Here is a 66497-nt window from a genome sequence, read left to right as displayed (position 1 = left end):
AAAGCTATTACGAAAGAAAATTTTGATAGCATCCTTCTGACAGGTCGTACGATTATACCCCGAGAAAAATAATGGCTTCACCATCTTGAACGATACGTATTCGCTAGCATAGAGGCTAGAAAAAACTCCATCTCCCATTTACAAGGTTCAAGTGTATATCAAAAAAGGTATGTTGCGGCTCGTTGATGTCCCGTTCTTATATAAATCCATTGGAGTCGCGAGGAAGTACCTCATATAAAACGGCCTTAAATATCCTATTACATTTAAATGAAAGCAAATTTCACAAATCGCTCATTTTGCTGGCTGATTCCAATAATTTCATGTGCACGGATAGCTATTCCAATGGGTACGTTCGTTGGCATATCAGCGTCGACGGCATTTTACCACGTTTGCTCCTTTCGTAAAGATGGACTTTATCGTATCCTGGGCGTTGGGAAATGTCCCAGACGTATCCAAAGAACGTTTTTGTGGCGACAATATTTAAAGTGATTCTATTCACGTGTAAATGATGATTCTGCTTCTATCTTATGAAAGTGCTTTTGTATTTTAGCGTGGTGCCTTTGATTTTGTTTTGCGATATTGCCTTCATGGTTATCCATTCAGTAGGACGAGTTAAAATAATTCTTTTATATGAAAAAACAACTTTTTATTTATATTCCGCTATAGATAGAGTGAATTAACGCCTTTCATAAGCTGTATTTTACTCATTTTATTTACTTTTTACTGGCTCCAGCTGTAATTTGCTACTCCTATAGGGGTCTTGCTAGTAATTATTTAATACTTTCGACAGTATCCAGCGCTTTTTAAAATTTACTCTTTCATTACATTAAACGACTTTTTGACTTTACTACGTATATTCCTAAAAATTAATTTGCCACATGTATCGTTTTATATCAATGGTTATATCAGATATAACCATTTAAGAAGGCAGGAAGCAGACGGCCTCCTATGTAAGAAAAAAAGAAAGTAACGAAACGCCAAAAATGTTATGTTTTGTTCAGGATAAAAGGTGCTTCGGGGTAACTGGAGCATGGGTTGATTATTTGCGTAATTATGGTAATTTTAATTTTATCAGGTTGGCTCACCTACTTGTTTTTTTGATCCTTGAAAAAAATGCCTTACCTCATTTGCAGCTATTTTGTGATTATGGGCTGCTGTGGAATTTTAGTGTGGAGATTTTTCATAGCAACAGCCTGTTGTCTCTGTTAGATTCTCTGGATTTCTTTTTAATGTTGTGTGTAATTCCAAACTATTAACAACTTTAGGATAAACGTGAAGGTTGATTCTGTTCACGAATACGTTGTTCTCACCCTTATACTTTCTGTGGGTATTGTAATAGGGGTGTTCCAGTTACCTCAAAAGTTTTTAATTGCTGGAGTAACTGGTGCTTCATGGACCAAGTTACTTCAATAGTTAATATGAATGAAAATGACATGGAGATACTTATTATATAATTTAACCTCACTAATCAATAGCTTTAATATTCCTTCGACGTAATCTTTTTGCTCAACTGTAGATAATGGCGGTAAGTACAAGGAAAACTCAGGAGGGCGCTGAACTAACCTACTCGATTGAAGGTCTTGAAAATTCTTTAAACGATGTAAAATCGGGAACAAAACTACTCGTGGGCAGCCTTGTTTTACCGAATTCCTAGGAGTACTGTACAACGACATGTCTCTGGAACCCTGGGAAATGAGACATCTCAACGCCCAAGTAAGGGTGATGGGTTTTGACTTCCTATTTCTCTGCTGCTGAGGAAAAGGAATTTGTCAATGCAATAAACGTTATGGAAAAAATGGCTTTGAACGCCATTAGCAAAAATATTGAACAAATCGCGTTCACCTAATATATTGGCGAAAATCGTTGAGAAATGAGAGGGAAAAGGGGTACAGATCATCAACTGCTTGTAAGAGCATTTCTTTCGGTAAGGAAGTGGCTGAGTGATATTTTTAAAATTTGTGCAAAACAGATTATTGTGTTGCAGTGACTTTTAAACCTTACCTGCGAAGGAAACGAAAATAACCTTCATTACTCCCATGCCTCGTATAGCGCAAGGGATGCGTTCCTTGGGATCTTTGCGCTATACGAAATTACGTTATATGAGAGCGTTTTAACAATGGGAAGATAGAGATGCGTTCCTGGTGGCATAGGCGTTGGGTATTGAATTTCCTCTAAACCATATATATTCCTATTAACAGACTTAGAAAACCTTTTTCATAAAAACATTTATAATTTAAAATAGCTTTTAAGATAGTAGGCATGCATTCAAAGACTTTTGTTCGGGTAAAAAAAATCCGTACGAGCTTTAGAAATTCCCTCCTGTTGTTCGAGTGGGCTAACCTCTGCTATCTCATGGGTTCATAACACATTGCCGGCAGTTGACAAATTTTCAAACCAACCTAGAAACAATTAATGCCTCATCAAGGCCCCTTTTTCGCTCATCCAAATACCAGGCTACTGCTAAGTTGAATACCATTTCATTGCTCGCGGAGTTTGTAAATGTAAAATCAGAGCTGGCATGAATTTGAAGTCCCATTAGGCATTAGCAGCAACGTGAAATTGTCTTTAAATGCCTTGAAATCGGACCCAGTTGTCCTTCCCTGAAAATGAATGAACGAGATTGCATTTTTTTCCGAAACAATATCGTCTCGTCAGCACTAAAAACTAATTTAGGAAGAAAGAAGCCACTTTCAATCACAGCTTGGAGTTAATCAGAAAATGTTGCGGCGACTCCGCAATCAACACTCGTAGATTCACCTGATATTGCCGCACTGAAAATACCTACTTACCGCGTAAAACACTGAAACCAGCCGGAGTTTTCACTAAATGTCTCGGAGCGATTACCAACCTTGCCTTTTCGTACTAATTCAAAATGAACTTTCCATATGCACTGAGCGCTTGGTTAAAGTGGGTGGGGCTGAGGTCACTGATGTTTTAACTTCGTCTTTTTTCAGAATAAGGCATCGGGAGTTTAACCTTCCGCGCAATATCGCTTTGATGCTCTCCATTTTCAAAGCAATTTACCTCTTTCAATTTATCTTCTAGGTTTATAGCTTTCCTTGATATCTTCTTGATTTTTCTACCCGAATTCCAATTTTTTTTGCCATTGTTGTCTTGGTTTTTACTCCATATGGCTCTATCAAAATCACCTTCTACAGCTGCACTGTATTCCTGAGACGCAGAGAGCCTACGACTGCTGGAAGGGAATGAAGCCATTGTGTTTGAGACTCACTAGCGGACCCCTCTATGTTTTGATGCTATTCATACGGAACGAGGGCACCGCTCCATTTCTCCCCCGTGAATACCGATGACCTTGAAGGCTTGAGCTTAGAACCTATACCTGGAAGTCAATCGCCCGATAACCTATGACGGAAAAAATTACGTCTCAATCCGTATTTCTTTCTAAAAACTCATTTCCACTAGCTCGTCGCTTAATTGATGATCTAAGTAAATTAACTATTGTTATTCTGCTAAGGTGACGAGATAAATGAGTTCGGTAGGCCGGCTAGGATTACAAAAGATGCCTTTTAAATGCCATCGTAACTTCAATCGTAGAACCTGGTCAATAAGAATTTTTGAAACTGGAACTATTAGCAGGATTAAAGTGACAATTTTACCCTATTTTCCCCCAGTTCAACCTATTGTTTAACTTATCCCTTTATTTTATTTTGTATGAATATTTCAACAATGATTGTAATTAAAATCACGAGGTGTTAAAAATACATTATTTTTAAGTTTGGTGATAATACCTAATGGTGAATAGTGAGGTCAACTTGATATTATTTGCGTATGTTTCTTATGAATGTTGCAACTGACATTCTGCGGGAAAATGAAATAAATGAATCAAATTTGCCGTACGTGCGTCATAAAATTATTCTTTCCGAATTTTTCAGGCCCATGTAGAATTATACCTTTGGAATCTTAAACCAATCAAAAACTAATTTAAGGTCCATCTTCGAGAGTACTTTCATTATTACGAGTGAAATGTTGCTAATTTGCTCTTTTTGTACTCGACAAATTCATTAAATTCGCAAATAAATTGAATCCGCTATAAGTGAGATTAATAGTACCTTTGGGGTACCATGTTCTAGAAAAAACCAGCTTGATTTTCCAATTAATCCATTTTCTAATAATAAAATAAGATGCATCATCAAATGCGGATGAGATCCTCTGGGAATGAGGCTCTTATTTTTCAAAATATATTTCTATTTCCAGCTGAATATATTTCGTTCTCTTATGTATATGATGCGTTAGTCTTGGCCAAAGGGTTGCGGAGCCGTGGGAAGAAATGTATAACTATTCCAAAGAATGAGTTAGTAAAAGGACTAAGAACCAATGCCTCACGAAGAAAGCACTTCGGTTCACAGCCACCCCGGAATTACTTTGGCTTGTAGATCTACTACCATTGTAACAATGACAAAAGCGAATGTTTGTAATTCTCGCCAATTATTTTATATCGAAATAAAAATGCTAACAGAGAAAATCTGACGTTAGTTACGAGATCATTATTCCTACAGAACAAGTATCAGGAGCAAAAATAACAGCGGGGCAAGTTTCTATGATCAATGGATTGTAATTTCAAGTTTCGTGGGTTTTTCTACGTAAGTTAAGGAACAAACAGCTCTTACAAGTGGTTACGTTGGAGCATAATTCCAGAATATCTGACAAAAATCGTCTAACACCCAAACCTGTAGAGTGGTAAATAAAACTGTAGATGCACCGTATGGAATTTGCTACATAATCTGACCATGTTACTGACGCTGACATATAAATAAAATGAATCACTAATGTTTTTACGATCTACATGTTAAATGTGTTCTCGTATCTCATTAATTTTTAAATTGATATTCACCCAATTTGCTTCTCACTCAAAACACATGAGTATTATGCGTAGGTACTTGTACAAAATGGACATGAATTACCCAATAAACCTCAAAACCATTGCATAAAATAAAATAAATATTTTGTACCAGTTTCGGGGAACCCCTTCCACGCACCCACATTTTCTCCCACGTCCTCCCGCTCTACCCCCTTCCAACGAAATAAAAATAGATTTGAGATCCCGAGTCACTCCTCCTCTGCCACCTTCCCTCGCTTTTTGGCTTTATTTTTTTTTCTATCGCCCTGCTTTCCTTTCGTCTGGGAAGCGCTCATATTTCACGTTCCCACGAATATAGCGTTTGTTTTTCGACGCATATGACTCACGGAAACCTCGAGCTCTCGAGTCTCTCCTCTACTGCCCCCTCCCTCCGCTCTTTGGCCTTCTTTTATTTTTCAATCGTCCTGCCTTCCCTTAGTCTGTGAACCGCTCATATTTCACGTTCCCACGAATATAGCGTTGCTTTTTCGATGCATACGACATACGGGAACCTCAAAATCATGAGTCACTCCTCCCCTGCCCCCTTCCTTTGCTCTTTGAGTTTCTTTTATTTTTCAAGGTTCCTGCCTTCCCTTCATCTGATAATCGCTCTTATTTTGCGTTCCCAAGAATATAGCGTTAGTTTTTCGATTCATACGACATGCGGGGACCTGCAGATCGTGAGTCTCTCCTTCCCTGCCTCCTCCCTCAGCCATTAGGCCTTTTATTTTATTGTAATCAAGAAAATATGCGAGTGGTTATATGATTAAGAACATAGGCATCCAATTATACTCTCAGGGGATAGTAAAATCAGTCGCGTTCATTATTTCTCTTGATTTTTTGCGCAAAATATTAATACTGAAAAGACGGCTTTCCTGATACACTAATCTTTATTTATTTTACTCAAATCCCCCCAAAGAATTATTTAAGTGCCAATTACAATTACGTGATAGCAGTAACGTTGTTATTGAAGTTACCAGAGCGCAAGTCCTTTTAACTGACTTTGGACCAAGTAAAAACTGGAGCGGTAGCGCGAGATGACGCGCACTCGGCTGACGCGCAGTCAGCCGAGGGATCAAAACTCCTCGAAGACGCTTGGGCAAGAGAAATTCATAGGAGAACCAGGCAGAGCGGTGTTGCCAAGCAGTGGACGCCACTTGCTGCTTAGACTGTACGGAGATATTCGGGGGCACGGTATTCACCGCGGTCAGCGCCGCTCGGCCCGGAATTATACCGAACTAATAATATATGAAATTTGCACATATTGCTAACAAATTGGCGTCCATACTAATTTTCGGAAATAGGGTCTACATGATGTAATTAGTAAATTCCAGCTGTTTTTACACGTTTGTAATCCGGCGTCCGGTATACGGCCGCCAAATTACACTCGGACGCCAGATTGAATGCAACTTGCTCATTAACGGGTGCCAAAATGATAGCGGGATTTATATATATATATATATATATATATATATATATATATATATATATATATACAATGTTTTGCAGAAATGCGATGCAACGTAGCACATAATACGAATGTTTAAAAACACAGTCACTAAAAATAGACACAAAATAAAAAAGGAAACACTCACACGAAAAATAAAACTGAGAGACTTTCGCGGTTGTAGCCGCTTCATCAGTCAAGGAGAGAATGAGGGGGAAGGAGTGTGTTGGAAAAAGGAATGTGTTGGAAAAAGGGGAAAAGGTGATGGGAAGAGGGGAGGGGTGTATTGGGGCGGGGCTAACTTAACAAGATACATTCAGACCAGACTCCCTCTAAAAATCTATAGAGTATATTGGTATAAGTTCATTAAATAAAAAGAGCTCGTGCATGAACGTGCAGAAGAGTGTGCACGCTATAAAAATACATGTCAGTACAATTTAAGGCAGTTTATTTTATGTGCATAATGAACAATTATTGGTTTAAAGCATATTAGATAAAAGAAATAAAAGCATATTATATTTTAATATATAAATGATGTTACTTTCTATTCATACACATCATATTTTTAATGTATACATAATAATTAACAGTTTGCTGAAAAAAATAATTTCAATTCTTGTTGAAAAATGAGTATTACTGGAAAAATTAGTTATTTTATAATAATAAATGGATTATAGTAATTTCAGTTTTCACTTATGTCGGCCAGTCCCACGACTGCCCCGTTTTTTCTCCTATTTCAATATCATATGGGCATCACGTCGTGTAAACAAATGAGGAGTCATTTTCCATAGAATTATTTAAATATACTATATATGATTAATAGATAGACTTCAAATTGATAGTACCCGAAGTAAGACAATATCCTAATAAGTTCACGGGCAAGAACGCATGGTAAATGTAGCACGGGGATGAGTTATCTTTCATAGCACGAGCATAAACAAAAACAAAAGTAAAAGAAAAAAACAAGTGACGATGAAAATGCTAAAAGAAAGAAAGTGCATAGCATACCTGATGGAATGGTCGGATGGAACTGAGAGAATGATGCACACATTTAAAAAGCGAGTTTTACTGGAAATACCGCGGTAAGCCCGTCACAGGCTCCGTTCCGCTGTGTCATAAAACGACCTTTTTCGCTTAGAATCCGGGGTGTTAGGGATCGCAAAGTAAAGAGGGTGCGTAGATATTAGGTGGTATCTTTGCAAGAGGTATTTTTGTATGGGTCTCAGGTAAATAGCTAACTTTTTCGAGGTTTGAACACTTTTAATAAAAGCATGGTCCCTAGGCCGGTCCTTATTTTGCAGAATTGAGAAAATTTATGTTTTCCTAGTCTCAAATTGATCCAAATGAAGTTCATATTCACGTGTTTAAATTTGGTTACTTTAAAATGACGGCAACCACACCCCGTTTTGATTCTAGGTATGCCAATGCTCCCTCATCAGCTAGGAAGACCTCGTCATGATGTCAGCTCTACAAACACTCCAGTCTAGTACACCCAGGCCTCTGTCATCAAATATGGGAGCTACTTACCAAGCAGGAAGTGGTTGGACTGACCAGACATCTGCAAACTATCCCAGACAGCACACAGTGGAATCCATATGGATTACAACTGTAGTCCATGGAAATTCCATGATGGAAATACCATGGTTCCATGTGGATTCCATATGGATATTTCATGGAAAGTACTGACAAAAGTCCTCTAAATTCCATGAATTCCATATGGAATCCGCATGGCAAATTGTCATGGAATCCATGTATAATCCATGGAATATTTCCACATGGAAAATTTACATGGAATCCATGTGTAATCAAGTGATAAACTAGATCAGAAACAATTTTTGGTTTGTCCGTTGGATAGTAAATTTTGAAAGAGACAGGAGGTCGCATAGGTGACCCCCTGTCTCTTAGGAAGGGAGCTTTGTCGTGGTGGAGTAGCAAAAAAATTTCACAAAGTGTTCTGGAGAATTAACACAAAATTAGTCAATTCTTCGAGAAACATGGTAGTCATCATCAGCTTGTCACGATGGTTGTCCCCAATTGTTAACATAGACTCCCTGTACCTTTCCGGTGTCTCTTAGAACCAGAATGCAATGTGAAGATCTTTGTCAGCATCAATGGGTTTCATGCCGCTTTTGTTGACCATATCTACATCTGTATTAGCTCAATTATTGTATTTTTATTGTACCTTAAGTAGAATTTGGTGTCCTTAAAAAAATGTGATTTTTATTAAATATTTTACATTCACAACTGTTTTCTTATAGTATAATTTGTAGTTTTAGTATCATATTACCTTCAATTTGGATTTATTAATTTTGTTCACTTAAGTAAATATTAGTTTATCTTTTGCATCTTAAATAACTTTTGGAAAAGGGTTGTTTTCCATACTCCCATTGTAGTAGATATATTCTATACCTTTCAATTGAATGTGTTCACTTGTTTTCTATTCTTCTGTGTTGGCCACGGTCTAAGAAAAAGAGTTGTTTACCAGCATGTGGTTCATTAGCTGCATGTATATATTGGGTATCAAGGTGATGAAAAACATGCGAAAGACAAAGAGAGGGCAGTGAGCTAATAAGAAAGATATTTTATCTCATGCTTAAGGAGTTGACACCTTTTGACGTCTCACTAGCAGAGTAGGCAGCAGTTTTCAAGGCACTACAGTTGAAGGAAGGCGTTTATTTCTTAAACCAAATTTGCCGACTCACCAGTGTGAAACCATAAGTCATGGAAAATTACAAAATAAAATTTTTATAAATAAAATCACAATGAAAATTTATTGGAAATAAAAAACGTTCCTTCAAAGAGCACAGTAATCTGTTTAAATTCAAAATAAAAAATCTCAATGAGAAAAATTTTGGCATGAAGAAGATCAGTAGGCGTACTGGGTGCTCATCACAGTGTTGAGGGATCAAATATGCCGTGTGTGTAACATTTTATTAAAAATAAAATAAATGAACACACAGGTCCAGCCACGAGTTGTCATCCTTATGATATGCAAGACTCCTGTATTCGTAGGAAAGGCTTCAGTGCATATGATTCAGGATATCCTTGATGTTTCATCAATGGTTTTTTGTTGTGTGTAGCACATCAGCGGTTTATTTTTACAGACAAAACGAGAAAAATTAAAAAATGCTACAAAAAATACAAAATACCGCTCCTATGACTTGGGGGTCAGAAAATCAAACTACGAATTACTGGGTAAATACCTTTTAAAATATAAAAAACATTTATATGGAAACTAAAGAATCTTAAAAAAATATAACCTCCGTGGCAAGTAATGTATAGTTGGAAACATAACAAAACTATTATTACAAAAAAGAAGTATTCTTAGAATCATAATGTTACGGAAGTGTTATCAGAGCTACTCCAAAAGTATTTTAAAGATGTATTTTTTTATTTTAGAATGGGTAAATACGGAAACTCAGTGCATATTTGAAATGAAAAATAAAATATACACTATAAGTGCTAAGCTTAATAGGAAGGGCCAGGTTCGTAGAAGGCAGAATGAGATGACAAGTCAGACGTCTGGTTCCACATGTTTAATTCACAGAGCAAAGGTACAATCTCCCCTTCCGACATACAGCCACTAGTTGTCATCCTTATAATATGCAACACTCCTACATTCATAAGATAGGCTTGAGTGCATAAGATTCAGGATATGCTTGATGTTTTATCAAGGGTTTTTGTAATGTGTAGAACATCGGCGGTTTATTTTTTACAGGTACAACGAGAAAAATGCCACAAAAAATACAAAATTCTACTCCAAATGTATTTTAAATGGAAAATACCCAGTAGTTTTGACTTGGGGGTCAGCAAAACAAAGTATGAATTACTATTTAAACACCTTCAAAAAAAAACAGATTTTCTTTAAATTCAAAATAAAAAATATCTCAATGAGAAAAATGTTTGCATGAAGAAGATCAGTAAGCGTACTGGGTGCTCATCACAGCGTTGAGGGGTCAAATATGCCGTATGTGTAATATTTTGTTGAAAAAAATACATCTACAATCAGGCCTGCAATTTCCAGCCACGAGTGGTCATCCTTATAAAATGCAACACTGCACAACGTATACAATCATACATAGTTGAAAATCATTAAAATTTTTACTATTAATAAAGAAAATATTAAATATTATAATAAAATTATAATAAATATAGTATAATAAAAAGAAGGCAAAAAATCTGCTGCAAGCAAACGACATGTATCCAGTCACAGGAGAAGACACACTGAGACGCTGGGCACAATTGCAGGGTCTAGTAGAAGACGCGGAGGCAGATGGCGGGCCGAGAAACCTAACGAGACCGATGCCTTGTATTCAAGGCATCCGCGTCCTAGGCTAGTGCGGGATGCCTTGAATTCAAGGCATCCGCATTGAGTGTGTTAAATTCGTAGGCCAGACTGGACTGCATAGCATTCAGGATATGCTAGGTATTTTGTCATGGGTTTTTGTAATGCGCACAAAGTCAGTGGTTTATTTTTTACAGTCGTAATGAGAAAAATGTGAGTACAGCCGAAAACATTGATAAATAGGAGGTCAAAGGATCGGCCTCATTTTTTCGCTTCTGGGGGTTTATTTCTTACCCAGATTTTCACATAAAAAGGTTCAGGTGAAACACCTCTAATTTACAGAGGTACAAATAAGGGAGTAGGGGGTAAGAGCACAGGGAATCTGCACTCATTCACTTATTATGTAGGCAATCATGTACACACTTTAAATTATTCACAATGTTTACAAAGGAAGCTATATAAATAACATAAAATATAATCCATAAATATCTTTTAGATTGTCCTATGGCATTATTAATTAGTTCTTTCGATCCCATAATTCTCATTAAACTTTTTTTCCTTTTTGAAACAACTGTACAACACATCTCGATTCACTGGATTCAAAGATGCAACAATTTTAACCTTTGAAATTTTCTTCTCATCCCAGCGGTGCCAAACCATTTTTCCTTTAGATCAAAACCTCGTAACTCCCTTCAGAATGGATGTAAGTTAATGACTGCTTCACTAAAAATAACTTTGCAGTCTTGTGCTAATTGGAAAAATCACCATTTAACCAGGTCTCCGTTGATGGGGATTCGAAGAAATGCATTTTAGTACACCATAATCATTCATGCTGAGTGGTGTTCTTTCGCGTTGTGACGTAATTCTCCTTGGGTGTACTCTCTGTGTGGGGTTATTTTTATGCTTGGGGATCACTACGATGACTACAACAGGTATAAAAAGATAAGAATTTTCAGGTGCCAACAAAATATTGAAGAATTAATTATTTGCAAGTTATTCTGATGAAAGTGCAACTTTGACAAGTGAGGATGTGTCACACAAGGGTGTGAGAGAAATCACTAGTATGTTTTCAAGTACTTAACCACCAAAACCATTGCATTAGTCTTCACAACAGATTGTGAATGCAAGAGGAAAACTCACCTCATTCCCTTCCTTTTCAATTACCAGTTCACCATGCAAAGGTACCTCAACTTTCTCAGATTCCAACGTATCCTCCTTCAAGGAATGCATCATGAATGAATCATTAGAAAAGAAAAAAATTGGAACGATCTCAGAAGGAAACAGTGAAATTTGAATAATACTTTATCTCATTATGGTACAAATACTTTTGGGTACATTCACTAAAGGGAGAATTTCCCTGCAGCATCCGAAATTCTCTGCAATTAAATCATCTACCTTCTCATGGAATTTGAAATGTGTTCCTCCATATTCTGTCAAGCAAGTAAAGTTAAGCATTCCAAAGTTGTCTTTACCCTTTGCAGTCCACACAAGAGGAACACACGACACTCACCTTACCACTGCATAATGAAACACTTGCACTCTTTCACAAACTTAATCACTTTTACCTACATACATATTAGTCTCTTGCAAAAACCTAATTTTACTGACAGTTCCATCACAGAATAGTCTTATATTGCTTTTGCTTGACCTGAAAGGAAGATTTGGTACCAGGATGATGGTAAAAATATCCTACACTTCAGCAGATAAATCTTTCTAATTTAGAAGTTCACCATTGAGATATCCCATGCTTGACACATTCCACATTCCCTAAACATGATTATGGCTTCAAATGGACTGAATCTCAAGATAGCTAACTAACTATGCATTTGTTCCTGCAATATTCCTTCCTTAAATGAACTAAAGAAATAGCCAAAACTCATTTTACCTGTTTCTAATTATGTTACTGTTACCTAATTATTATTTACTGTGATATATCTTATGTGAAATGTTTTAGAAAAACTTTTGTTAAGCTCTCAAATGTCCTGATGGCAAACCCCACAAAGTGGCACTGCTGTAGCCTGTGTCGCCTCTTGTCAGAGACTGGATCACAAGATTATTTTGGTCGTCTCAAGAAACCTCTCCTATTGGGAAGTTAGGATTTAAATTCAACTACAGTTGCATCAAAATTCATTAGTTTTCTCTCTGTATTGTGTTTGCACTCACATACTATCTTACTTATGAGGTAAAGATAGTAACTACTAAGTACCATTCATTTAAAGTCAGTTTACCTAGTATGTGCATTTCATGTGGCTCATCGTGACGTACTTCCACATACATGTAGTGCTTCTCCTTATTATTTAATTTTCTCTTAATTATTTGATATCTTCCAGATTTTTTTCTTCTATGATTTGATGCCCAAACTTCATGCTCATTTCTACTAAATGGTTTATTGCTCCAACATTGCTTCAATTTCCTGTCCCATAGCTGTAGTGAGACATATCTCACCTCATATCCTGTAACCCTGTCTCAACGTGTGGCATGTTTACTTAGTGATGGTATTGGTCTCCTATCATGTGGAGGTTGTCATTTATCATTTGAGTCACAACAGTTATTTTTGAAATTTTCTGTGATGATTGCATACCGCTAACTATCTATATCTCATTGCAACAAACTGTTGTCACTGATATATGATGCATGTGCATGTCATATGTCCATGGAATAGTAAACTTCAAGTGAATTCATTTCCAATATGTCATATTTTAATTGATATTATTCTACTTTTGTTTTCAGTTATCTCATAAATAAATGACCATGCACATATGAGTTATCAAGATTTCTTATGTTATTAAATACCAGAATGGCAATTAACTTAGGTAAAGCAAACTAAGGTAGGTAAATAACTTAGGTAAATACACTGAGTAAGTTTGTCATAAGACTACATTCATGAACATAGTTTCTAATGTTGGAGTAGCATTAGTGAGGATAAATTACACTGTGCGAAAGATCAATACTACTGATATCTTTATTCTAACTTCACAGCAGCACTATACCACAGAGTAGGGATATACAGAGATGACAAAATGGCTGAAGGCCGTAATCAGCTCATTGTGCATTTCACCATGTTCTAAATAAGGAAACGTGGCTTGAGTTGCTATGTGGTTGCTATCGTTGCTATCATTCGCCAATACCAATTATGCGCGTGCGACAGTGTATGGCGCGAAATTCAAAGCAATCAAGATTTTAGCTGTAGCATAATTAATCGAGATCTCGAATATGGAATACTTTCTAGCATTTGAGCATTTGCGAATACTGTTTGCACATCTCTACAAAAAAGGTTTCTCTCGTGAGTGTTTTTGCATGTGATTGGAGAGAGAAGATCTCAAAGTGAAAGACTTGCCACAAATCTTGCATGTAAACGGTCTCTTGTCTGTGTGTGTACGCAAGTGTCCGATGAGACCTTATTTGCTTATGAAAGATTTAGTGATAACATGAAAAAGATTTCTATCCTGTGTGCACATGAATGTGTTGGATGAGACTGTCCTTTCTAGTGAAAGTCTTTGCACAATAATTAAATGAAAAAGGCTTCTCTCCTGTGTGTACACGCGAGTGTAGGATGAGTTTCTCCTTTCTAGTGAAAGCCTTTGTGCAATAATTGCACGAAAAAGGCTTCTCCCCCGTGTGGGTGCGCAAATGCATCATGAGGGTTCCTTTAAGAGAAAAAGACTTCATGCAATCACTACATGAAAAAGGCTTCTCTCCTGTGTGTACACGCGAGTGTTGGATGAGTTTTTCCTTACTAGTGAAAGTCTTAGCACAAAATTTACATGAAAAAGGCTTCTCCCCTGTGTGTACACGCGAGTGTTGGATAAGTTTTTCCTTTCTAGTGAAAGTCTTACCACAAAATTTACATGAAAAAGGCTTCTCCCCTGTGTGTACACGCGAGTGTTGGATGAGTTTGTCCTTTCCAGTGAAAGTCTTAGCACAAAATTTACATGAAAAAGGCTTCTCCCCTGTGTGTACACGCGAGTGTTGGATGAGTTTCGCCTTACTAGCGAAAGCCTTTGCGCAATAATTGCACGAAAAGGGCTTCTCCCCCGTGTGGGTGCGCAAATGCATCATGAGGGTTCCTTTAAGAGAAAAAGACTTCATGCAATCACTACATGAAAAAGGCTTCTCTCCTGTGTGTACACGCGAGTGTTGGATGAGTTTTTCCTTACTAGTGAAAGTCTTAGCACAAAATTTACATGAAAAAAGCTTCTCCCCTGTGTGTACACGCGAGTGTTGGATGAGTTTTTCCTTTCTAGTGAAAGTCTTAGCACAAAATTTACATGAAAAAGGCTTCTCCCCTGTGTGTACACGCGAGTGTTGGATGAGTTTGTCCTTTCTGGCGAAAGCCTTTGCGCAATGATTGCACGAAAAAGGTTTCTCCCCTGTGTGGGTGCGCAAATGTTTCATGAGGCTGCATTTAAGAGAGAAAGACTTTGCGCAATCACTGCATGAAAATGGTTTCTCTTGCGTGTGCGTGCGCATGTGTTGAGTAATGTGAGACTTCGAGGCAAAAGACTTGCTGCAGATCTCGCATGTAAACGGTCTCTCCCCTGTGTGTACACGCGAGTGCAGGATGAGTTTCTCCTTTCTAGTGAAAGCCTTTGCGCAATAATTGCACGAAAAGGGCTTCTCCCCCGTGTGGGTGCGCAAATGCGTCGTGAGGGTTCCTTTATGAGAAAAAGACTTCATGCAAAAACTACATGAAAAAGGCTTCTCATCTGTATGTGTGCGCAAGTGTTTAGTTATGCGAGACTTCGAAGCGAAAGACTTGCTGCAGATCGTACACGGATAACGTTTTCTTTCTTTGTGCGAACGCATGTGATTGCTAAGACCGCTCCTCAGCGTGAACGACTTGTTGCAGACGCTGCAATTGAAACGCCCTCCTTTTGCGCCTCCTAGCGCATCATTTCTGAGGTTTGTCGCGCAAGAGGTGGTGGACTCTGAGGACATATTCTTCGTGTATGGTTTCCCATCCCCATCAGAACTTCCCACTCGTTCTGCAGTTTCCCTCTCTCCCATTCCACCACAGATTTCTAAAACAGGCGCATTTACTTTTTGCATCGGCCCTCGTATTTTCCTTTCCAATCCCATCAATGTCTCAGAGGTGGATGACTCACAAGAATTATTACTTCCTTCTATTGATGCAGGGACTGTAAAAGACTCATCTTTTCCCATAGATGATTCATCATTAGGATCCAAATTGCTGGTACCAGAATGAATTTCCATGTGTTTGATCAGATCATCATTGGTGTTGAACTCATATCTGCAGTGGGAGCAATAATATAACTTTTCGTTTGAATTTTTACCATTTCTAGGATTTTTGATGAAGCAATAACTAATCTCTTTTTTGTTTTCCATGACTGCCTCAATGCCAATTCTTCTGTTTTCACTGACACTGATCAACCTAAGGCTACCTGTGATATTTGCTGCATCCCTTCTATCCCCTACAACAGTCATTGTGGCTCCATTTCCACTGTTTCTAGATGCTGGAATGTGTTTCATATAACTGTGTCCATCATCAGGAATTGAGTTAGACCGTACCTTCACAGCATGATGAGCAATGTCTTCTTTCAAATCTTTATCCATCACATTCGTTCCATCCCCACATGGGGATGCCACAGTCTTGGATTGAATGTGTGTCACTGAGGCGGATGAACCAATACAATCATCATTAAGATCAATCCATACATTTCTTTCTGCCAGCAGGTGTGAAGTTGGTGTCGTTTCTCCCAGCACTTGGTCAGGAGTTGACAGCCCTAGAAAAGAAAATCATATTACAATCCAGGACTCACAGATCTAATTTTTAATAACCATTTTATATATAGAAAACTATTCCTTCCTATACATATTCCTATACCTGTTCCTTAAGGAAAGGCACGCATCCATAATAATTAATATCTTGAAATTGTTGATGAAAAAAGAAATCATACCCTATAAAAAGTTGTTCATTCAAAAGACAAATTTGTATTCAGTAATTTTGTGTTGTGCATATTGTAATGTTCCAAAAGCTGATATTTAAAACGACAATAATATTTCATTTAGGAAAACTTAAGGAGAGAATAATGTTTTCCTTTCACTCCTATGCAAGTAGATCAGATGTCAGTCTTTTTTGGACATTTCAATATTGCTATAATTTTGTCCAAAATGAAAAGTCAAGCATCAAAAATTATGTCATATCAAGCTTGAAAATTGCTGAAGAAAAACGAAATCATGCCCTTTTAAAAAATATTCATTTAAAAGACAAAAACATGTGTTCAGTGGTTATGGATTATACACATCAAAATGTTCCTTAAGTATGTATTTAAAATGGCATAAAATTTTCTTTTGAAAATACCTGAAGAGAAAATACTGTTGCTCTTATCCTCCTATGTGAGTGAACAACAATTATCAAAATCTTTAAGGAATATAATTTATTGAATGTTAAAATTGCTACAGATTTTTCAACATCAGTTTACTTTTCGCAGCTACTACTTTTGACACCAATAAGTAAATATTTTTCATAAATTACTTAGCAACTGATATCACATATGCCATTGAAGAGGCCACAATTCATGCATTTTTATTTCCAAATTCACAGCACATTGTTGTTGAAAAAGAAGAAATACATCAACCATGAATCAAGTCTAGTTTACAATCAGAGGTAAATTTGATGAAAAAAAATAAAATTTGTTAAAAATTACATAATTTCCTACTTTCGTCCGTTTGAGGATAACAGTTAAAAAGCCATAATGGGAGCAATTACATTTTTCCAGGTTGAATATGATATCCATCTAAATCATTTCCTGATCAACCTCCTGATGAGATCCACATAAGTACATAGAAATATAAGTGATTATAATTTTTTTATCAATAACAGCAAGCTGCTACACATAAGTTATTAAAATTGAGTTGTGCTGCATCTTAGCTGCACTGATTTGTCTTCTGGTGTTAACTTCTGAAATCCATAATATATCTACTTACTTTCTGTTACAAAGTATTTTCTGACATGATTCACCGTGAAACCTAACACTGTTGCCAAGCCCATGCTAATTTTATAAATTCGATATGCTAATACCACTTCTGGACTTACAGTCTCAGTAACTTGTGATCACTAATTTGGCTGTAATTAATGCTAGAAATCCATTTAAAATCCAACAGTGCTTAAATAATATTAGTAATATACCAGGGTATAAATAATACAAATAATATTCTTATTTGGGACCGGTTCGGTCCCAAATAAAAAGAAAAAGAAAACCAGGGTAACTCAACCCCAAAAAAACTCCACACACAGAGGTTTCAAATATTCTTATGCTACCCATAGCACAGAAAACGTTTTCCTTCTGTAGACACAGGCGGGAAAGAATTCAGAACGACATTTGAGTGTCAAAACTAGGAAAAAAATAGGGAAGTGGAGTAGTACATAAATGGGTGAAAAATACTACTGGTGTTGTATATTTCAACATGGACAAATCACATTTCTACCAAAAGAAGTCGGTAACAATTTCATACAGTCATTTCACCGAATTCCACCCACAGGTTTTATACAAATACAGACTTCAGTGTACAGGCACTGGTACCTCATGCTAAGCCCCCGTAATGGATCATTAATAACTAGAAATTTTTTTCTGTAACACCAGTCATAAAGAACTCATTTGTTGAAGATCATTGACTGAACTAGAGAGGAGATCTTATATGAATCTTTCACTGCCATAAATGCAGTATGTCACTAAATATAAATGAAATTTCAGTAGCCAATCTAAGTCAAAAATCGATCGACTTCAGCAGAACAAAATATTTTACATTAAAAGGGCTTATAGTATAAATAAATGTTGAAGGAAATTATAATATTTCTATAGAATACATTACACTTCATATTATTAGAAATCTAGACCACACAAATGTAAAGATAAACGTAAAGATAAACTAAATTAAACAAAAGTTACGCATGGATGACTAAATTAGGTTCTTCATACTTCAAAAAAGTTACAACAACCTCTCTACGCATATAATTGCAAGACCTAGAGTTTACTCACCTATAGCCTCAGTCGTAGAGTCATTGGTCATTTTAGAATTACCAATCAGTTTTTCATCCTCTGTAAACAAAGGCTGAAAGTAGGAATCAACTCATTAATCATGAATGCACATAAGAATCAGTATTATTTTGATAAACGATTCTTTTACAATATACAACTATCATCCACACATATACAGCAATGAACACTTTGTAATTTCTTTCAACAATGAGACAGTTTTTGAATAACTCTCATTCTAAATTGAATAACTGTGCCTTAAATACTGTGCCATTCATGTAATCATTTATACAATTTTTATGTTGACTTCATTTTCTAATGATTCATACCGAGTGTAGATTTACTTTAATAGCAGATAGTAATTCCATTACCCAATGGAAAAGTAGCCACTGTCCATGGAAGCGATATACATTAATAACATTACCAACCCTACAAAGGTTATAATTCCTGATTCTTCATTACTTCTGTGGGTACACATCAGACTCCCTTGAGAAAGTGACCAGAATCGGTTGGTTATGTTGGGTCATCCCAGTAATTTATGCGTGACATAGCCCAAAAGTTTTTATTCAACGGTAATAATTCCTGTGCTGCAAAGAATAAAGGCTATAGTTTGGTACAGGGCAATCCTTTTGTAAAGTAAATATCTGTGTAAACGAAGCAACAATTCTTCTTTTTTGGACCTACAGTGAGTCATTGTTTAACATCACTTACCGTTCCTGAAAAATGTGACGATAAACGAAATGACGTTAATCGAAGCACAATATCCCATAAGAAACAATGTAAAAAGTGATTATCGGCTCCTAGACCTCACAATTCCTACGCAAAAAAATTTTAGCGTGTCATATTTGGGCCATTTCTTACGATGAGAATGCCAAACTATGGCATAAACACGAGTCCCTGTCTTCATTGACGGCAATACCAGCAGCGACGTACATCCTTTTCCATTTTTGTATCTTCCCGCGTTTGTTTTTTCGGCTTCGCTATGGTGGTCACCTGGGTATCATCATCGCTGAAACATCGTCGCAGTTACAGGAACCAACATTATTGAGAACACGGCGAAAAAGTGACGACAAATACTCCGAGTTCTACACGGAAAAATTCCTAGAAATCACTTTTCAGGTTCCAGAAAACCGTTATGTCAAGTAAAATTTGCTAAAACTTTACTTGACATTTACGCACTTAACATTTGCGCACCTACTTAAGAATTCATTTTGCATAAAAGTTGCTATAAACGTAATCGAAATTGACAATAAACACACCGTTTTACACTTCGTTCAGACTGACTGCATTACCGCCCACAAAACGAACAACCTGCAACGCCCGCCGCTTCGCATATTTTCTCGCGCGAAATTTAAAAGACCTGACCAGACCTGACGTTATCGCGAAGCAAAGGTGCGATAAACGAATGACGGTCTCAAAATTTTCGTGACGTTATCGCGAAATGACGTTAAACGGGGTGACGTAGACGAGGACTCACTGTATATACAGCTAGGAGACGCCATATTTATTTAAGAAAATCATTCACTTAATTGTTCACCCAACCGCGGTCTTAACCATGGTCAGTAACACCTTAGGCCTACACCATCATCTGAGCAGGAATAGGGTGGTTTTCTATTATTTTTTTATTGCCTAAATCGAAAGATTATTACCTGTGGAGTACGCATTTAACACTTTTGGATTTTTATATGACAATATCTATTTTTTGGGATTAAATGAAGTGAAAATTTTCAAGTGCGCAAAAGTGTGACAGCTAAGTATGAATGATGGGAAAAGCCCACGTGACTTCATTCTGGTTCCCGCTGCCATCGTGTGAGTTGGCCTTGTGGCGATGATATGTGAGCCGCTGTGATGCAGGCTGCTAGCAGGGAGCAGAGTACCCTGCTAGCTAGTAGTGCTTGGCTTAAGTAAGGATTATAATAACCTTATCAAACAAAGAAAACTTTCCAACTTTAGCCAGTTTTAATAGGTGATTTGTAAGACATGTTTCCTTGAGCTCTGTGCCTCGTGCATGCATTGGTAATCTCAGAGATTGTAAAACTCCTATAAAAACTAGGTCCCAGTGATGTCACATGGATTGGCATCGCATGGGTGCCAATCTGGCCTTTTTCAAATCACTTTAAAATGGACCATTGCCATGCGTCTAAACTGGGATTTCTAAAACGAAATAATTTGTATATTATGAATTCACTAATGATGGGTAATGAATTGTACCAATGCCTTTCCTTTTCTACGATGAAGGAAACTACCCGATTGGTTACCTATACATATAACAGTATTTTTAATGCTACAACCAGATTATGGTAAGCAATGTTGGTGTGGCCATTATTAGCTGGAGGTATGAAGACAAGAATGAAATTATCATTTTAAAACAATAAGTGTGATAATGTACACCAACGAAGCTTCAGCAGAAAGGAGGAGATTTTGAAGGAGGAAAAGTTAAGTTATTGGTTAAGTTATGAAATTTTCCCTTGGGATTGATTGGCCACTGGAGTGCGACTACTGCTTCAAAACTCTATATTCCGTTCACATCTGTCATAGTCAGCTCTTGGTACCGTGAATGCAAAGGATGCATGTTCCTTCAAGTGCCAACCATGCAAAGTTTTCACAGACCCAGCCCCATGAGTTAAGTGGGATTTACTCAGATTAACTCCTGTTACGCCGCCAGGCGGTGCCCCCCCCGGGAGATGCTGCCCCCTGAAGGAGTGACCGTGAACCAACTGAGGTGGCTCAAGGGGACGCGTCGAGAAGTCGTAAGGACAGTGGAGTTGAGTGAGCCGAGGGACATGGAGAGTGTTTGGGCTGGAGAGTCCTATTTCTAAAAGTGCGAAGAATGAAGTGTCATAGAAGTAAAAGAGAGCGAGGATCATTTCCAGAGTAACCCAAGGTCACTTTAACACTCCCATGCCCCCCTCTTTTCTCCCCAGATAAACATTATTCAAATCCAAACGCATAATTTAAAAGTCAGAGCGAACACTAGTTTGATATATTTATGACATTATCATCAGCAAATAAATGCATTTTACTGCTTTTTCAGGAGCAAAATTCAAACATGAAGGTAATGAACAAAAGGGACAGGTTACATTACCATGTGAGACAAAAAATGAGTGATTCTACTGAATTATGTCAAGAACGTTCCAGAGAGGAATGAATTTTTGAGACAGAAAAACTTAACATGGTAAAAGTGCACTTACCTCGTCATCAACTTCCAGGGGGTCTACAGCATCACTTGAGATGCCAACTGCATTTGGTGAGTTAAATACAGGATAACTCTCCTCATTGAGGAGCTCTTCCCTCTCCCCTTTCTCATTAAACTAAAAGGGAATGTTGAGTGTCACTCAATAAAAGCTATACAATAATTATAACATCTCTAATGCATAATAATAGAACCATGTTCTATTCCAGAGGCCACTCAAGCTGGTCCAAAGTGTGGATGCCTGAGATTCTTATGACCAAACTTAACCCTTTCACTGCCAGCCATTTCAATTGGTATGTACGAAGACTGCCAAGGCTATTTTCTGAAATTAGCATCATTTCAGATTTAAAAATTTTCAGCAACTCAATTTTACTTAATGCATCTAGATATTTTTCCCAATTCTTAAGATATATTCACATCTTATAACCATAGATAGATTATGGGGGTTTACATAAATAACAGCCATTGAAAAGGTCACAATCAGGAAAAAAAGTGAAATAATGGGGAACATGCATGAAATTTGTTCATCATGATAGTTAGTCTCATTGAATAGAAAATTTTCTCACAAGTCCAAATACATGAGCCAAAACTCTCCTAGTACTCTGCTAACCTCAGTAATTGCTAATTAAAAATGCTCAAATATCACTTGAAGTCTCGTGGCCTGAAACGTCTCCTTACGTCATCGCACGGTTCACTTCGCTAAAAGAGTAGAGTGGTAGAGCCTTGAATGCAAGATATCGAAGTAAAAATCTTCGTCGAACTGTGTAGTAGTTCCTAAAAGGACAAATTGACTCAAGAGGGATTTAAGAAAGCAATATACCTCAGTTTACTTTCGCTCGATTTCTTTATGGTGGCTAATTTTTTTTTTCATTCCAAATCTCCCCAAACAATCCCCTTTATTTATTTCAACAACGCCTTGGCAACCCAAAATATTCACAGTCTGCATTTTGTCGTTACAACAGCAATTATTTTCGCCAAATTTGCATTTGAACCCTCGTAGATCGATTTTCTATCCACTTCCTCAGTGTGTCATAAGTGGATACCGTGCCATGACGTCACGCTCCGATGACGTTGTGTTTTCAAGCAGCCAATGAAGATCAATTTTTAAAGACTCATAACTCAGCTGAGAAGCATTATTCATAGGCGAAATTTCGGCAAGTACATTTGAGGTAGAGGCCTTCTTATTCTAGTACTTAAAAAAAATGGTGCATGCTCCCCATTAGGGCCGATAAATTGGCCCCTGGCATTTTTCGCTCAACCAGCGAGGGCAGATATATTGGCCCGATGGCAGTGAAAGGGTTAATACACTTGATGACTCAGCAACAGCAAGCAAACATCGTCGCCTGGCAACCCAGGGGTTGCATATTTTGTTCTTCCAGCTTCACCAACCTAGATGTTTCAACATTCTCAATGTTGGCGAAAGATGCTGGTGGTCTTGACACCAATTCTCTTTTCGCTCTTTCATTTCTTTCCACTATTTCAGGAAAATTGTCATGCATTTCGTAAAAATGGAAACATTGAGACAATCCACATGCATTCTGAAAATCTATGGGGCCAAAGTGCAGAGTTTAACCCTCATATGGATTTACGAATTTAGCTACGTCACTGGATTTACGGTGCTGCAGAAATGGAGTTTCATTTTTTGTAAATTTCTTTCAATGTTAGCGTTTATTTACAAGTTTTCTATTAATAATGGTAAATACAGTAGACTATCGTTATTACGAAATTTACAGGACCGAAAATCCAGAGGTTCGTAATAACGAAGTTTGTATGAACGATTCTTTCAGGAATCGTCGGAAAAACCAGTTCCTAACTTCATACCGGAATGAATGATACTTTGTTCAGATTATGCCAAGAGTACGATTTCCTCTACACTGCATGGCGTATCAACGGCCAAATCAAAAGGCGCCAAATTCCAAATTTGAAATTTTTGAATGTTGTCATACCTGAAAGTTCGTAAATCGAATGTGCGTAGGAAGAGAACTAACTGTAGATCGAACTGACGAGCTGTAATGAGTCTGTCACCATGATTCCCCATGAATGAAGCTTATTGTATAACGTTTCGCGAATGGTGAAGAAATAACCATAAATGACCCTCTTGGTCACAGTACACGAGGACAACTTAAACGTGGCATGATTATTACAACTTATCGTAGTGAATATCGATCTAAATGCCGTAGCTTATGCGTGGAACTTCGTAATAAAGTTCACTTTGTAACCGCCAGGACCGGGACTGAGGTTCGTAATATCGTAAAAACGAAAATTTCGCAATAACGTTTCTTTTCCTATAGCCAGGATAGGCCTTTGTTGTTGAGACCAACGATTTTCTTTGTAAAAACGAGTACTTCGTAATAACGTTGTTCGTATTAACGAGAGTCTACTGTACATCTATTATCTTTATTTCTCACAGTGTTTTGCCAGATTTAACCCATTATTGTGGAAGTTAAAACAAAAAACTTGAACGCTGCATTCTTTTCCATTTTTTACCGTAATGCTATCTATTTCTGTTCCCTGTGTCTGTTATTTTCAAATGAAAGTTTAAAATTTTTGTGCAATGGTATTTTATATATTTTTTATGATATGCAATGCAGGAAAAATCCGCTTTTTAATGTTTATATTTTTATGTATCTAAATACTAAATATTAGGATCTCATAGAATTCGTTTATGCCCATGTGATATTATTTTGCTTCACTGCGTCCACCCATATATAATACCTTTGCAGCATATACTGAAGGCTAAGTTATTAAACATTAATAATTGGACTGGTGTAGGTGAAGTGAGAAGAGACGAGTGTTACTTTCGTGATTTTTACAGGATTACGGCAATCAAGTCAAATATTATGAATATTCTGGGAGCTAACATCCTGCATTTCAAAAAAGTAAAGTCTTATGGGTTTTGAAATATAAAGAATATGGGATAATACAAGACGTGTGAAAGAACCCAATGCTGCTTAGGAGGTGGAGCTAGAAGAGCCGGTGTTTTATTTTATAATGCGGAGCCACATTCCCTCACTGAGGACGTTTCCTTAGTGATGGACGGGTAAATTTGATGCGTGGGAGTGCACCAGATGAGGTTTTACTCCTGGATTGGTAGGAAATCCAACAAAATAACTTCTTTGAAATATGGGTTACAGGTGGAAGGGGAGAAGGAATAGGTGCCTACTCTCTGCTTGCTGAATTGCTGCTTGGCATAATTCTAAACATAGTAACCACAGGATATGCCAAAAGGTGACTATCACCATGGCAGGTAAGTAGATGCGGAGCGGAAAAGGTGCCCAAGCAAAACTAAGTCGGATGCCATGGAAAAAAACAACTTTGGCAAGCCAAGAGTTTCTATGAATAATTCTTATGAAAAGATAAAGTTCTTTCAATGAACATTATAATGAGGCGAACATTATGATTCTTAGATAAAAGAGAAAGCAAAATTTGTATTGTAATATTTTCCTTTTGTAAAACAATTTCATTTTGTCTATAAGGTTTAAAAAATTAAATAATATGATTATAAATATATTATAGCATTTCCTACGGAACATATTTGCTTTGGCATTAACATTATGAGTGCTATTCCCAATGTAGCGACCATGAAATTCTCGGTGCTGCCTCGGTGCCTTAAATCCAATGACGTATCTTTTTCATTAGAAGCAAATGAAATGTAAACTATCAACACTATGCAAACAAAATTGAATATCTAGATGAAGAATAAAAAATAGACTACTGAAAATTTCAAAATGATCCATCGGAATGGAAAATTTTACACCACTTTTAAAACCACGAGCACCGCTAAGGTGCAGCGAATCCATATGAAAGTTAAAGACCTCTGGCGACTACTTTCACATGCCTCATGAGTGTGGAGACATACAGATTGGTGAAACTGAGAGAACTATTGAAACCAATATATCAGAGCACAAACGTTGCACAAGACTTCGATACCTTGAGGGATCTACAGTAGCCAGCCACTGTATCGCACACAATTATGCCATTCTGATTAACGAAGCCATATTTTTCATCTATGCAGATGGGTATTGGAATCTGCTTAACAAAGAGGTGATTGGAATAGGACTCTCAAACAATAGAATTAATAGAGATGCAAGGTTTCAACCAGAGCAAAATATTATTTAAGGAATGGGAAGCACCACCTTTCTATGAGAAGATTAGCAGGATTGTACTACAAGGAACTAATCGGGTGAAAAAGATTCGTGTTTAGGCTTCCTGACATACCAAGACTTTTACCTTGAAAGTAGACAAAATAAAGTTCACCACTGGAGTACTCAATGGAATGAAACACTTTTCTGTCAGAAGAATAGTGATGTTGTACAAAAAAGATTGATTTAAATGAAAACAGATAAAGATCTCAATGGTTTTGCAATATATTGTACAACTGGAAAAGTTGCACAACAGAAACTCGCACATTTGAGGGTGACATCCCATACAAACGCATACATACACTCAACGCAATCCTAATTTTGTCATACAACGAAGAATTTTACTCAAATAAAGGCCATGCTGCTCCTGGATGAGAATAAAACTTACCAAAATATTGGCTCTGGGTAATTGGCAGTCTTGCACGGGAATGTATATTTCAGTCATTTGAACGGAGCATGCAAACTGTGAAGTTTCTTCAATCGTATCTCGAATACATTCTTTTGTGCCAGCAGAAGATCCCGCACTGTCATTAGCTGCCTCCTCCTCTTTGATGATCTGTGCAGAAAGTAAAAGTGGTAAACAAGTCACCTACATCAAAATTAACAAATGAGTCATTCTCATCAGGCAAGGCGGTAGCCAGGGCGGGGATCAAGGGGGATTGATCCTCCCCAAAATGAAAAAAAATAAATAGATACTTTATGCTCGCTTGGTGCTCACACGGCGATATTATATAGCTGCACAGGGACACATAGTAGTCCAATGCGACTTAAGTCAATAATTATCTAAGCAAATTTGTAGGTGCAGTGTGCGTAGTTGTAGTGCAGTGTGTGAAATAATAGTGCTGTGAATTAGAAGAGAGGTAGGTGACTTAAGGGCCTCCTGAGGGACCGCAGAATTGACATCGACACCGAGGAATTGATTCATCGTTTTACATTCATTACACGTTTTTAACTGAAAAACATCTCTATTTCGCGTCATTTATCGCATGCATAGCGTAAAATGAGAAGGTTTGTTGCGGGTTGCCTACCTTCAAAACTGCTCTCGGGGACACGAGAAAAGGTCATTTTTTCGATAATGAGAAGGAATAGAGCTGTCGCGGTTGGTCTAAAATATCAACGAAAGACCAATGTTACACACAATTGGAAAAAATGAGTGCTTGCCAAAACTAAATTTACATTATTTACATTTTAAACGTTTTTTGTTAAAAATTTCGAAATTTCAATACAAAATGGCAAACAGAAGATATAAACCGATTAAAAAAAAATCATATCTGTACCCCAACAGCACACATTTGGATATACATAATGTATTTATATTGTATTTTCATGGGTCACATACATATGTATTTTTGTTATGTATAACATGTGTAATACATATGTATTATTGGATGTATTTCCTTAGTATTCATACATATGTAAAAGTAGTACGTGTTTACACGATAAATACATTTGTATTTTTGAAATTTGAATACTTATGTAAATGTGGTCAAAAATACAAATGTAAATATCGTGTAACACTTGTTACTTTTACATATGTATGAATACAGAGGAAATACATATCCCAGACGGCACAGGAAGTTTTCGTACCTAAATACGAGGGTGGACAATCAAGATACAAAAATCGCGCTTAGGAAGTTACTTAGAAGGTTTTGTTTCTTTATTTCCTTTAATGACGAAAAAAGATGCAAGAGGACTGGCAAATTCATATGCATCGATAAAATTGTATCTCATCGATAAAACTGTATTCGGTCTGGGACTATTTTCTTTCGCGGGTGGTGCCATCTGGTGCCATCGTGCCATATCCTCCTAGAAACATCACATGCCTTCACAAGCCGTTGGAGATGGCATCGGATGGCATGGTTTACGTCACGTCTCACCACATTTCAGGGATTTTTGTGGTTAAGTTTGTGAAAAATAGTGTCTGGTAATGGTGAAGTTTCCCTTATTCTTTAATTTCATTCTCTGGGCTTCAGAAACGTGTTTGTGAGATATTTTTGTTAAAAATGTCTTCCGTGTGTGTAATGTCGGGATGTAATGGAATCTCCGGGACATGGCTCAAGTTTTTAGCTTTCCAAAAGATCCTGAGTTGAAGAAGAAGTGCATTTGGGCGATAAGAAGAAAACATTTCACCCCCACGAAAAACTGTGAGGTATGTACTCTTTCTCGCTGTAATTATTTGGATGTAATTTTAAGTTAGAAGTGGCTTCGGGATGTTGATGCATCAACATCCCGAACTATTCAGTACTGAAGTACTATAGTACTATTCAGTACTAAAAATGGTGATTCAAAATATTGTAGCAGCAATTCTTTTGAAAATTCTTGCATTTTAGTTGTCTTTTTTGTATTAATTCATTCGGTAAACGTGTGGTTAAAGGAGAAACTAGGAATAAGCTGCCAAGTTTATAGGATCGAATATTGCTTCTTAGCTTGCCCTATGGTGTATTACACGTCGGCTTTCATCATTTCAAATTATCTTATGCTATAGTTTAAAACAATAAAAATATCAGGCATACAAATATTTACTATATTTACGAGCCTATAGTAATTTGATTTCTCATGCAGAAATACCAAAAATTGGAAATGATTTGACCTAATAATGTTACATGGTATTTTATTATTTATTAATTTTAGGTGTGTGAGATTCACATCGCACCTTGTGATATCAGAAAATAATCTGTGGCCTTGGACGAGAAGACGAGGAGAAAATTCTGGCTGAATTGAAGTTACCCAGATTGGAGGAAGGTACCATTGCTTCACTGTTACCTGTCGCCAAGAAGACAGACATTGTGGCAGAAGTGACATATATTTGTGGATGTGGATTTGATTTGTGCAAGTTGGTGCAGTGATAGTGGACGTTCATCGGAGAAAGTATTGACGATAGTTTGTATGTATCGACCAGTCCTCTTTTAAATAATTTTCTATTCGAAAGAGAATAAGAGTAATTGTTTCGCTAAATTAGATGTGGGATAGAAGAGAAAATTGGAAATATTATTGTGGTTGACAATAGAAAATACATAATATATGTATTGTATTTCTGTGGGTTTTTTCTTTCCTGCCTCTTTAAAATTTCTTGCGGTGGTGACTACATGCAAAGTAAGTATAAAATCGGAGGTGTGATCTAAGAGATAACATGTTTTATTTTACAAGTGTTTATGCTGGTGATTTGGCAGGACTTTCATATTTTTAATAGGTTGATACATTTACTGCAGTGACCTAGAGACTTTTACTCATCCCAAATAATTTTTCAAATACTTTAGCGCCTGAAATGGGTAAGTTTTAGTAGCTGAGACTGAACTATACGTTAATTTTTGCTTGCATTTTGATGAATTCGATCATACTAATAGCAGATGTGTCAGCAATCCTGTTTCATCGGCAATTTTTATTTAAAACTTTTATTTCGTCAGGCTTTAGGGTAAGCTTTTTAATGCTCGTGGGCTATGTGATGTCTTATTTAGTGTCAAAATTAGTAAGAATTTACTCTCATTAACATCTCAAGGTTTCCATGTAAGTACGAGCCACTTAAGAATTCTGGATGCTGGGGATGCGTGAATTAGCCGTGAGAATCTCATTTTTCTTTCTTCTTTTCTTCAAAAACTTTGTCGGTCGTGAGTCTTTCATGGTAATTAGAATTCATGATATGGTGTTATTTACCTATTGAGAACTTACAATTAATAATGATTCGTATCAAGGTTCTCGCTACGGTCGGTAGTTATCGATTGTGTTGCGTTCGATACATTTTTCGATCGTGCGAGTTACGATATAACTAATTTCGACCTAATCGATTGAGATTAGCCTGAGTGCCGTGTTCCTGCGCGCTTTGTATCCAATCGTACGTGCTTAGTAGCGGACATTCACATGCTGCGTACGCGCTTCGTCGACAGGCCGCGAATGGAATGTATCCATTGACGAAAAGCGACGGAGCGGCATAGTATCCCCTTAGTCAATGGGTACTATGTACATACGAATTAGATACGGAGGGTTCTGTGCCGTCTGGGATGTAAATGTGGTCAAAACTACACAAAATATACATTATGTATATTTCCTGTAATTTTTGAGAGGTGGATTTTCGTGGCGTCTAGTGAAATGTTCAGAAACATTTTTGCAGAAATAATATGTTCACTGCAAACGCCAGATTTCCTCATTTCAATGATCATTCATCCATTCGAATTTATACCCAGGAAGCTTAAAAATAAATCATATACTGATCGATGTGAGCAAGGGTAGTATGGCGACCATATTTATGTTAATTTGTAAATGCACGCGAAATACAGACGTATTACATATGTAAAATTCAGTGTCCATCCGCGAAATATACACATGGAAAATGGTTCACAATACATGAAAAATACAAAGAATAGTTCTTGCACAGCTCAAAAGTAAAAGCGAAGTTTAATTTTTTAAACAATATTTTAAATTAACTGTTTAAACAAAAAAAATTAAATTCTCAATTCTGTCGCAACAGGCTAGGGAAGTGAGTGGGAGTGATAATCTCGTTAACAGTTAGCTCGGCATTTCGTTCGAGACTACGAGAACGTCAAGAACGTGCTGTAGGAGGAACTCCGGCTACTGATGTATAGTTAATTTTATATTTGTTTGTATTATTATACGTATTGGAAGAATTGACATAGTGTTTTAATCCTCGATAACCGGTGCGTGTGGATGGTGTGCTCAAACCGAAGCTATGTTTTGCTGGAAATGTGCTTCAATCCCGCACGTTATTGCGATTCGTGCAAGCCAGCTCCAACAGTTTCCTGTCACTGGATAATTAAGGTAAGGTATGATTTATCTTTTATTATATTGTACGCATACATAGACTACATTAATTATGTTATTTGAGTATATTTGGATACAACTATTGGCGCAATGTGTTAACCACATTGCGCCAATAGAGGTAATTATTTTGTTTATGTTTGGCTATTGTTTTCCTTTTTTGTTGAGTTATGTATCGAGGAGACTGGTGTCCATTGAAGTTATATGGTAAAACATAGTAATATCAATCTTGTACGTATAAATTAATAGATTATGCGTCGTATAGTAATTCCGTGCTTCGCGGCTGAAGTTACATTTTTTCTTCTCTTAATTAAGAGCAGAAAAAATTGTTTAAAGGAATGTTTTCGTTCACGTGTAGGTTGTTTTATCGCTGTTTATTACCACAACCTACTGTATTGTAGTTCTTGCATTCCTAGTTATCCTATGCTTTAGTCATAACATCTTTGACCTTAGACTTATCAGCGTAGCCTTGTCACTAATAGATTCCTCGAGGTTCCGAGCGGTTTTGCCCTCTACTTCTAATTATTTAACGAACAAGAAGTATTGGTCGTGTAATATCGGTTCCCTTAAAGCAAAATGTAATATTTCTTTCATCTTGAAATGCAGTAAATCAAGGTGCATTTCGTCATTATTATTAACACAAGATAAATACGTAATTTTCATGCGAAAGTTTGTCATTATATGCAAGAAAAAGGTGCGTACGGGCCAAATTAATTAATTGTAATTTTCTTTTCATGCTCTTTCGCGCATACCCAGCAGGCAACGATGTAAATAGCTTGGCCTGGACAAGAGGAGAATGGATTACGAAAAAAAACGACGACGCAAAGCCAGAAGACCAGGTGGAATTGTTAATACCGAGGTAAGCTTTGAGGGAAAAATTTTTTTAAACCATAATCGAGAGGTTTCTTAAAGTTAAGCCTGAAATTATCTATTATGTATGAAATTTATTTGTTTGAAAATTTGATATCACAAATTTATATTTTTTCTGTGTGAGTCATCCGCTACTTAATCATGGTACTAATATATTAGTATCATGTACTAAATAAGCATACCAATGGATTCACGTTTTCCTAGTTAATTTATATTTAAAAGTAGTCATATGATCTTTTCTCATATTTCTCATTCTTCTCAAGAGAAAGGCTATTAATTTTGTAAAATGAAAGCATTTCCCCAAAATATATGATTTCTCAAAGGACAAGGTCAAATCTGCGCTAGCTGGGACCTCGACATAATTGGTAAATGAAAAAATTTAAAACTTATGTCTGGAATCTAGCAGAGAAGCCAAACTTTCATTTGCATTCAGAATACAGAATTAGTACTAAAATTACAGACTTCACAGAATACTGACTGCCTATATGAATTGAAAAAAAATAAAATTGAAAGGCCTTGAGCTCCTATTAAGATCTTACAAAAAGATATTTTTTTGCATGACTTTTAAACTTGACTTCTTCTTTTCTCCTTTCAGAAAGTGGTTAATTGTGCAGAGTTGGTTTCCTGAATTCAGGTTTTTTCTTGTGCAATGGGTTACAACGCTTGTTCCGTGCTAACATTTTTTTCTATTTTCCAATTCAAACCATTGTTTGTACTTGATTTATCTTTGTGCCATTTTTTTAAACTAAGTTTCACCTACTGTTTGCTGGCCCTTAATGCTTGTTAGCAATATTCATGGCCACACTTGTTATTTGTGTGTATTATTTTATTTTTCTCTTTGAATAAATGTTTTATTATCTGTATGTTCTGGTTTCCTTATATTTATTCATCCGTTTGATCCATATTGATATTAAGTGGATGTGGGTCAGAAAATCAATATATATAATTCGTGTACGAGGGCCTGCAGATACATATGTATATTACATGTAAGGATATTCAGATTTCCAATTTGTAATACGCATGTATACATACATCCTGAGGGACTTTTGAGCCACTTTTACGTGAAATATACAGACGTAATACGATTGTATTCCTTTGTATACATATGTATAGTTCATGTATGGGTATTCAGATTTCCAATTTGTAATACGCACGAATACATACATCCATAGGGACTTTTGAACCACTTCTACGTGAAATATACCGATGTAATACGATCGTATTCCATCTTATACATATGTATTTGGGCACGTATTTTTTGTGTATTATTGATGTAATACAAATGCCGTGTTATCTGGGTAATACCCACCCGGGTACGCAACTTTTGCCGAGTATTACGATTCGCTCATAAAAAAAGTGCCAAAACGAGGCACCCTAATGGTCAATCCATTTAAAGTGATCCAAGGTTGCTTAACTATTTTTCAAATTTTTAAATTTTTAATATGTTTTTACTACACAAATGGGAAGTTCAAAACCGATTTAAAAAAATTTCATTTTTCACCGTTTGCATGAGGTGGACATTTTTGTTTTGAATCACGGAGCGTTTTTTTCCCTTTGAAGACGTTTGTGATAAATTGATTATCCCTGGACTGCATCATGCTACAATATTGAAACTGGCATCGTTTTTTTCAGTACTTTCTTCCATTCAATAGTGTTTCATAGCCATAATTCCCATGCAAATCTTACCTGTCTAAATGGTCTCCAAAGTAGGGGGTCAAAATTGAAGAATTCCACTCTTTAGAAATTAAAAAAAAACCATGAAGGAGAAATTTATCAGAGTTAACATTTTTTGTAGTAAGATATCATTGGGTACACACATTTTATAGAGTATCAGCATTGACAACTCACTCGTTAATTGTTTATGAATTTTTTAAAATTTGGTTTTTTTAAATTTTTGTTAAGTTTGAGGCTGCATATCTCAGATGGGACTGGATAAAAATACACGATTTTTACACATTATGTAGTCCTTTGTGATAGCAAAGTGAAATAAAAATTTCAGTTGTGAAAGGGACATCCATCCTGCTCTTAAGAAACCCTACGAGGAAAACATGTCAACCTTAATAGAACAAAAAACAAAAAAAAAGGAAACCAGTCGTGAGGGCTTGCCTCCCATTCATCTACACTACATTCAGTAAATTATCAAGAATTCTAGGAATAAATTGAATTGACACAATCAATAAGCCACCTTGGAAACTAATGATGTCTAAGAAAAAAGACAATGACAAGCTTGGAATAGGGAATACTTAAACAGGAACTTCAAGTACTGTACTTTAGCATAGAAGGGCTCACCTTAGTTATGAAAACATGGAAATATTAGATAAGGTTGTTAATGGGTTGAGCAGTGCTGAGAAGGATAAAGATATTTGTGCTGTTTGTTGGAAGGAAAACAAACAAAGCTGCTACACAATACATCAAGGATACTGTATATCGTCCATTACAAAATATTTTACTTTTGCCATTTAAATTATGATAAGACATCATATCTAATGGAGGAAAAAATATTTTTAGAAAATCTCTAACAATTGCATAGTACTTAATCCTATGCATATCTTAGCCTCCAGATATTAATAACCTCCTCGATCATATAGGATTTAAATGTTTCATTCATCTTTGAGCGTGTCAAGAGGTGTGCCTACGTGTCTGGATTACCAGAAATTGTGCGATGTGATGTAACAAAGGGCAATGAGATAACGACGCAAAAGATTTGTCAAGACGCAACCAAAAGTTGCACTAGGGGGCTCGGGCACATGCTATGCACCTTTCTGTCTGCTTTGGTTGCGATCCATGCAGCCATAAGGAAACGCAAAAGGGGACATACAAATGATGGGAAGAGAAGGCACGAATAATCGGAGAACACGGATAACCCAAACATTCACTTCAATGTATTGTAATTTTCATATTTACATAAAACACAAAATAAATTATTATTAATGGCATAATTCCGCTATTTTAAAGTGCTTCCCACACACAATTACAGCTTTCTTCGCCAGTTCGCGATCTTTTTAGCAGTGATAACATGGTTGTACTCGTGTTATTAATGCTCCATATAAGGCCTGGTTGTGAAAACCATACATCCGTGGCTGTGCGATCAAGGATACAGAAAAGTGGTTTGCACTAATGCTTCAAAACCACTGCTCGATGTCTGAAATTACGTTGTCAGGCACCACGCCACGTAGTCGCCTATCACACAAGTTTCCCTGCTTGCGATTGCAGCGGGACTTGTATCCATGATCACGGAGCGCGGTCGTGCGCTGCAAGGCTTGGAAAACAGGAACACGGTACTCCCGTGAATGCAGCTAGCTCGCTATTGCTTCCATTTCGAAGGGGATTCTAACAGAAGTAATATGCTTGGTGTATCCTAGTATTGATGAAGTTATTCCGATGATTTTGCATCCAATTATATTTTTTTATAAAGGTCGCGGAAAATATAGAGCAAGAGTGAAAATCACCCACGGAAAATCCACAACACAGATACTGCAGCCGGATAATCGGGAGTCTGTTATATTTACAACCTCCTTGTACGCATTCCTTTTTCTGTCACTCGAAATGCCCCTTTTCTGTCCCTGTAATCATCTACAGAACTGTCTTTCTGGCAAAGAAAAAGTATGGACGCTAATAGCAACTGTAACACCATGCTTTTAATCAGGGATGGACGGATCCAGGATTTTTTTCTGATCCGGATTCGGATCGGATCCTTGATTCTCGGAGCCGGATCTTTCGGATCGGATATTATCGGATCCAAATGCGTTTTATTTCATTAAATACTGAGGGAGAGTGAAAATCATGCGTGGATAATCCGCAGCCGGATTATCGGGAGTCTGCTGTACTTAGTATACTAAAAAAACTGTCGATCAGGGAGTATCCCAAACTCACCACGTTGGTTCCGGCATCACTGCACTCATCCCCTTCATCCGAATCGCTCTCCAGCTTTGGACAGAAGCTCTCCTCCTCATCGTCTTCCTGAGATTGCTGCTTCTCGGGAAGATCGCCTTCAGGTCCATCTGCCTCCGCACAACCTTTGAGGGCCTGTCACTGCACAAGGTATTCAGCATTTATTAAAGTTCAACGAGTTCAAAGACCACACCAAAGGTTTTTGGGATTGCCTCACGGGTGAAACGGAGTTGGAACCCCTTATTTGACCATTGGTGGATTGGCGGCGGTTTCTAGAACCATTTTCTGGATAGGTTTATTCTCTGTTTTTGACTAATTTTAAAGCTTCATATCCTCCACGTTCTAGTTACCTCGTTTTTTTCAACAAATCGTGGATTTATTAAAAAAAACATTTATAAAACGTTCGAGCATGATTTTGATAGAATCTGTGGATTATAAGTAGAATTTGGATGAATGGTTTTTGAAAGAGGTGAAATATTCTAGCGGATATTTCGCATTGTTGCCTGTTTACGGTCAAAAGTATGTTTTAGATTGGTGTATGAAAGAAGGTTTCATTGTCCAAAATCAAAGTCAAATTCATTGTTTTTTTCTATAAAATTAAAAATTTCTTAATAATTATTTCGTGTAAGTAAAAATACAATTATGTATTAAAATTGTATTTTTGCAGTAATTTTACACATTTTTCAAAAGGTTTATCGTGCGCCGAGCAGGGGGTCCAACTACATTCGTGCCTGCCTCACAAAGGAAGCTATAAAGAAATAAAGCAGGAGGGAAATAACTCCTAATTATATTCTGAATACGCCATCAGCAACACCTCAAATTATCATCTCACCTGCCTGACATTAAAAATACTTTCTTCTACTAACCTTTCATATGGGTAAAGAAGATTTGTTTGGTAAATAAATATTCATTCAACCTTCAACTTTTTCAAGATGGTGGAGTTTTTGCCTTGGCATTACTGCTCCACTGAACCCAATGGGGCTCTTCAGTCCCCTTCCTATGGAGCATTTTAGCAGGACATTCATTAAGAAGGGTTGTTTGAGTGGAGTTGCCGAGCAGTAAAACCGGATAAGTGGAACTTAAATCATTATTGGGTCATTCCATGTCAGCTCATCCAGGCATGACACCCACCAACTCGGATTTTGATGAAACTTTGCAATTTTCATCCTTCCATGTAGGAATGAAACAGTGTAAAATATTTCTCGTCTATCTCTTATAGTTCCTTTGCAACATTTTAAGGTTTGGGTAAAACCACAGTTTTTCAATGAATGCGTTCTCCAGTGGCACTTGTAACTCCAGAGGGAAATAATTTGTCTCAGCAATATTTTTCATCCGATTCTCTATGAAAATTTACAGGTTTACTATGGAAGTCACGAGTATTCCAAAAAGCAATTGAAAAATATCCTAAGAATGAAGAAACCTAAATGTAAAGAGATATTATGCATGGAATAGGATAAAAACTGCATACTGTGAGAGACACAATATACTCTAGAACCAATGAACCAACAATGTATGTAGTCATAACAATGGCACAAGAGAACTTGGTAGAGGAAAAAGACAACACTATTATATTTGGATGATTAAATAGAAGATCTAGACAATGATGACCTCGCATCATACGCCTTAACAACTGTAGACTAAAAGTAGCATTGATAAGTAAGTCCAAAGCCATGGTTTTGTTCCGCCATAGTGTGATAAATGTTTGTTTGTCAACATTAAGGAAGCTAATGTCATTAATATTCTAATTTTTAATTTGTTCGATTTTTTACATGACTTTTGCAAATGATAGTACCTACAGAGGGAGATAATTTGTCTCAGCCATATTTTTCATCTGATTCACAATGAAAAACTACAGGTTTACTATAGAAGTCATGAGGATTCCAAAACTAATTGAAGAATACCCTAAGGGATATAGGATATTCTCTAAACTCAAATGTTTTACAAGATTTTAGAAAATTTTGCCTCAAAAATATGGTTCAATAAAACATCAAAGTTTGACCTGAGGCAATATTTGAATAAAGCTAAATTATTTTTTCAAATGCATATTCCTTAAGGTATGACCCACCACCTATAAAAGTAAAATTCATGGCTTTTTGCTTGTTTTGTTGTTAAAAAATTATTTAATCCATTTTCACAACTCTGGCAGTCAGTGTTGGGTTCTACTTCAAGTGTGATGAAATGCTTGTGTTAACTGTTTTCTTTATCTAAGTAAATATTTATGACATGAATCTTGCACATAATAGGTTCCAACATTAAACCATATTTTATGTGCAGGTTGTTTTTATCCCGATAAGAAAAATACACTTTTGAAACAGGATATTTTAAGGAATTCATAGCACTTAGCCATCATTGCTGGGGATACCTTGATTTTTGCTTTATAGAACACATCAAAATACTGGATGCATGTGAATACAAGTTAATTTTCTCCATTTTGTATAGACAAAAACTTCACGAATATGTTTCACTCAATGAATGTTGTGCAACTTATAAAAATAATGTGAGAAGATACATAGTCTAAACTTGACAAGCATTTACTCTAATGAGGATTAGACATTAACTTGTTGCTGTATCTTCTTTGAAGAAAAGATACTTTTTAACTTCATTGTTTGCCCTTTGTCTTCCCCAGTTGCCCTCCAACTTTGGCAGTGTGAACATCAAGTTTTTTTCCAATAAGTTCTGTAGCTAATATTTTTGTCCATCTCTAGAAATCAGGTATGTAAACCATAAGGAAAATATTTTGACAAAATTTGTTATTTCTATCTCAGTTAACAATAATTTTCCACTTTCATATACTGACTTATCATTCAGGCTGATATCTTTATAATGGCCCACTATCAAGAACGAGGAAACTGTAGTCGAGGAGAACTTACAATTAGAGGTACAGAGTGCCATAAACTAGCTTCACTAAGTGAATCTCCTAAAATTTGAAGAATTAAGTACATTGTAAAGACAAATGATTGAACTCAGGCATGGAATAAGTTCTGGACTTCTTTTGAGTAATTGTGAGAACCAAAAAACCTACTTTTTAGAAAAATATAAAACGTATCAAATAATTTGCTGTGATCCATTTAGATGTCATAGAAAAAAAGGAGTAAATCACTACAAAAAGTAACACCAGCATTTTCATTCATGATAAGTAGCATACTTGAAACTGTTGAAAGAAATTCTGGGACAAAAGATACGTGATTCATGAAGAGAAAAAGTGGATAAATACATACCCCATACATATTGAAGTAAACTGTGGCATTTAAGAGCTAATCCCAATTGCTGGCAGTGATGATAGCATTGTAGATTTCGACAAAGATTCATCGAAAGAAAAGTATTGAAGGAAATGAATTCATCGTTCAAGGAAATGGATGTGTCTCCTTTGAAACTCCAAGCAGTTGCATCTCACAGCAAATCAATGTCTCCTAAAGGTAACTGAATGTTGCAACTTCTACTCTGAACAAAAAGGCTTGCAAACTATTGGATAAAGATTTCCTTCCAGAGCATGATTCAAAAGTTGTTGATAAAGCAAGTGATATGGATGTGCTAGTGGGGTTACTAAAAGAAAAACTGGTGACAGCAGGCAGTCGGGGAGAGATAATTCAGATACTAACACTAGCTCCTACTTGAGCACGAAAAAAGTAGCCACCAGATTTAATGTTAGTGAATATGGAATTCTATACCAGATCCAAGGAGCGGCAAAAACATAGAACAAACTACTGTGGACTCAGTTCAGTCATTTTACCAAAATGAAGGATATTCCTGCCTTATGCCAGGAATGAAAGATAAGATGAGTGTGTCCAAAAATGTCTAATAAATATCTAACAATAAGCAAAATATAAATTCATAGTGGAAGAGTCTCAAGACTATGAACAACAGCAGCAGAAAATTGAGTCAAAGTATATAAAAATTAGTTCATGTCACTAACTTTTGACATCTTTTGGTAATCCATTTGAATTGCAAAACGTACAACACCCCATACAAAAGTGGTAAAGAAGGACAAATCCCTAGTCCTTGTTTTAAACTCCTGTTCACTTTCATCAAAATATCCAAATCTGATCTGATTCCTGTGAATATCAATCTCTCATAAGGAACAAGCTATGTTGTTATATCCAGCTAGCAGCTGCATCATGTTGTCATGGTCACGCTATTTAACTGTTCCAAACTCAATAGTACTCACCTTAACTCTCAATTCCTAATCACCCTTCACCTCTGTGGTGAACAGACATAGATACTGTGTTATTTAATTAAAAAAAACTGCTCCATGATGTGATGACAGCGCGCTCACTTGCTCAGTAAACAAATTAGAAGTGTCGCTTTGGCAAAAAAACCGTTCATTGTCACGAATAATTAATTTTAAATGACTCACTCGTGAAATTATTCTGTAGTTGGTCATTATTGATCAGGTGAGGGAGAATGGTTTCCGTTTCTGCTGAGAGGTGTTGGAAATATTCCACAAAGGAATGATATTGTGCAGTAGAAAAATAGAACTTTACAAGGCACAAGTAAACTCACCAATTCATCAGTGGCTAATGGATCTGACACATCAGTTGAAATTCCTGTTGGATCTGATGTACAGCACAGGATAATTCCCTTCACTGAGGTTACCTTCGTCCTCGTCTTTCACATGAAACTAGGAGAGAATAATGGGCTTCACTCAATAAAAGGAAAACAATAAGAACCTAATTCAATAATAAAAAATCCTCTTTTGCTTGAAACCACTTCAGCTGGCCAATGTAGTCATGAGATTCTTGCCACTCACAGATCAAACTCCAGAATATCAACGTTCATCTAAGGAGGGGGAGTTATATCACAAAGGGCATGCGGTTTGAATGAGAGTTTTGGTCACTTAGAGCAGAGGTAAAACAGCTGGAACGATAGATCGAGGTTCCACTGTACATTGAATTGTCTTCATCTTTTGTTACTCAGTCTTATAAAGAGGTGCCACAAGAGTTAGAGCTGGATCCTTCATTGAAATGAAGGAGGAAGGTAGCTTAAAACAAAGACAGGGCAATAATGAGACAAAGCCCAGTTATAGCTAAGACAAATGGCTTAAGCAGACATTTCACATAGTTATCAACAAGTCTACTCCATCAGATACTCTATCCGAGGATTTCCGGTGTTGTACAAGTGATATCGACAGAAAAATATTAGTGTGGTTCAGCTTTCTGCCTCATACATTACAACTGGAAAACACTTAACATAACTTCCCATAAATATACTCATTTTTATAACAGGCGTACTCTCTTTCTTATTGCAACTGAGAAATTTGTATAACTGAAGGTGGTTCAAATCAGGTTTCACTGTGTACTACAACATAACTTACCAACTCATTGTCCCTGGGCAGTACCAAGTCTGGCACAGGAAGGTATATTTCAGTGGTTTGGGATGAGCAAGTGAGCTGTGAATTGTTTTCAATCACATCTTGAATGCAGCCCTTAGTCTCCACATAAGGCCCCGAATTGTCATCACCTGCCCCTCGTTCTTTAAAACTCTGCAGAAAAAGTAATAGAAAAAACAATTATCTCCTTAAAAATAAATATATGGGATGCTCTTAAGCAATATGAAGAAGGATGTTCAACATACTGTCCATGCTTTCATATAAAAATAGAGTGGTGTCTGCCTGCCTGTTAATCAATCACTGAAAATCTATCTTTCTGAATGAAACAAATTCTCGCAGGTAGATCCCTAATACTCTGAGTTACTGCTGCGCCTATTTTAAATTTATTTGGGACCATAGTAGCTGGTCCTTCACTGCAAAATATACGATAGAGAATGGGGATCATCCAGCGGTATTATTTTCAGTTTTTTTTTCAAATTACACGAAATCAAATTAGAGAATGAGGATTTAAAATTTTTCCCGTTCAGAAAATAAAATGACACAGTTTTTGATTCTTATACTTCTGATTCTTTCTTCTGAAGTCATAATTTTTGTATAAGTGGCTTCTAAAAGGCTGAAATGTCAATTTATTCTTTTCTCGAAAGAGAAGTAGAGGAAAAAACATGGTGAACATAATGTCAATGTATTTATTACGTTCTAGACCTTCAGCTAACATTTAAATATTAACTCTGGAAGAGAATACTCGTTGCAATAGGTACTGGGTTATGTAGAAGAAAAGAAACCTTAAAATCATCTTCTCTTACAAAACCATTTCATGAAACTGTTTTTAAATAACCCTGATATTATTATCCTTAAAAATTGCAAAAACAATCATGCAACAATTATGTATTACCCTCTAAAAAAAGTTCATGCTGTTAGTTAATAGATGGATATCGCACTGACAGATAGTCGATTTTGAAATATTAGTTGCATAACTACTTAAGCCTAGACATTTGGAAAACAATCTGCTCGACGACCATGATGAATTTGTCTTGGCAATGGATACTTAGTGTTGTGAGAAAATTTCTGGGTTTGAGCCAATTAACCATCATTAGCAGGAGCAGTTGATTTCCTTCTGTTATATAAATAAAACGGGATTAAGTGCATCAAGAGCCCTATAAATTTAACCATGATGCTGATCTAAGAGAGACAATGTGACATGATTGGTATCACTGCTTCAACGACGGTAATTTCAATGACGACAACTGTCCACGTAAAGGAAGGCCAAACACCTTCAAAGAATCATTATTGGAGACATTTCTTGAGGAAGATCAATGCTAAACTCAAGAAGAGTTTGCTTTTTAGTTGGAGTTACCAACCAAGCCATTTCCTAGTGATTGCATGTGTTGGGAATTTAATATTAAGCATGAAACTTGGTTTCCCAATGATTCTATAGTGATTCCACAGCATAAAATGCTTGAGCTAATGTTAGAAAACCTAAAACATTAAACATGAAAACCTATTTGGAAACACTGTAAAACAAAGGCTGAACGCACCAGTCAAATTCCACAGACATTGTACCATCTGATTATTATTTGCTCCGTTCCGTACACACCCTTCAAATTGGTAGCCCAAGAAAAATTAAGAATGCAATAAACCTGTCAGGCATGCATAGCATATAAAGAATTATCACAGGTTTTCCCAGTGTACAGTACTGTGTAACGTAAGTCGGGAATTCCACTGGGTCAGGTTATCAAATTCCATCTAACAATCAGCCAAAGTTTTGATGAACAAGTTGTCCATCGTCATCAGGGCACCTGGGCAACTGGTTCATAGAAAATTGAGTTGAAGAATCTGGCCCCGTGTAATTCCTGGGTAACCCTCTGCACACCATATCCTTAGCCAAGATTTTTAAGGCTGTTATGTAGGATAAGCATCTCAGTACCTAAAAATTGTATTTCCCAACAATGGTAACAACCAAGGTACAGGTAACTTATTAATACTAAGGTCATATTTAAACATTAACTACAACATAATTTAACATAATATATAAAATAAACTTGTTAACAACAATATTAATAGAATACTTTCACAAATTATGATGCATTTTTAAAACAGGATAGTGTTCATCTATTAAATTATTTACAGAAACAAATAATTTCATAAAAGGCATGAACAGGAATGAATCTTATCTATGTATTTAGCCATATATATTTGGGATGTAATCAATAAAAATTGATGTGAATATTAAATTTATATTCAAATATTAGAAAGTAGTATTTACAAATTAACTAATCAGCTATAGAAAAGATACATCACATCAAAATTCCTGATTTCTTTCTAATTTTACAATTTTGATGAAATTATTTTCATGGATAATTTTGGCGCACTAAAATTAATTTCTAATACTTTGCCAAATCTTGCCTTTGTGGCGCCATATCCGCCACAACACGCAGTAGAGAAAATTGGGAATATTCCAGGAACTCCCAAAGCAGCGTTCCACGTTTGCCGTAGTATATAAACAAGCGATCTCGGCCAACAATGATTCAGTTGGTTGAGTCTGTACTACGAAGTGAGAATAATTGATTCATAATGGAAATGACACAAGTTCGTCATTTAGCGTACAGAAGTATTATTCAGTGTAGTAAATCGCTACCCCTTCATTGTACCCACCATCTATTCATGTAAAATTAATTGAAAATAAACAACCAATTTCTCAAATGTTGCTAAGATGTTTTTAGTTGTACATAACCTTAGCCTCATAAGATCATAGTTAAACCTAAAGGAGAGGTCAGCAAACAGAAATATAATATGTTTGCATGCACTCGGGACTATATTTAACAACCGACCAACAAACTATTTTCAAGTTCTCTCACATTTTATTATTTAGCAGCATAGGTCAGGGAATTCTTTGTTCTTAAAACAAGGAGTATGGTAGAGGAGTTATTCCATGTCAAATCAACCAATATTTTGTCCAAATGACACTCAACAACTCAGATTTTCCTGAAACTTTCCATACTTCCTGGTATAATTAGAAATTGTGTACAATATTTGCCTCCAATTTTCAATTGTTAATGAAATATGAGCAATTGCCATTTGGGAGTGACCCCTTAAGTGCCGCAACGTGCAACACATGGTGATTTTTATTTTCATCCATAACTCCATTCCTGTGAGATGAAAAGGCAAGATTTTTTCCTAAAGCTAAGTGTCCCATAATGATCCCACGATTATCATTAAATATTCACTGCATGAAGCAATTCATGCAGTGAATATTGAATGCATGACCATGGCAAGTTTCAAGAAAATCCGAATCCGTGGGTGTCATGGCCTGGTTGATTTGAAATGGAATGACCAAGAGCCATGTGTGTGGATTACCGTTCTAAGTCGATAAATGGTGAATTTAAATCCCATTCTTCCTGAATATTATTGTCTAGTAAACACTAAGTTTTGCCAAAAGACGACATGTCTTCAGTCTTTGACACTGAAAAACCAACTGCAACATAAATAGCATCTTGCCAAGGGCTCACATATAGGGAAAAACCGTTTCAGGGAAATTAGACTTTTCCGTTTACCAAGGACGAGGGCCTTTCATGTACCCTTTTATTGTAGATTAACAAAATGTATGCTAAATTATCTTTTGATCGTTAATCGAAGTGCCTTTTTAGTTAATATTCGATTTAATGGCCACCGGCAGTTCTACAACATTATATTTCTCCATTTGCGTCACCAAGAAGTTAATGGATTACAATATAGAGTTTATCCTCAAAACTTCATACCATAACTATTTCAGTCCGCAAAATTTATCTTTTTAGATTCCTACTGTTGTCGACAAAAGCCGAAGAGTGTCACCTTTAACTGTGCCATACCCAGAGTCCTCTAGATTGCTCTCTCAACACTACTCTCTCATCATGTCGAGTCGTCGCATAGGCTTCCACTATGGCAACCACGACGTCCGCCATTTTCAGTGTAAATACTCCGTTTTCCCATAAGGAGATGTGGTAAAATTTCTTCGTTTTTTTGGTAAGCGAAGAATGTTGGTAATTTTCGAATAGGTGATATTGATTTTCGAAACCTTCAGTAACATAAGTACAAATTTTCTAGGCATGACAACAATGCAAACGGCGAAAATAAAGGTAAAACCAGGGCAAAGGCTAAACGTATTACGACCTGATCGAACCCTTGTTTTAATGGGTTGACACCCAATTGCGCTAAATAATCACTGAAAATACTATTAACGGAAACTCTTACCCTCAATAAAAAGGCTCTTTGCAAAATATGTACTGACACAAGCAATTCCGCCGCGAGTTTAATGACTGAAATCTGATAGTAGGACAGCGGGTAGATGGGCGTAACCAGCTGGAGACGGCCTTTCAGCGGCGTAGTGCGGTGGGATAGGACCCCCCTGTCCCCCGGACAATATGAAAACACAGTTACTTTGATTAATTTAAAAAACAAAATATTGAGAAATGACGAGTTTACAAAAGATTTCTTTGACAAATAGTTTTTTCGATCATTAACCCGAACGAAATTCCTGGCTACGCCCCCCCCCTTTGAAGCGAAAAGAAATTAAGCTCGTAACGAAAATTTTAAAGAAATTATTTTCGCATAAGACATGTAACAAATTTAAGTCATTCTCTTCATTGTATAGACCAATGAAACGCTGTCATAATTTACTTACAATTTTGGCTTCTTCATTCTTTGCAAAAATGTTACTACTTGAAAGACCACATGTCCTCCTTGCTTTGATCCTGGGTACCAATGGAGCAGCGAGGGGGGTTATGGGGGATAAATTCCTCCCCCAGAGATATTTTTAATTTTAATCCATTTTACTTAATTGGATTAATATTACTAATAGAATAGTGTAAGGACTAATTAAATATCCCTCAGAAAGCCATAAAACTCACCATTTATCTTAAATTTCGCCAATTTACTAATCTCGCACCGACCGCTTATCCTGGAGGGTATTCCGTTCCCCCACACACCCTGGTATTAGTTGCACCTAAACCCACCCCCCCCAGTCTTAAGTACTACCTGGGCCCCTGCAGGGTACTCACATGGATGGATGTGCTCAATACCAAATGCCAATGATAGAAACAGACAGAGGGCATATCTGTTCCAATGATAGTAGTATCCAGCGGTCTGGGGTCCTGATGGGGGGAATTCGGAGGTCTTCCTTGAAAAATTTTAGGGAACTGCATGCCCGAAAATAGACTTTGACAATTTTCTCGCTCTTAAATAGTAGATAAAGTTAATAAAAAAATACTATGAAAATTGAGAAAAATTAATAATTTATTATGGAGCTGATATCTCTTTAATGAATTTGTCCCAGAAACAGCACCGAAATCTAAAAAAAAGAAACTAAATACAATCTTTCCAAATAACCATTCCAAACCCACACAGCACATCGTTGCCAGAGGACGTCCGCTGCGCGTCCGCCGCGTCCTCTCAGTGTCCGCGGTTTTCAGGACAGCCAGAAGACATCCGCCGGCTGTCCTGGCCATCCGTCCGCACACTGTCCTATCTCGGATGTCCCGCGGACGTCCAGCTAGTGTCCCATTACGCAGAGTTAGTGAGTTGGTTTCCTCTTAAAACACTCACCTCCTCAGAGAGGAACACCAAGAGAAAGTCTCGAGATCCTCCTCCGAGTAGGGAGTATAGGAGAAGGGAGAAAGAAAAAAAACTCTCTCGTTTCTGAAGCCAGAATACTTCCTCCTGATCGAGGGAGAGGAAATTTTTCGTGGAGGAAGAGATATTTTGAGGATTATTTTAGGAAACCAAATGTAATCCTATTGTTGTAACTACGCTGTGTGGACTCTGGGAGGAAATTAGAAACTATTTAACGAAACAAAATTTTGACATTTTTACCGTTTCTATAGTTTAAGAACAACATAAATGAACGCTATTTTTAAGTTTTATATTGTTTAAAACAATTAATTAAATTTAAACAAAGTTAGCAACAATTTTAGTAACATTTACGAGCGTTAAAAATTTCTACATGCCTTACGGGTTAAACAACAACAATTGAACAAACTTATGACTCTCTACATTGTTTATAACAATTTTAAAGTTTAAACAAAATTAGCAACAATTTTAGCAACATTGAAAAAATTAAATTTCCGCATGTTGTACAGTTGAGAAGCGTTGGATGAACAATAAACAATACTCTTTCATGATTATAAAAATTACTTAAATTTAAACAAATTTAACAACTTTTACAAAAATTAACAATTCCCGCATTTTATACGGTTGAGAAACGTGGAATGAACAATGTACTCTTACTCTATTATGTTTATAACAATTACAATTGTTTAAACAAAGTTAGCAACAATTTTAGAAACATTTTCAAAATCTTACAATTTCATTAATTTACTCAGGTTAACCAACAACAAAAGAATGGTTAAGTGGAACTCTATATTGTTTATAATAATGTCTTAAGTTAAAATAATTAGCAACAATTTTAACAACATTTTCAAAGTAACAATGTCTTACGGTGTAAAGAATAGAAAATGAGCAGTGTTGTGGTGCTTTAAGTAGGTTCTGAATACCTTTAATGTTTAAACAATTTAGCAACAATTATAATGTTTATAACGGTATTAAACCATTATAGGTATGGTTTTACTAAGTTTACAACATATATGTGACATTTATCCTGTACAGTAGACTTACAGGTTGAAATAATTGCTTAATTGAATTGTTTTAATATGACCCGAAATTTTTTTCAACTTTTTTCATCCTCTTGATGAGATGCCTTCCTCTGTCCGGAGCTCTGCCATATGTGTGCCGCAGATACTTTTTGTGTATTGCTCTAGCTTTTTTGGAAGGAAACTCTTCTCGGAGGAAAGCCTTTTGATTCACACCTAGACACATGCTGGAGGAGAAAAAAAACTCAGGGAGTTCTTTTATTTCCTCTGAACAGAGTTCTCCTCCCAAGAGTCACGGAGGTAAGGAGTTGGGAGGAATCCCTCCTGAGCTCCTGACTTTCCTCCAAGGACTCCCAAACCCCCAAACCCTGCCCATTAGTACGAATGCTTTGAACAGTATGCAGGCAAATTCATATGCAGCGATAAAACTGTATCATATACGCCAAAATTTCCTAAACTCGTGAATTAACATATGACTCAGGCGTCCCTGCTAAGATTCGTATCCGGTGTGGGACTATTTTCTTTCTCGGGTGGTGCCTGGTGCCATAGCGCCAGCCACGATAGCCACCAATAGCCACCCAGAAAGAAAGCCCGCGGCCCCGCGGAATGATCTCAAGTGAAGAAGTGCAGTGCCGGCCGGCTGTTGTTTGAGAACATGTTGTTATTAATTACGTCTAAAGGATTACTACATCTACATTTAAAGGATTTTTGTCATAAAGTTGGTGAAAATTAGAGTTTCTGTGAACAGTGAAGTTTACGTTATTCTTTAATTTCATTCTGGACGTCTTGATAATTCACTCTGAATGTCGTAAAAAATCATCGCATAAAAGTGTTTACGAGCCACGCTACATATTTTTGCTGTGACAAAATTTTCGATTTACTGTAAACAAGTGCTAAATTTCTTAAATTTACGTCATTAATCTTTACACGCCTACTCACAAGCTCACCGCTTGTCTTCGGCTCCTGGCAACTTGAGAGAAATAACGGCAACCCACAGCTTGATGCGGGGGAAAAGATGTGTGTTGCCAATGGCTAAGTTTAAAATAATACGTTACCACTGGCAACAAGGGTCCCATGCATGTCCGGTAGATGAATTCCTTACGTTGGCAAAACTTACGCTGGGTAGCACATGTGCAGCAAGGGAGAACAGTTAAAAAACATCGAGGGAGAGGGGATACCCCAAGGCTACGGCTGCTCTGTGGCAGGGCAGTAAACACATTCGGCAAGAGAGATGCAGTGGAGTTATTAAGTTCGCTTGACCTGAGGGTACCGTCCAGTGTCAGTGGATCACACATGCAGCAAGAGAGTAGCAGTTCCACTTCATGAGGGGTAGGGGATACCCAAATGCTGCAGCAGCTATGTGGCAGGGCAGTAAACACATTCGCCAAGAGGGATGCAGTGGAGTCATAAAGTTGGCCTGGCCTGAGCATACCGTACGTCCATTTCAGTGCCAGTGGATCAAAAAAGCAGCGAGGGAGTACATTACTTGCGTGCACACGCTGTTCTTAGAGGGTGAGTACAGTTATGAAAAAAGATTTTTTGTTTTTCCGGCGAATAGTGAGGTTAACATATCTCGGGATTACCAGCGGGTTAGAACTACACATGCATTAAGTGAACCTAAGGGTGAAAAATTATTAGTTTTTCTTATTATCATACATTGTGAATAATGTTTGAGAAATACATAAACCTTCATAAAAATGGATATTTTTAAAACATTTTGTTGTCTGTTTTGTTTTGTTATTTTGAGTCTGAGCCTGAAACGTGTGCAGTAATTGGATTTCTAATCCGCTGGTAATCGCGAGAGAAGTTAACCTACAGTACTATTTTGACTTTAGTCTGAAACTGTGTTAAAGTTAATGTAACTTAATTCCCATCACCGATTGATTGGTCCTAGTTTTGCAATATAACATGTACAGGGTGTCAAGGAATTGTTCACTCTTAGTTATTTATATATAATGTCGCTAATGCTGAGGGTTGTAAAATTAATGTGAAGTCAGATCCTGATTTACCCTTATCGATTTTTATGCTGGCATTAGCATGTAACTCTGAATTTGACTATTGAAACAATTTCTCAAATCATGAGACATAAATTACTATTATTGATATCTAAAAGGCTGGATAGTTATTATCCTGATCGGCTAAATTAGGGCATCTATTCACAAGCCGTCCGCATTTGTGTACAATATATTAATTAGTCCACAGTTATCGCTCATGCTCAAACAGTAATTTTTACAACTTCAACAATAACTATTACAGGGAAATAAAAGGAAATAAATGAACTTTCCATTACATTAAGTTTACAGTGTTGTCTGTCTACGGTAATGGTATTTGGGAGAGGCGACCGATAGTTAAAGTCAGGAGTCAAGGGAAGGGTGGGAAGAAACCCGGCATCGGCATTAGCCTACTCCATACAAAGGGTGCCAAAGGGACTAGGCCTTACGTCCCCTTATTATATGAGGGGATATATGAGAAGCCAATGGGTACAAGTGATTTCTTTTTCTAAGTAGTGTTAGGAAAAGGAATTAGGCAAAGAAGACAAACAGGATCAACTATATTTATTTAGTAGTGCATTTAATTCTTCACTCTCTGTCAGCACAGAACAGAGACTCACTCGTACCCCTTAGCCACCTAGTTTTAGTGTATTACTTCTGCCAATTTCTGAAGTAACTGTATTTGAGAAAAAATATTGCTTGCACCCCTTGGCCTCTCACCCTTTCACAATACTGTGGTATTTTAACTTGAAACCCGTCGTATTACATTTGCTTAACGTCTTATCCGACCGAAGGAATACGGAACTTGAAGTATCCTACAAACAGCACTCCAGTAGGGATCGGGCTGCCTTTGAAAAATCTTCGCCACTGTTGGGATTTAAACCCAGACTATCTGGTTTAGAAGAAGTAGGGTAGCCAGATCGAGGGAGGGGGTCCAAAACCAGGGTGGAAAATTTTTGAATAACAGAGTAGTAAGTAGAGGGTTTTAAACTAAGGCATTCATGGGAGGAGGGAGTGAAGCTGAATCTCACCCAACCTCACTTGTGGTGAAGGCGGTTCTGGCAAGTGTCACATAATTTTTTCTGCAGGTAACAATGCAAAACGTTATTCTGCATAACAATCTCAGCTATATTAAAAAAATAATTAAAGAAAAGGTTTTTTAATAAATCCAACACTATGAAGCATAGATTCACGTATTTACACTGAAAATATGCATTTTGAATTACCTCACGTGAGGTTAATTATTTTTTTTTGTACATTTGTTTCTTAGAGAAATGCCTAAGGTTAACAAGCACCTCTCTGAGAGGCAACTCTTTAGAAGAGCAAGAACCTACAGGGAAATTGCCAAACAAATTTCAACCCCAGAAATGTTTGGTTTATCTGAAAGACTGAAGTCTGATGGAAATGGTCAATTGCAAGGAATTGCAGAATCATCCTCGGTCGTAGAAGAACACCACTCTCAAGATCCATCCATCGATGATGATGATGAATCCATCTCATCTCAAGAATCGATAGGGAGTGAACCTGAGGCACCCTGTTGTGCCAATGAACTTTCTCAATTTCATGGCCTGTCATTCCACCAAAAGTTGGCAGCTTGGGCTACAAACTGCAATATTCCTCATTCTTCCCTTAGGTCACTCTTAGGAATTTTGAGGAGCCACTCTTGTCATGTTATGTTGCCTAAGGACCCGCGAACATTGCTCCAAACCCCCAAATCTGTAAATTTAAGGGGTGTTCCTCCAGGGGAATATTGTCATATAGGGTTAGAGTATGCATTAAGAAAGGTATGTGAAAGTTTTGACAGTTACCCTGCTGAGCTTAAACTGATGGTGGGCATTGATGGATTGCCAATTTCGAAGAGTAGCGGGAGCCAACTTTGGCCTATTTTATGTAATGTTATCTGTGAAGGTAAAGCACTTGGGCCTTATATTATAGGATGCTATCATGGTCTTGAGAAGCCTAAATCACCTGTAAGTTTTCTTGATGACTTTGTGGAAGAGTTAAGAGGCCTGACTCTCTCTGGTATAGCAATAAATGGTCATGTGGTTACCATCAGATTACATGCCATCATATGTGATGCACCTGCAAGGTCATTTGTTACTGGCACTAAGGGCCATAGTGGATATTATGGATGTCCAAAATGTACTCAGGAAGGAGAATACATTCAGGGAAGAATTTGCTATCCATTAATGGAGTGTACAGAGAGGACAGATGAAAGTTTTGCCAATAAAGAGCAAGAAGATCACCATGTTGGACCATGTCCTTTTGATGCAATACCAAACTTTGGTATAGTTACTCAAATGCCATTTGATTATATGCATTTGATTTGTTTGGGGGTGGTTAGAAAGTTACTAAATTTGTGGACTAAGGCCAAAATTCCCATCCGTTTAGATAGTAAAGCCATTTGCAAAATATCTGACTTGTTATGCACTTTAAAACCTTTTATTCCAACTGAATTTGTTCGAAGGCCAAGACGTCTCCAAGAGCTAGATCGTTGGAAAGCCACTGAATTTAGGCAATTCCTCCTGTATACTGGCCCATTAGTTTTGAGAACTGAGCTGTCTTCATTAAAATACAAACATTTCATGACATTGCATGCTGCTGTTTCAATATTAGTGTCTCCACATCACTGCTTGGTTTATAATGAATATGCTAAGTCTTTGTTGAAGCATTTTGTACAAACATTTCCCATTTTATATGGTCCACAGTATGTTTCATATAATGTTCATGGCTTGCTGCACATAGGTGATGATGTTAAACGTTATGGTGCATTGGATTCATTCAGTGCATTTAGTTTTGAAAATTTTATGCAAACTTTGAAAAAAATGCTACGCAAATCTGAAAGACCACTCCAACAAATAGTGAAGCGATCACAAGAAATGTCACATAATAAAGCCACTGAAATTGTACCTATGGAAAAAAAATTTGAAAAGCAGCATGAAAATGGTCCTCTGACAAAAGATTGCCAAAATCCTCAGTACAAGAAAGTAATTATTCATGGCTTCACGTTGGATTCTGAGAGGGAATCGGATAATTGTTGCGGACTGGAGGATGGGACAGTAATACTTGTAAAAAATATTGCATTTGATAAAATGAAAGAATGTGTTGTAGTAGGATATAAGTTCCTCCATAAGAATAATTATTACACTATTCCTTGCCAATCCTCACTTATGGGAATATATTTTTGCAGTGGCTTTTCCCAATTGGAACATTGGCCGGTGAAGGCAATTCAAATGAAATTTATAAAGTTTCCCTTCAAGGATGGCTTTGTGGTTTTTAGCATGTTACATACGTACCGTGGTGTGAACTAGTTTTATTGCCAACTGATCTGTATGTTTGAAATGTCATTTTGAATGCTATGTTTCTGCCAAAAGTATCAATAAAAATATGTTACATAAATTATTGTTAAAATATGCTTAAAATGCTCAAAATTTAGTATGCTCTTGAACCTAACCCTTGATGACCCTGTTACTGACTCGCTACTTATTTCCCAACACCATTGTTGATAAGGAATCTAACGCTCTTTAAAATTAGATTACATTAATTAAAATGATGTTAAAATGGTATCAAAGGAGTTACATATATTTTAGATGTTAGAAGCTTATAAACATAAAATTTTATAAGGGTTGAGGACATAGGCTTACCTACTCTAATTTATAAATATCCATCTTTTAAAACTTGGAACAACCCTATAGAATGGAACAAGGATAATATTTTAGTTGGACATCAAAAACCTTACCTAATTGCAATGATATTTGCAATGCTACCCAAGCAATCTGTTATAATTTGAGGTTTGCTTGGATTTGAATTTTTATTCTAAAGCCATTAAAATAGACTCAGAAACTTATAATTCATACCGTGCCTTTGAATGTAATCACAGCATTAGGCAGCTGAAGTGGTGGTTAAAAATTATTTTCTGTCTTCCAGTGAAATATGGATGGAAATTTCTGCATAGCCATTTTCCTGGCGACAAATGATGTGGCAGTGGTACCATCATGTTGGACAGAGAAAGGGAAATGTGCGTGGCCCCCGTATAAAACGGACGAAAGAATCAAAAAGGCCGTTGTTAATGAAGTGGTAGTAAGTAGGTGATGGCTGGTCCTGGCATTCAGTTCGCATTTTGGGTACATATGGTTAGTAATATCATACAAGGTATTATTATATTGTCATTGAAATTTGACCTCTTATATTCTATTTCATCTTTGATGATTCATTTTTTTTTTAATTTTCTGAAGGCTATTTGCATAGAGGTGTTTACATATGCTTAAAATATAATCTTCATGATGATAAAAATTCTTGTTCATTACCTTCCTTTTATATTTCTCAAGGCATGCATGATGTTTCACCATTTACAAAATCATCGGTCATGATGTGCATCAGTATCAGATAATTCTTCATAAGATGTGGCAAGTTTTTGTTGATTATTTCCTGTATTTTTCCTTGAAGATACGTATGCAGATGCAAGAGGGAAACTAAGGCAGGCAGAAGAAACATCTGACATCAATTCCGATGCCTGCTCAGGAAAGAGGAAGCGAAGGAGAGTAAGAAAATTTTCAAGTTCCTCAGAGTCAGATATATATCCTGACGATGCTCAGGAAGACATGAGGGAAAACCTCCCAAAGCTCCCTCCACCTCCTGCCGATGCAATGTGCCGAAAAACCCTAAGGACATCAACCCCAATGCCATTGGAAGATGACATGCAATCCCATAGTACCTTGCCTATGGAAGAAAAATCTAAAGTCTATGATCTGAGCTATTCAGATGAAGGTAAATACCATTTCATGCCAGATGGCATGCTTGGGTGGTAATTTTTCAACTTTCCAATAAATGTCCCTCTCTTGCTCAACTTTTAATTAAGACTTTTCTTTTGTGAATTATATAATCATGTGAGAAGTAATGAACATACATTATTTTGACAGATTTTAAAAAGCATGTAACACGGCAGCTTTCAATGCTGAGAAGCATGGTAGCCCTCAACAGAGAGTTGTTGGAGTCTGTTTTAAAGCAGTTGACTGATATTAAGGCACAGCAGAACGGAGGTTGCTCTGAAGTTACTGATTCTTCCCCTTCTATGGAGAACTTCCTAAATATATCCACAGAGGATGAGTTGAGGGCTGTGGAGGAGGAATTGAAAAATGAATTTTTTGCAGATAAGATGGTAGGTAATTCCAAAATATTTAACATTCATAATTAATGTTTCAATGATGTGTTGGCTGTATTAACAATGCACATATTAAGTTACTACTCTTCTTTAACAGGTGGACTACTTGGGGAAAATAGGTGGAAATTCTGTCTCAGATGCCACCAGGCGAACAATGAGAAGGATATTTGATGATAATATGGCTTCAGGATTCAGCTTATCTGGTGCTGGCACTAAGAGATCATTCATGGGCCTTAGATTGGGAAGAATTGTTATCCGTAAGCACAGTGTCATTGACTTTCTATTCATTGATGTCGAGCTTCTACATGGAAAAAAGTATCCTCTCATCCATGGTTTCTAAATGCTCATTATATGTATAGAATGGACAACGAGGCAAGGGCCCTGGTTAAAAATTGAATAGAAAAAGTAAAATTAGAAAGTAGAATGCTAAGTCATAATTTTTCATTCTTTAATTCACATTTTCCTGAAAAATTTCTCTCAAAGATTTGCAAAGAGAACATTAAAGGCCATCGGTAAATTTTAGTCATTCATTTATAAATAGCTATAGCCTGGCATAAATACATAATCTTATATGTCAGTGTAATTTCTTTACTGATTAATGCCCTTTTTGTCAATTCAATCAGAAAAGAGTTGAGTGTATGAAGTATACTCTGTCATCATAATCATTATAAGAATTTCTGCTCAAAGTGGCAAAATTATACAAAGCGCCAAGTTATACTTCTTAATTCTAGTCTCCACCATGACCTAATGTCTTTCTCTCCCAGTAATTTCTCTGCATTGAGCCTTTTACTCCCTACATGGACAACCTACTCCAATTCCATGTGAAATTCTTCTTCTATTTCTCTCTATTTGCCTTATGCAACATACTGCCCCTAAAAACCCCCCTTCAATCCCACTTCATCTCATAGTGCTGTATTTCTCCGAATATAGTCCCCCCCTAAATTTTTAGGCCTCAGTTTCAGGAAAAAATTTAAAAAACATGCTTGAATATACTCCCCCCTTTAATTTTACCGTGGGCATTTTTGGAAAAAAAAGTGGGGACCATATTCAGATAAATACAGTTTGCTCTCCATCCACTTAAACTTCCTCCTTTAAATTTTCTAGTTTCTTTTCCTCCTATACCATATTCAGCTCTTCTGCATTAGTCTTCCTTTATACCCAGCTTACGTAACAATTTTCTTTACCTCCACAATTCACTCTAGTGTAGTCATAATCTTCAAGCAGAGACCAATTGTTCAGAAATATTATCCTCCATTTGAATGCTTTTTCCAATCTCTTCTTCGAGACCTCCTCTTAGCTGTCTGGCAAGGATGGATCAAAGATTTTATTCTAGATGATGCACTAGGGTCTAACAGTCAAACAGTCTTCTCATATTTGGGATCAAAATCTATGTGCAACAATTGCTCTATGGAAAATGTTCTTTATTACAATATATAAATTACTAACATAATAATATTTTTCTTTATTCTCAAAATCTTTTCTTTTTTAAGAAGAAGAAACGTTAAAAGAAAAGTTTGTAAAATGTATGCAACCTAAAATGGACAGTTTTCCTAATTTTGAAACCTTAAGAATGTTAAACACAATACTAAAAGACTGTAGTGTCCTGTCTTATGTAATCTGCTTGTTACCTACAAGAGATGATTTCTTGCTACAATGAAATGTTTATATACTTCATTATTACAGGAGCAGTGCAGGAGAGCAAGGCAGCCCCTGAAAAGGATGTGGAGGTTGCCATCCAAAGCTGGCTAAGGCACGCCAAGGAGAGGTTACAGGGGAAGAAGAAAGTTTAAATCATATGTAGTTTCTGGCATTGTACTATTTTAAGAAGGCAAATAAATATTGTGCATGAAATTGATGCCTTATTTATTTAAATTCTTGTCTGGACCTATTATTTATTAGTATCGAACAAAATGCAATCCTAACCTAAACGTGTCCTGAAGGTGTCCGGAGCGGACAATTTCAGGTCGTCCATAGGCCACCTTTTTTACTGACATGCGGACTTGCAGCGGACATCATTTGGTATGAATTGGGATGTCCGTAGGATGTCCATAGGCCACTTGGCGGACAATCACCGGATGTCCGAAAGGTGTCCGTGTGCTGTGTGGGAATCAGCACTTGCAGTTTTTTTTTACCTTCTGGACACCTAACTCACTTCATTTAATTTACAATGAGTATGCAGTAAAGAAAGCAACCAATGAACACAAAACTTTTTATAATTACAAAAAATATTGGTGCAAGTAACCTAAGTAATGAATATCTTTTTTTAATTACACCTTTAATATCCCCTCAAGATGGAGCGGGGCCCCCTAAGCTTGGGTGACTCAGAGATTGCCAACCTGGCCAGTCCGCCCTTGTACCCAAATAGCAATGCAAGCCAGAATCAGGCTTGCAGCAACCTAGAATAAAAACAAACTTGAATCACGGTTTAACAACTTGCTTATTATCATCCCTATGCAAGCCCTTCCACTGTTTACTGCATCACTAATTGAAAAAAAATTTAATAACTACAAGCCTAGGTGAACCACTGGGGTCTTTTCCTGGGAAATAAGTCCTTGGAATAGAGAACACATAGCAAAAGAAAACAATTCTAAAATGAACATCCATACAATTCCATGAAAAGTAAAAGTAGAACAAAATCTAACAGGGGATCATGTCAGACCATTCTCAAAAAACCTAGTACGTACACTAAGATGCACTCTTGCAATTAAATCAACATAAAAAAATTGTGGGATACAATGAATGAACGCCTAATAACACAACATAGCTCCGTGAACAGTTAATTGTGATTAATAACAGCAGTAGGTAATACTTAACTAGACATATAAAATTAACTTCTACAATCTGAGTTGACACAAGGGTACTAACTTTCAAATTCCAAGCAGACGCATTTGGTAAAAAATTTATTTATGACTGAAATAGAGATCATTTCTCCCATAATATCCCAATCCCAGATAATATATTCGTGATTATAAGCAATTCCCATCTCTGCTTAAGGTGAAATGAAGTGAAACATAAGATAAATAAAGAAGAACCTAAGTGCTCATATTAAGGCCAAAATCCTAATATATACCGGGGCACTAATGTAGGAATAAAATTCAATCTATATATGACATGAACTATTTTGCTATTAATCCAAAAAAGATTACTGAAGTCTTTTATGACCAGGACACAACTCCTGTAATGGCATGCCCATGCATTTTGTAACAAAACACTCAAAAGTATATGATAAGATATGGAAATAAGTCTTCCTTCTTAGTTAGCTTCAAGTCAGCTAGATTGATACATATGACTTTTGTCAACAGCAGGCTCCTCATTTAGTCCACTCTTGTCTCAATTCAATTCCGTGAAAGATTTACAACAGGACATCTGTTAGCCTAACTGAAATATGCCATGGAATAAAATACAATTTCCATACACTTAGGTATCAATATCCTTAAATTGGAGATTAATGTGAATGACATCCATATCTTAGTAGTCATTTTTTACATCCTCATCATATGCTTAGGATAATTAACATAATTATAGAATGATTTCCATACGTCTGCATAATAGTTACAAAAATTTAACATGCACGAATCACCTAAGTTTATTCATGTGTCCTTTGATGTGATCTCATGTGTTCTCTCTAAACAAGTGGACTAGTAGTAGTACTGTATGGGAATAAATGTGAAAAATGGCTCTTAATCTTGACAATATGTTAAGCAAAGGTAAATAAATTTTTTAAAGACCGAACCTTGCACCTTTTAGAAGTGATGTAAGAATCTTTCTCTCACTTGAAAATTCATTAAAATCTTAGGTAAGAAGTGTTCTTGGAAATCATTCCTGCAAATTAAGGATTTCTAAGGATATTTAAACCAGAAAGCTCTGATACTAGGTGGTAAATTATAATAAACTTTGCTCTTTTTATGCCAAAATAATGAAATATCTGATATAACAGTTGATTTTATATCTCTATATAAGACAACTTAATGCAAACATGTTTCACTAGAATGTGTAAAGCCGTCAACAATCCACATTAACCACGACTCAACTGGTAGATAACCAAGTATTCATGGTATAAACATTATACATATTGGTAATGATAAAATGTGTATATGCCAAAGAGGGATATATGCAATAAGAACTGATTAGTCATCGTATCAACACACAACAAACAAAGAGGGAAAAACCACTTAACCAGGCCAAATATACCTATGTCAGAGCATTAGAATAAAGGTGCTTCCATGCTATTGAATAGATTGAGAATTCCATATCAGCAACTCATCTTCAAATTTGATGTAAAGAACTCAAAAATGTAACCACTTATGTGAATTACCAGAGTAAAGCAATGGAACAGGTAGTTAAGAGGTAATCATATAAAAAATTACTCTTGTATAAAATACATCAAGGCCAGGTAAACACTGACAGAGGTGATGCTCTAATAACTAGCTATGTGGAGCAACATCAAACACTTGCTCATAAATAAATAATACAGATGACACCCCATGGAATCAGTTTTAACATAATAGAAGTTCAATATGATTTAGACTGAGCGTTGAACTTGAATATAGAAAAAACAAACAACAAGTTAGAAAATTTATGAAAAAATACATTTTGCTACTCCAGATATATTCTCTCATTAAGCAAAATACATGGTGACACCACAATGCCAATGCAGAAGATGATTGCTGTGAATATAACGCTGCACATGCTTCTTCTGCTTAGGTTATTTGGACATGAAATGCAGTAATTGTATCTTATCATTGTAGAAGTCGTTCCATTATATAGCCATCAATTCCAAACATGATACAACAGGCAGCATTGAATCTGGAACAAAGGAATAATCTTGGTGACATCAACTGAGTGAACTTGAGTAACATATAACAATAAAACAAATCACCACTGGTATTCACATAACATGCATTTCAATTTAATGCACAATATATGCACTGCAGAACACCTTGGTAAGAGGACTATCCACTTAGAAAATAAAAAAGCTAATCCATACAATATTATGGGCCAAATTCAGTACCAAAATATTCTTAAGCACTCCATTTAGGAGGATCTGAATTCAAGATATTGCCCACCCTGTTCCTCTAAATGATGCAACAAGATGATGAGCCCAGATATGAAGAAACATTTATGCACATTATTGAATAAGACACTCAAGTTTAATACAATAGAAGCATAATTATAATAGCATCCAAAGTATATTAATCAAGAAACGATACTGAATTTCAAAGTGTCAGAATGACTTTAGCAAACACGATGGTAGTTCTCAAATCAGACAGTCACCAAAACAGCTTAACATAAGAGCAACCAGTGACTCCATTTAATTACTCCAGAAGTATTTTGAAAACATTTTTTCAATGTAAAGAAGCAATTTGGATGCTATGGAAGTAATGCAAACTGGTATAACTGAAAAATTGTCAGAATATAAGCAAAGCAATGTGAAATAAAAGAACTTGCAATACATATACTCGTAGTTTAATCTTACATTCAAGAAAACTTGTCAATTTGAGAAGCTACCTTATTTGATAGATGATAAGCATTAGCAAAGACTGCATGCTTATTTTACAACAAATGTGCTGATTTCTCAAAATATATAATAGATGAATGAGAATGTTAACAAATACGTCATTTAAAAATAAACACATGTAGTCATATCTCAGCAAAATACCAAGTCCAGGTGACATGTATGGAAGATAGGAAAGAATTGACTTACACCACCTAAAGACAATAAAATGAGGCATAATAGAAACAGACAAACTATGTACAAGAGATTTTAGAAGTCCATGACTCAGGGTAATATAGGTGCTTATGACATGAATAAACACACAAATAAAGACATGCTCAATATCTCCAGCCCATAAGACTGCATGTAGTCTTCAAAAAACACTTAACCTATCCTAGAAACAAGACCTTGGATTCATCCAGCCTTCGACTATGCCAAACATGAATTACACACAGGTGATTTTTTCCAAGGAAAACTATCGAGAAACCACTGGTCAATGATTTTGGTTTCAAACAAAAAATTTGCATCATTTCACATTTTAATATAGCATTGAAGTACTCTCTCAAAGAAGTAAACAAATAGGACTTTAACAATGAAAATAGCAATGAGGTACTTCTTAATTAATTACTAAAAAGTCCTCTTTATTTTCTTCCTTTAGCCGCAGTAAGTTCAAATATGGTATCACAAAATGAAGGTAGTTTCAAAATCATTTGAATTGTCAATATCAGCAATGTTTTTGATTTGTAAATTAGTTCACAGACCCCAAGAATACAATGAAGCTAAGAAGGGAAAGTAGAGATATCACTTGCTTGTGCATGCTTGCCACTTCTTACTTTGTACAAACTTGAACCAATAATTAAAGAGTATGTTTAATTACCACTTCCTTTTAATAATAATACTTCAGGCAGCGCCTGACACCGAGAACCTAAACTATTGAATGGACGATGAGGATACATACATGCTTTGTTGATGCCATTCCCTAATAAATGCCCTGGCATCACTATATCAATCCACCAGTTGTTTGTAAGAAACATTTCCAATGAACCCATTTATAAAGGGATCGATAGTACTTGTACAATCATATTTTTACAGCCTAGAGCTAATAGGTAATTGTTTCTCAGGCTGGTTAATAATCTAAACAGGACAGCCGTTCGCGCTACTTTTGAATAATTTCATAAGTTAATCGTCATAAGAAGAGATAAGTGGGCAGTGAAACTTGTGCTATCTGTTGAACGTAGGTATGTGGGTTACAGCAAAGGACGATGGAATTGAAAATGCTACTCAAGATGAACAAAAGAAAACAAAGCCCAACAACCAGATGACTGATAGACAATAACCCAATTGAACGGTGCCACAATACTTCGTTATCACCAATAATAATACCGTTCATCACAATGCACTGACACTGATAACATCATAAACACACTCTCTCAGCAAATGCCAATAGTATGAATAACAGAACAACCTTAATACGTACATACCACACTCGATGGCTCTTCAACTTCAGCAAAGGAAAAGACTTTCAATTCAAGACCGGCAATCGAATATCAGAGGTCTCCTCATGGTGTAATAGGCTTCAGACGATTCGCGACGCCGAAAATCGTCGGAACATCATTGGGCTTTTAATATTTTCCAGCCTCTCTTCCGAGCGGATTCAAATTTTGATTCGTATAAGTGCACCTGTGGAAAGGAAAACTCGCAGGAAAATGTTTTCATAATGATTAAATGGCTAAATAAATACATGCATGTAATATATGTTGACTATAATATTAATTAAGGAAGGTTTCGCGGCTTATATAAATCGCATGTAATTACAAGGTGTAAAATCCAAAATGGATTCGAATGCAATTACCTACAAACATTCGTTACCAACAACATATAGTTCCAAAAGGGACATGAATATTACATGATTTCAGTAAGTCTTTAATGAAAACTGGTATCATTGATTGTATCACACGTAAAGTTCCTCACGATATTTCAAACGTGAAAGCACTTATTTGTTACAGGTATAACTTTCAAGGACACTTACAAGTATAACTTTCACGGGACGAAATAATAACAACTTACCGCATTCCATTGTGTGAATAAGTTGCGTATTCTAGTTTATTGTTTAAATTAATTAATTGAATGTAGCACGGGTTAATTGTATCAGTATTACGACACTATCAAAGTTTAAAAACCATTGACACAAATAACCTTAAACCTATACATGAAAAACTCTCAACAATAGCAGGAATTATTATGCACTCTTTTCTGTTTACATTACGTATACAACGTAAAACTGATTGGCAAAGGTATTAATCTTTGAAGTAAATCACAGCCTTTCATCAAATTATGCCGAAACTAAGTAAGAACTTGATCTTCATATGAATACTTACCCAATACATTGAATTACATCAACTTCTAACTCACCTCACAAATAGTGGAAGACGGCTATGGTTGCCACTCATCCATCCCCAACATTTGTAGCCATTTAGCCCTTACCTGAGGATTACAAGGAAAAACAAAAGCGCGGAACACATCCCCACAACTAATGGAACAGTTTGGTGCAGAAGAACCGCCCATCTCTCTTATTTATCAATTACAAAAATGTAAAAAACTGCACCAACTCGACGTTACGCCTATGCTACAACACAGGCCGCCATTAATGATGAGAGTGAAGATGGCAGACTGCGACGACTCAACTTCGTAGTTATTATATGGCAATATAGAGGACTCTGGGTAAAAGGCAGGTCCAGAGTCCTCTAGATTGCTCTCTCAACACTACTCTCTCATCAGAGTCGTTCCGAATGGAGGAAGAGATAACCTCACAGGCATACCTACGTCACAGAAAATGGCGGCGGGCGCCAAACATATTCAAAATGAAATGCTGTACAAGTATGATGCCGTAAAAGATAGAAAGGAATGATTAAAAACCGTGGGACGTACATGTTTTTAATTTTATAAAAGAAAATATAGAATTATCGCACACATTTTGAAGTCCTACTCATTAAAAGCCGAAACATAGGAAGGGTAACCTTAAAGGAATACCGCAGTCTTCAATGCATACCTGTAATGCAATCCTAATAATGGACAATTTAAGAAAAAATTATAATTGTTAGCGTACGGATAACCTGTAGGCATACTTCAGTCTCTAATTTGAACATGACAATCAATTCATAGATTGCAAAATCTATTAAGAACTTAGGCGTTGAAGACGGGATAACCATCGGGCATACCTCTGTCTGTAATGCAAACACGACAAACAATGCACAATAAATATCAAAATTCCAGTTATCGGACGAAAGATAACCTTCAGATATATTACAGTCTTTCACGTAAATGTGCAAAACTATCCTAATAATGGACAATTTATGTAAAATAGTTGTTATCGGAGTAGGGATAACTTTCAGGCATACCTCGGTCTCTAGTGTAAACATGACAAATTATGGACATTTAACATCAAAATTTCAACTTTTGGTTAATAATTACTTTCCGTAATACCTAAGTCTTTAATATAAATGCGCAAAACTATCCTAATATTGGACAATTTATGTAAAATAGTTGTTATCGGAGTAGGGATAACTTTCAGGCATACCTCTGTCTCTACTGTAAACATGACTAACTATGGACAATTATTATAAAAATTTCAACTTTTGGTTGATAATTACTTTCCGTAATACCTAAGTCTTTAATATAAATGCGCAAAACTATCCTAATATTGGACAATTTATGTAAAATAGTTGTTATCGGAGTAGGGATAACTTTCAGGCATACCTCTGTCTCTACTGTAAACATGACTAACTATGGACAATTATTATAAAAATTTCAACTTTTGGTTGATAATTACTTTCCGTAATACCTAAGTCTTTAATATAAATGCGCAAAACTATCCTAATATTGGACAATTTATGTAAAATAGTTGTTATCGGAGTAGGGATAACTTTCAGGCATACCTCTGTCTCTACTGTAAACATGACTAACTATGGACAATTATTATAAAAATTCTAGCTTTTGGTCGAAAGATAACTTTCTGGAAAAGCTTAGCCATTAATATAAATGTGAAAAACTATCCTAAGAATGGACAATTTATCTAAAATTATAATTATTGTAGTAGGGATAACTTTCAGGCATACCTCTGTCTCTACTGTAAACATGACTAACTATGGACAGTTATTATAAAAAATTCTAGCTTTTGGTTGATAGATAACTTTCTGGAAAAACTTAGCCATTAATATAAATGTGAAAAACTATCCTAAGAATGGACAATTTATGTACAATTATAATTATTGGAGTAGGGATAACCGTCAGGCATACCCTGATAAAAATAAACTCCCCCATGATGGGTAAAGGAAAGGTAAAGGAATGGTAGTAGCCATCATATGGTGGGTAGTTACCCTTGTACAAACCACGCCCTACTTTCTGAGGAGGGTAAGGGAAGGAAAGAACAAACCTTCGTCTACACCTCCTGAAAACTCCCTCGCTTACCATCCGTCTGTACTGCATTAAGGGTAAGGTAAGGGATAGGCCTATACTTCATCCTCCCTTCCTATTGGCACTCCTTCACTTACCATTCCTCTATCCTTTGTCCAAGATGTATTATGGGTTACGGAAGGGTAGGCCTATACTTCGTCCACCCTTCCTTGGAACTCCTTCCCTTACCATCCGTCTACCCTTCCTCTACAAGCCATTAAGAGCAAGGGAAGTGTAGGGCTATCCTTCGTCTACCATTCCTTGGAACTCCTTCCCATACCATCCGTCAATCCTTCCTCTAACTCAATTAATGGAATGGCAAGTGTAGGAATATCCTTCGTCTACCTTTCCTTGGGACTTGGCATTTATTTCTGAGGAAAATATAGCCTGAAAATGTCTCCTCAGCTACATTCACCAGCTAAAGAGTATTGAGTTCTGTACAAGAACATAAGCAGTCTTTGAAAGCAAAGATGGATGGGCTGCACAACTTATCTTTAAAAGTCTCCTAAGGAAAGCAATAATATATACTCAACAGTTTCTATAAGTGTGTGAAAAAAGCTCATTCAGAAGAGCTTTCATTCACATTATTAGGATGTAACCTATTTGTGTGGCTGACAATGTGACATCCTGGGAGTGATGTTCGGTATTTGAATGCCGATGTTATTTTCTGAAAAGAAATAGGTATGGTAGAAAAAAGTCACTGCTTTCTTCCACATAGGTCCAGGTGCAAAAGATATTCTCAAAGATTTTGTACTATAAATCCCATTGAGAAACTCCAGCACATAAGTACCTTGAAAGCCGAGGTCGTTAAGGCGCTACTTCAGCATCCCCCAATATGTGAGTCCTGGGTTTTAATACCACATGAAGGCTAACTTTTCTCTGTCTCATAATTTTAGAAATCACTGTTACAACTCATCCCCATTCATTTAATTGAGTTGCTTAGCGATTTTTTAAATTTTCATATTAATATATGGATTTTTAGTTTTTATATTAGTCCTACCCTCCCTCTACACTCCAGGAAGGATAATACCTACCCGCCAATGTTCTCAAATATGCTCTGTCTCCCCTTGCTGAAGGGTAGGCCTATCCTTCCTCTACCCTTCATTGAGACTGGCCCAACCCTTCCTCTACCTTTCTCCTACACTCCAGGAAGGATAATGCCTACCCGCTAATGTTCTAAAATACGCTCCGTCTACCCTTGCTGAAGGGTATAGGAAGGATAATCTGACCCTTCCCTTACCCTCATTAGAGGGTAGACCTCCCCACAATGGAGGAGTTTATTTTTATCAGGGTACCTCTGTCTTTAATGTAAACATGGAAATTATAGACAACTAATATCAACATTCTAGTCATTGGATGATAGATAACTTTCTGGAATACCTGTATTTAATGTAAACATTAAAATCATTTCAAAGATGGCAAAATTTATTAAGAACTTTGGTAAATGAAGACAGGATAACCTACAGAAATACCTCAGCCTTTCTTTAAAACCAAATATTACATAGTGCTGTAAATCAGGAAATCTGAGTTACTGTAATGGAGACAACTCCTTATTAATTATTAATTCCGACTGTGTATGAATATAAATTATGACACACAAATCGATTACAAGCCTCCTTGGCATAACAATCCGTCAATAGCAACCACAAACAAAAACCTAGATATAACGAGATCCCACGGTGCTCCAATAAATACTCGCTATAGCGAGTATTAGCTATAGCTATATCCTTTATGTCATTTTCATCAACTGGTAGTCGAGATAATGCATCTGCCAGATTACTGCTGCCTTTAACGTATTTTATTGTATCGTCATATCCAGACAGAAACAACGCCCACCTCTGCAACCCATTAGCTCCCATTTGTGGAATACCTTTATGTTCACCAAATATTGCTAACATAGGCATGTGATCTGTCTCCAAAATGAATTTTCTTCCCAACAAGTATTGAGAAAATTTTTTTATTGACCAATAAATTGCTAAGGCTTCTTTGTGAATTACAGA

General features: G+C 36.5%; 3 protein-coding genes across 3 annotated transcripts; 1 reads left to right on the top strand and 2 right to left on the bottom strand.

The window, feature by feature from the left end:
• Positions 1-14109: 14109 nt before the first annotated feature.
• LOC124172474 (gastrula zinc finger protein XlCGF57.1-like) lies at positions 14110-15961 on the bottom strand (the record flags this gene model as incomplete). The annotated part of the gene is made up of 2 exons (XM_046551914.1): positions 14467-15961; positions 14110-14421 (listed from the first exon to the last, which is right to left on the bottom strand). Coding segments are annotated over exons 1-2 (1782 nt in total), but the record flags the coding sequence as incomplete, so codon positions are not given.
• A 3-nt stretch (positions 15962-15964) lies between these two features.
• Positions 15965-41031, bottom strand: LOC124172473. The gene is made up of 7 exons (XM_046551912.1): positions 41025-41031; positions 39954-40006; positions 26311-26478; positions 21779-21898; positions 18591-18663; positions 16006-16334; positions 15965-15973 (listed from the first exon to the last, which is right to left on the bottom strand). The coding sequence occupies exons 1-7, from the start codon at positions 41029-41031 to the stop codon at positions 15965-15967; spliced, it is 759 nt and encodes a 252-aa protein (XP_046407868.1).
• A 5888-nt stretch (positions 41032-46919) lies between these two features.
• LOC124172471 lies at positions 46920-57831 on the top strand. Its single transcript, XM_046551910.1, has 7 exons — positions 46920-48911; positions 53318-53523; positions 53837-54157; positions 54310-54548; positions 54649-54808; positions 56235-56272; positions 57808-57831. Exons 3-7 carry the CDS (start codon positions 53992-53994, stop codon positions 57829-57831), a joined length of 627 nt encoding a protein of 208 aa, XP_046407866.1. The 5' UTR covers positions 46920-48911; positions 53318-53523; positions 53837-53991.
• Positions 57832-66497: the final 8666 nt, after the last annotated feature.

This window comes from Ischnura elegans, assembly GCF_921293095.1.
Source record: "Ischnura elegans chromosome 13 unlocalized genomic scaffold, ioIscEleg1.1 SUPER_13_unloc_1, whole genome shotgun sequence".
Taxonomy (NCBI): domain Eukaryota; kingdom Metazoa; phylum Arthropoda; class Insecta; order Odonata; family Coenagrionidae; genus Ischnura; species Ischnura elegans.
The sequence above is the reverse complement of the archived record's forward strand: the minus strand, read 5'-3'. Positions and strand labels throughout refer to the sequence as shown.

Bases quoted from the DNA above. Each gene is read 5' to 3' on its own strand.
- LOC124172473 (XM_046551912.1), bottom strand. The intron at 21,899-26,310 runs GTAAGTTTTATT...ATTCCCTTTTAG, and splicing joins TACCCAGAGCCAATATTTTG to TTTAATGAGAAAGGGGAGAG. The intron at 16,335-18,590 runs GTGAGTAAACTC...TTTCTTTTCTAG, and splicing joins CTCTACGACTGAGGCTATAG to GGCTGTCAACTCCTGACCAA.
- LOC124172471 (XM_046551910.1), top strand. From the start codon at position 53,992: ATGAGGGAAAACCTCCCAAAGCTCCCTCCACCTCCTGCCGATGCAATG. The intron at 54,158-54,309 runs GTAAATACCATT...TTATTTTGACAG, and splicing joins TCTGAGCTATTCAGATGAAG to ATTTTAAAAAGCATGTAACA. The intron at 54,809-56,234 runs GTAAGCACAGTG...TCATTATTACAG, and splicing joins ATTGGGAAGAATTGTTATCC to GAGCAGTGCAGGAGAGCAAG.